The sequence below is a fragment of the Clinocottus analis genome, unplaced genomic scaffold (assembly GCF_023055335.1).
Source record: "Clinocottus analis isolate CAN_PGR_092001 unplaced genomic scaffold, fCliAna1.0.p SCAF_16, whole genome shotgun sequence".
NCBI classification, from domain to species: Eukaryota; Metazoa; Chordata; class Actinopteri; order Perciformes; family Cottidae; genus Clinocottus; species Clinocottus analis.
This window is the reverse complement of record NW_027175887.1, coordinates 14,882,574-14,954,304: the sequence shown is the minus strand read 5'-3', so window position 1 is coordinate 14,954,304 and position 71,731 is coordinate 14,882,574. Positions and strand designations below refer to the sequence as shown.

Below are 71,731 nucleotides of genomic sequence, written 5' to 3'. Positions count from 1 at the left end.
TAAATCTTTCCATCTTGTTTTTTAAATAAACATGACCGCAAAAGATTTTTTTTTTACATCTTGTGACTCCTTCCTTTCTCTGGTAAAGAAGAGAGACTAAAGTGCATCAGTCCCCGAGAATGAAACACTCTCCAGAAATGATTCAACTGCTCTGCTGAGCGCTTCTATAGTCCTCTCACACGACTGATAACCTGCATCCTGAACAACAACTGAAGCAGAGGCGTGAGGCCGCTGGGGGCCCTGTGTGAAGGGCCAGGTGTTTCCAGAGTGCCGCCATCTGGACACGCGCGTTGGCGGCTCATGAGGCAGGTGTCGCCTCTGCCTCTTCCTGCGGATGCACTCTTATGTTAGATTTAACATCTCAAAAAGAGGAATATGTTCTATTAATGTCGTTTAATTCAGTTACTTAATCGATCCCTCCACTATAATTTGGCTCTCGAGGAGAGTGATGGCAACACTGGAAAAGTCATGACCATCCTCTTTAAATATTCATTCTATATACACTGTGTATTATATTTAAAGCAATATAATAACACACACCATATTTGAATGAATGCAATATTCATTCGGCCCATTTGAATTAATCTAATATTCATCCAGTCTATTGAGGCTTATGATGAATGATTATGCATTAAACACATTAAATATAGACCGTTGTCATTTTAATACCTTGTTATTTTATGCAGCGTTGTCGCCGTTGTAGAAATTAAAAGAGAACTTCAATCTTTTTATCGTGAAGTGACGATTAAAAATGAGAAAACACTTTTCATCGTGTATTTTATGTTTATTTGGGGTCCATCTCTATCCTCAGCGGCTCAAGAGGAATCCTGCTGCCATCAACTGGTAAAAGCTGCAAAGACACCACTCAGCCTCAAGTTCTCTGCTCTGATGAATCCCCATTTTAAGCCGTCGGTGTGCATGAGATTTAGCCCGTGTGGCGTCTAAAACAATGCTGGGGTCCATTTCACACCATCACACTCACTCATCGGAGAGAGCCGTCCAGACTCAAGAGGTACTTTAAGAATCAGTCTCGGTAAATTGTCAAAAGATTGGATGATTGGACTTGAGTTTAAGAAAAATTGATGTCAAATTGTGATATTGGAATTATACGGCTCTATCTCACTTTTTAATAACGCAGAGTAACACACATTTTCATGAATGTTGAAAATGACTTTAGGCTTTTTCAAAGTCTCTTTGGCGGTTTAATATTTAAAAAGATAGAAAGCACATTACTATTTCTCTATCTGGCTTGCCAAATCTTCAATGAGCAGTTCATCAGCTGTCGGCCCACTAGAGGAAACCTTCTATTTCCAGGCTTAAAAGATTGAATTTATTATGACTCCTATTAAGTCTAAATCAACCCTTAACTGGTGTGCATATTTCAGATCAGATATTACATTGATGCCCCGAGGAGGAATTCACATGTTACTGAAGAAACAGTCCCAAGAGGTTGGATGTCGTTAAAGCGGTTTAAAATAATAAATACAACAAATTATGAAAATGAAGTAAATTGCATTCCAACTCTATAAATATTTAACAAAAGAAAACATGTGGAAAATTAGAGAGTCATGTATCGCGACTCATCAATCATACTGTAGAAAAGAATAGAAACTTAGCCAACGTTTTTTTTATTGTAATCCAGGAAATAATGTGCAGTTTGTGAAGTGAAAGATTGAACATAACAACAAGTGAAAAGTGTTTAGTGGTTCATATTTACTGGACAACATTCCCAGTTCCATACTAATGTCTGTCTGGGTCTATGAGGAGGAAGCACGAGGCCCAGTCTAATAGCATTAAGATCTCATGTATAACTTTAAATCGATTTAAACTAATACCAAAATAGTTCCCACAGCTGACCTACAGAGAAGTACTCCAGATGTCTGTATCTAAACAGGAACCAGGGCAGTATTCTCTGGAGGTCCAATACTTTTCCTCAACCTGCTGGTGGAGAGACGACAACCGATAGCAAAAAGACTGAAAACAGCAAACGCAGTGAAGTCAAATTCTAGTAGGACATTTTACAACACTGAACCCCCCTCAGTACGAGTGTCTCCCACAATGCAACACTCGCACACAGTACAGCTAATGAGACGAACTGCAGTATCAATGATCATTTACCTCCTAAAAGATATTAAATTAGCAGGAGACCATGAGCACCTGCAGATGCCGACTTATAGATACTGTCTTGCTGCCCTATATCATTACCCCAGACAATCTCACTCTTCGCGCCATAATTATCATAATTATGCATGTTAATGATGAGTTGACTAATTTAATGTGTTGCAATTTCCCACTTTGACCAGTAGAGAGCAGCCAACACTCATCATTCTACATACACGAGTTGTACTGCCTGTATTACAGTTTAATGACACGGCATAAAAACTTCCGCTATGAGTTTAAAAAAAAAGAAAAGAAAAAGTAGCTTTTAAAATCTTTGTATATTAACTTAATTAGCAAAATGGAGAAGACGTGTATAGGGAGGAAGGATAGAGGCTAATTATATACAATCAGTAGTTTGTGCTCTTTAGTAAATCACAGGAGCGACACATGTCCGCAACATGACATTACATTTTTCTCTCTGATCTTTCTAGACTTTTCTGAACATGACTTCTGGATGTTTCCAGACTTCTCCTGTCGTGTCCACCGCCTGTGTTAAACAACACACCTGGCGTGACTAAACGTTTTAATGGCGTTCATGACGTTTTGATGACGTCAGGTTACGTTCCGTCTAGTGGGAGGAGCCCGCGTGACACATCAAAAAAAATAAATCCATGAAAAGAGACAGCTCAGCGGGCTGCGGCGCTCTGCGATCGGCTGTCAGGAAGAAACGACAACATCGGGAGGAAACTGGATTATTAGAGCTCGGCGCCTCCGATTTACACACAACAGACTGACATTTTGGTGAGTAAAAATGACACTTTAGATTAACGTCAACAAGTAACGCTACCGTTACGTTAACTAACTAACAGCTAGTTAGCTTCGTCGGCTAATGGTACTGTTACAACGTTAAAAACAACAACCGGATGCCAGCCGGTGGTGTTTACTGTGTTTCCTCAAGGGGCTTCGTCTGTAGAAGTGTAAATGTGTGAATTAGTGTGTGTTTGAACTCTCTTAAAAAATGCGATTGAAATAGATAGCTGGCTTTCTGCTGAACAACACTTACGCTATCTGCTAGCATGTTTGTTGTGATAAACAAATATCACTGATGGCGATTTCAAAACGTCGTCTTATGAGGCTTTGGTCACAGTCTGAGTTATTTCTGTTTGCTGTCACGTTGGTTGTAATTATATAGCAGAGATAATCTTAGCTGTGGCCAGTTATGTAACCACCTAACGTTAACTAATCGTGTAGGTTAGCATGGCCAAGCTAGATAGCAAGTTAGCAACCTCTTTGGAGGGATTCATAACACAATTCGTCCGTTTTTTCGAAACCAAAATAACGTTTGAAAGCCAAAACCAGCATCACCTGCCCAGTTATAGATATATGTTGTTACTAACATTACACAATAAGCCGTCTTGACACGATACTAGCCATCTATAACGTTCAATAACAAATGGCAGTGCAGCTTCATAGCTAATGTCTCGCTAGCATACAAAGACTCCACCCAGTGTTTACACAGTCAGAAGTGAGCAAGTCATCCAGACAGACAATGAGCCAGTCTTGTTTAAAAAACAAACTAAACATTTTCTATTCATTCAGGTGCTTGAGATTTCACCCTTTGGCTCTCGAGGTATTTCGGTGTGATGGAGTTACCGGATTTAGGAGAGCACTGCTCTGAGAAAACCTGCAAACGTTTAGGTGAGTCCTGTTTGGAAAACGATGGCTCGTTTATTCAGCTGAATTAATCTGAATCTGACATTTTAAAACCTTTTCATTTCAGATTTCCTTCCAATGCGATGTGATGCCTGTAAAGAGATTTTCTGCAAGGACCACATCACCTATGCAACTCACAAGTGCATGTCGTCCTATAAGAAGGTAATTTAACTGTTCGCAACATTGTGCAATTTATGTACTATAATACAAATATTGTCGCTCTACATCACTTTCATCAATCAACTTGATTGCTGTAAACTTGAAGAAAATTTAGTGACAAAGAAAGAAATCTTACTTCATCCACCAATTAACCCTATTGTCAACAGACATCTTTTTTTTCTGTCCTGAATTGACTACCTTCCCAATTTTAGGTTCTGTGTTCCTATGTTTGTCTTTTTTTAAAATCCTTTTATTTATTTTTTCCATTAGGACATCCAGGTCCCAGTATGTCCTTTGTGCGACATCCCCATTCCCATCAGGAGGGGAGAAATGCCAGACATTAAAGTTGGTGAACACATTGATCGGGATTGCAAATCGGACCCTGCGCAGAGAAAGAGAAAGGTTAATATACAACTGAAGCATTTCACCTTAAAGAAACAGCACCTTTGAATCTAAGATTAATAATATATACTTTTTCTTTTCTCCCAGATTTTTACAAATCGATGTTCTAAAGGAGGCTGTAAGCAAAAGGAAATGATGCGAGTTACCTGTGACCAGTGTCATTCCAATTACTGTCTTAAGCACCGGCACCCACTAGACCATGACTGTAAGACTGATGGGAAACCTATCTCCAAATCTGGGTGGGTACAGTCACGGTACTTCTTCAGATGATTCTGTTGTTTCATCTGAATATTACATTAAGAATGGCTCTGTTTTTGTTGTTTTAGACACTCTGCTTTAATGAGGGCCCAAGGTGCTTCCTCCACCTCCACTTCATCAGGTTCAAGAAACTCCAAAACCTTTTCTAATGGTGTCAGTGCCAACAGCAGAGACGGCGGCACAGGACACAGTGCTAGGTAAGCACTTTTACACATTTTAAAGCAATGCAGAGAAAATGGTCACCCTAATCATTTTTCAAATAGATGCCGAAAAAATAAAAAATAATCACTTTTTATTTTTTTATTTTCCCCCTTCAGCACTACACAGCAGATTCCTACTTCCATTTCAGCACAGAGTGTGACACCAGCATCAGCATCCTTTCAGGCCGGCATGGTATGGGCATTGTTTATGCGACGTCATCAGATGAAACGAATCCCCAGAAGCAAAGAAAATGAAATATGAAAACCATTGTGCTGTCGTTGCAGACGGAGGAGCAGGCCTTACAAAGGGCTCTGGAGATGTCTTTGGCTGATTCAAGCCAAACGGTTCAGCCGGCCCTTACGTGAGTCAAGTTTCATCAAAACCCAGATGTGTCCCATTATCAGCTCAACTCCTAAAACGTCAGCGTGCTGAGTGGAGTGTTTTGTCTGTCTGACCGACCAACCATCTTAAAAACCGTAGAACTGCATGACAGCAGAGAGGTGCAAGTGAATTACTACAACCTAAGAAAACAATTAACACTGCAATGGTGATCCAGGTTATCAATGTTCATTCAGGAGGTAAAGTGTACATTCTAAGGACTGATTTTGACAAGGAAATTGAAAAAACAGATGATTATCATCCAGCAAACTCAACAGTCAAACCCCAATAAATCATTATGTATGCAGCGCCTTAATAAGGTGTTGCTCAAGTAAAAGTAAAACCTCAACCAAGAAAAAGCGTAAGTAAAACACAAGATAATACATTCAAACAACCTTTTATAATTTTGATTAAAAGTAGCTTTTGAAAATGGGAATGGGCAGAAGAAGGCTTGCCCTCACATTCACTAAACACACAGAGAGCTGTGCATAGAAATACTCTATTTACACAACAGTAACTCACGAGTAACATGAAAATAAACATGCAGCTGATGTTCCAGATCCAGTCAAATGAATAAAAAGCTCCTTTGTCTCACTAGCTTCAGAGCCTTCTCGTTTGTGATCTGAATGAATAATGTTTGGATCCTTTGCTGCCGTTTCCAAGGTTGAGAATAATCGTGCACTGCACATCATCGTTACTTGAATCTCCTGTACAAAAGACAGGGAGGCAGCGTTTTTAAAATAAATGTCACGGGGATCATCTTTGTTTTGTTTTCAGCGACTGCGATTCTTATGTTCTCTTTGTTTGTGTCTCAGCCCTCAGGAGCTGGAGGACCAGGCGCTCGCTCAGGCTCTCGCTGCCAGCGAAGAAGAGTACAGACGTCAGCAGCAGAGACAACAGGTACCCGGAAAGCTTAGGCATCAGTAGCATGCTCACAGGAACACAGGTGATGTCATGTTGTCATGGCAATACATCTCCTCTAAACTTTCTTTATTGGCAGACGAAAGACTAATTTGCCTTTTTCATACATTTCTAATGAGTATATGAAATGTGTTTCTAACTGTATTTTCTCCTTGTTTAGGCAAGAGAGTCCAAATCGTCCAACTGCAGCCTTTCTTAATCTCGGACCACCATTTGGACTTCCAGCTGTGCTACTTTATCTACTAGAATCTGCACATCTGGAAAAATAGATATCCGGGATCAATGATTGTTAAATGAAGAAATCCTCTTTGAAGTTGCTCAGATATTACCGCCTTCTACACTATAAGCACATACTTTCCCAGCAGGATCTGTCATTTTTACTAATGCTTGGCTATGTACATATTTTATATGCTGATCATGAAACATTATATTACCATATATGAATATTGAATAAATTATTTCAAAAGGTGCACCCCCCAAAACTGTGGATCTTTGAAGACACACACACACACACACACACACTCTGAGACTCAGACCTGTTAGAAGCCTGGACTTGTGAGGTGGAAAAGTCAAATAATTTATTCAGCATGAGGGTTTGTTTACAGTCAACGGTGCTGAATTTGCACACCGTTTCTGACTCATTTAGCCCAGTTTTATGCAGCAAAATACAGCATTTATGAGGGGGAAGACTACACTATTTAAACACCATCGTCATCACGATGAAGGAGACTGAAACACTGTAACTAGAAGACCAGAATATTGATCAGCGTTTTTGAGCCGATGCTTACATACTGGACATACATTCTAGTGTCTAAGAAACCAGGTTTACCCATCTCTACATTTATTTAATCAGAACTGTTGTAGATTAAGACACAATAGCCTTGGCATATTCATAATAGACGTCTGCTTATTTAACACGAGGGAGCATATTCTAAAGTGTTAGGCAGGAAGATATAATTTTGTTATTTTGAAGTGGATTGTTATTTACAGAGGATTAGATTAATCGATTATACATCAACATGCTTGCAATACTGCTGCGCTCTTGCTACAGGAGTATTGATTCAATAAATAGTTTAATGAATTCAATCCAGCAAAAAATCTTACTTTCCAGCACCAATTTCAAAAATTTGAAGGGCTGCTCTTTAATGTTTTACAGGATCATAATCTGAATAGTTTTAGACTGTTGATCGCACACAAAAAACTGAACTAGAGCTAAAAAGATTAAAAAACGTACTTGTTGCAGTGTGTCATTCACAGTTTGCACAGCAGAGGGCAGCAACACTCCAGAATATTCCTCTGTCACAGCAGCTTGGATGCTTCCCTCACATCTGTTTGTTGATGAAATACCCCTGCTATTCTTCTACTTATTGTTCTTACAGAGATTACATGGTCATAAAATCAGTTGATTGCTCCTTTTGTTCTAATATTTTGCCTTTGCTGCTGTTCACATGAGAGACGGCGGTGAGGTCCACTGAGGTATTGCTGTGAGCAACAAAGCAGCAGTTGAAATGTTTTGTTGGAAAGCAGTGGATGTGATCAAAACCATTTACATAATGATGTTTAATAAGCACACCTGAAGGCCTTACAGCAGCTGGATCAGACCTCTTCAACCTTCTGCAGTTTGCATGTGTCACAAAATCCCCAATTACCATAATTATGCCAGTTTCCGCGGTAATAACCATCATTAATACACTTTGTCGTTACACAGCGTCACCACCGATGTCGTTTAGTGACATTTGGTCCTCTGTAAACAGCTCATTATGCGTATTCAAAATAAACCTCATTATTGGACTAAATTATGCATTATGATCTGAACAGTTACAGGATATATTTGCATATTCAGGATGACAGTAGCTACAGTTCTAAGATTCGGAGCTCCTTTTTGTACACACAGACATTTGTATACTTTATATTCATCACAGATGTGGAAGTGGAAGATTTTTCACAAACACTTTAAAATGAATGGACTCGGCATCTTATTGCTTAAACGCGCTTTCTAAGTGAAGAGCACCAATTACTTCAAGTTAAATTTAGAAATTGAATGTCATCTTGGTATTTCCTTTGTTAGGATGCAGTCACTCCAGACAACAGGGTTTACAATTATGAAAAAAAAACACATCTGCTACCATCCAGTAGTATAATATGCTGAGAAAAAAAGAAATATTCTGCTGGAAAATAGCTGATTATTGTGACCTCAAAGTCATTCAATTTGTTTCACAAGTGTACCATACACACACACACACACACACACACACACACACACACATATATATATATATATATATATATATATATATATATATATATATATATATATATATATATATATATATATGCATGCAGGACGCTCAGGGTCGTCCAACTACTTGATATTAAGCAATTATTGCCAGAAAAGTAGCCCACACTGTGATAAAGAATTATTCATTTTTCTCTTCAGTGGCGGTAATGGACTTCCATACAATCCAGCACTCAGCCAGAGTGAAAAAACAAACAAAAAAACAGTAAATGAAAAGGTTTTCTAGAGACTGAAAAACAGAAATAAATAGAAATTCTCTCTGCCATTGTTGAAAAGGTCATTTCTCCGGGTGTAGAAAACACCGAGCCTCCGACCCGTTTAAGAATACCAATGCTTTTCGCCTCAGTTGCTTCCCGTCTGAGGATTTTATTCCAGGTGGGGAAGAAGCTTGTTGAAGCACTAGCCCGATGCACAAACACACACATCAGCATCCATTTAGCTGATGCAAACGAGCATCTTGTTAAGCTGAAGTGAGGGCGTGCTACATGAGCTCCTTTGTGTCATTTCAATATGTTCATTGCACTTCAAGGCTCTCTGGCCGACTGACGCTCCGGAACAAACGGGAGAAATGTGTTCCTGAATATGCGGCAAAGATTCTTTCATGTGGGGAGGAGATAACTGACCATGAAATGTGGCCATGACGCAGGAGATGTTTTCACAGTGACTAAGTTCGACATATGACCGTGTGCTGGCTGTGTTTTCTGAGTGAACCTGAAATTCTGTACAACTTCTGTGAACAAAAAAACAAGGCGATGGTCTCATCAGAAATATCAGTTTGCAAAAGTAAAAGGATTCCAATTGGATTTTTCTTAGTCATGTGAAAAAGAAGGCTTTATTAGGTACACATCCTCACATTGAAACACACACACACACACACACACACGGTATAAAAGTCCCATGTTGTGTAGAGTTACAATTATTTCTTCTTTTTTCTATAAAAACTGTTCACACACACACACACACAGATGCAACAGGTGTCGGTGTCACAGGTGGAGACTTGACCTGCAGACCCCCAGGAGGAAAAACACAGAGCTCCAACTTCCTGGTTACCGCAACTGTCATTACACATCACAGCAGGAACACAGCAGTGGACCAGAATGGGTTCTCGACGGGTCGACGATGACGGAAAAGTGGTGTGACGCCGGCCAACAGCGGTAGGAACACACACACACACACACACATCCACAAATAAAAAGCAAAATTGCACCGGTTTAGATTTTGAGGGGTTGTTTTTTTCCCCCTTCTTCAATAGATTGCTATGGTAACAACAATGTGTGCTTGAAACAGATTCACTAATGCAGAGGGCTCATGTGAGGTTTTCACTGCGGGCGGAGCAGATGGTGAGTGAATATGGAGGAACTCTTTTCAGCAGCACCAGCACCTGGTCTAGCTCCTGGTCTGGCACAAACAGACCGCACACCCCACACAGATGACACCGTTGGCATCCCAGACTTATTACTTGGCACTGTCGGTTACTCGTCATGTTCCCACACTGCTCGAGCAGAACCGAACACGGGAGCATTATCAGCAGCAACAATGCTTGCATTGTGCATGCAGCTCCGTCACACCGCATGCTCACATGCATTGTCATACGTTGAAATGTGTACTGCTCTTATTCTAAGACCAAGGGTGCTATTCATGTCCTTGTACATTATTGAGGTTCATGATAAGAGCACAGCGGAAAAATAACATTAATTACATCCATTTCAAACACAGGAAGCCAGAGGCTGACGGTAAGAGCTCTCAAATCTCAGTGGGTAGATTTTTTTTTACCCTAAGTGTTAGGTATACTTGACACTCATTGGGCTGTGAAAGTGGAACAGACTCAAGCGTCATCCTTTTTATTTTTGCCCGAACTGTAAAATGCTCAGTCGTTGACCGTGAGTGGTGTTGAGGCGTAAAGCAGGTCAGAGCGATGGGACACAGACACGCTAATAGCACACACGCACATTGTGCTCGAGTAAATGGGCTTTGAGATATGGATTTATTCCATATATACCTTTTCCACCAAGTGAATTAAAGTGTACAGATGACTGAAGGGAGCAGAGGTCGACAAGGTCACCACTCGACACACTGACGATTGATTTAAGCAAACCGCTGATGTATGTTGTACTGAATATAAAAGTCAAAAAATATATATTTTGGTGGAAATAAACATGCAAGCATTGAACAGAGCAGTCAGTCACCACCTGAATCAAACAACCATACTAACAACTCAGTGTTGGCACAGCACATACAACTACCAAATGACCCTGCGCTAAGCCCCGCCCCCATCACATCAACCATCTTTAATGTTCTGAGCCCACTCATTTTAAACAAGAATCTGAATGAAGCTTTTTTTAATAACATACAATGGTTACATACATAGATCATATTACATTGAGGCTTTAGCTACAGTGCATTTCCCAGCATGCACTAGCTGCTAAGAAGATACTTGGACTAGTGAGAAAATGAAGTACACCTATACTAGTCAGATTGCATACAGAGACCCTTAACTTGTACGGGTTGTCTCACAATATTGGAGCTCACAACAGCACAAAATATTGTGACAAGTATCTCAGAAAACCAACAATAAAGATTTGCATCAATATGTTAAAAGTAAGTTACTGAAAATCTTGTATAGTGTATTTCAATACCCAGTATGCCAGAAAACAAATGAGTATGTCTCAGTATCTCAAGTGTCAAATGCAATATATTGAAAAAAATACCAGATTTCCATACTTTATCTTCTTGCATTTTGAAGAAAGCTTATTATTCTGTCCCACAATCCTCTGCTCAGCAGCCATATGAGCAAAAAGGTCATAGATCAAAGTGCAACAATATGACAAAAGTAGTATTTCCCACTGCATGTAAGGGCAGCTGCAGTGTGTACTACGAGTAAAAGAAAAAGGAAGCGGAGGTCACAGTTTCATCGATGGCACAAAGCTGTGCTTTAGTTTTCTTAAGGTTCAAATGTTCAAAGGTGAGCCGCTTGGTCAGAGGCAGTTTTCTTTACCAACTTGTTCGCATCTAACGTTTCATTCCTGAAGATATGGATGCACATCAAGAGAGGATTGAACCTCGGTGCCGGCAGTGCCCACACGTCAGCCTCCATGGGTCAAACAGTCATTATTTAGTGCTGCGACTCTGTGTGGCTGCTTGTAATTATCTCTGCTTCTCATTTATCACCAGATTTATACTCCAAGAAGCCCAAGGACACAGGGGAGCGTCTGCAACATGATCAATACTGGGGATACTGTCAACTTCAGCAGCTCGTGTGTGTTCAGAGATATATGTCTATAAAATAAAACAAAGCAAATTCTCTTTTATTACAAAGACGCAGCTTCAACAGACCTCGCCTTGTTCTCTGCGTTTCACCGCTCAGCCACACAGTGGATTCATCGGCATGGATTTGTTGAAGCAGGTCGGACATCCACAGAGGATGTAGCGGAGCATGAAGAGCTGTGTCCAGCTGCAGCAGCCATTTCAGCTCAGCAAACAAACCGGTGTGTTGAGTGAACGCCTGTGAAGTCAAAGAAGAGATGAATGTCAGCGACACAACCGGATGGAGAGTCTCCACATCACCAATATGCCAACATGCTGTTTAGCAGGTATGATATTAACCAAAATCCACATCCTAGCTTAGCGTGTAGCATGCTAACATTCGGCACTAAATAGGAAGTACGGTTGAGGCTGACGGGAATATTGGTTTTGCAAGAAATTTGTGATCAACTAACATTAAACTTTGTCCTGATGATAGCGATATATGAAAAGTGAAAGTGAGTAAAAATCAGGTGAAATACTTGGAAATCCTTCCAGCAGTTGGTCTGATATTTCACGTAAAATGCTAGCCTCATGATGGCGCTAGAGGGAACGTCATTCAATCATTAGGATACATCATGGACTGTATAAAAGAAGTAGTAGAAAACCAAAACCTTGAGAATTTATTCCTTTTTTTCCTGCATCTTGAAGTTGTTTTCATGAAGCACTATTCCTCTGGCAGTCATTGAACAAGATGTGGTCTGAGAAGGCCCATTGGGGGAACTTTAATTTAACAAGTTCATAAATAAATAATTTAGTAAATTGAACAATAATTGCTTTCTCAAAAAATCTGGAGCAGAAGCCATTTCAGGGAGACGCCGGTGTTCAGGAAGCGACCGTACTGCAGGTTTGGCAGGAAGTCAAAGGGAGCGCTCGGTGCATCTGCAGGATTCTGCTGAGCGCCAACCCCCACAGACTGAAGCCATTGTATTGGGATATCATATTGTCCAAACACGTTCATCTCAGGTTTGGCACACCTGTATGCATTAGAGAATCACTCATGTAGACCCAAGGTGATCCCACAGCCACACAATGAAACCCAACGTATTATTATTTATTGAGAATAAACAAAAACACTTCCTTCTGCTTGAACGCAGCAAGTCAAGAGAAACCATGATTACAGCAACAACCGTCAGCCACCGTTTAAGCAACAGTTTGATGTATTTTTGCTCATCTCTGCGTATTTCCAACACTTGATTTTAGCCACGAGAAACAGCATTACTGCAGTCAGGTTTTTTTTTTCTTTCTGGTTTTAATAATTAATCCAATTTTTTAGTTTTCAATTGAACAGCTGAGTCTGTGGTGTGCTGTGTTGGAGCATCTCCCATGTGAGTGGTATCATGACGCATCAGGTACACCGTGTTCTTCTGTCTGAGTCCAGGGGCAGACTTCAAGGGCTCCAGAGTCTTTTGTGGGTTCACTGTGTTTCCTCAGCCGTCACCACTGTCTTTAAAAGATACTCGGGAAAGCAAATCTGTGGCTGAGAAGTTGTGGTTTATCCAACAAACGAGTAGATAATATCCATAACACGATTGATACGCACAGTATTTCAGCTGCTCTGACGATGGAGGTGTCCGCTTTGCATCCAAATCAAAGTGAATTCTCCCACAAATCTCTTTAACTTTCCTGAGTTTGTTGCCGTTTCTGCCGCTCTGTTCATTACACAGAATCAATATTACGTTCATGGCACAGTGTGAGCGCCGTCCATCTGTTGTTTTTTAGTGATATTCTGTTTGAAGTGGCGTTTCCGAGGCAAATGAACGCTTCCTTGTGTTTGCTGGAGGATCCCCCCCAACATTAAAGACCGGAGGGTCAAAACAAACCCGGCCTGGATTGACAGCAGGCTTAAAACCCACAACTCCCTCTTGAAGACACTACCGACAAATCCAGGAAGTCATGACTTCAGTGCACGTCATTACGACTTGGCCGTGGAGCCGGATGCTCAAACAAGCAGATATTAGTATGTTATTGCAGCGAGAGGAGAAAACACTCCTGTAATACAGTTTCCACACCAATCATATGATCAATCTGATGGCCCCACTGCCGTCTCGAGATCAACTCAATGCGGCCATTTCTCCTGTTGCTCTGCAGTCTGTTCCCCACGGAGAGAGAACCAAGTGGGTTAACATACCTCTAAACTTCCTGATGCTAAACTCTGAAGAGAAATATTCTCTCCAGGCTCTCAAACGGAAAAAAAAACCCAACCAAAAGCCCTTTGAAGAAGATGCCTGCTTTGCAGAGGCTCTGCTCAGCCTCACATGCCTCGTCTTATGTAACTGGCGCTCTGAAAAAGAGCCCCAGTGGAATCGCACCCCGACAGAAAGCTGTCGGAGTCGACATAAAGCGCACTTGTGACATCATCCGAGTTGGTTTCTATGACAACCGGGGGATAATTATATACGTAGCCGAGCCCAGGAGTTACCCATGGTGGCGTTTTGCATTGGATATATGTATTTTAGTCTGCAGTCAAACCTCATTCTGAGTCGGCTGCTGGGGCTAAAGACATGTCTCGCTTTTTCTCTTCTTCTTCTTCTTCTTCTTCTTCTTCTTCTTCTTCTTCTTCTTCTTCTTCTCACCTGACTCTCCCCTCACTCACAGTCCCAACACTCACAGCAAAGCTTTTCCAACAGCTGTGCTCTATGCGATGTCTTGCGTACTGATCAGAGGTTTGCTCCAATACGTGTTCATTTAAAATGTAGTGAAAACCCGGCCTTTTAGTTTAGCTTTCACATGAAAAGGTAATGAAATCCATAAACTTTGCCATTCATAAGAGGACTTAGTGGTTCTTCAATTCCAAGTCAGAGAACCATGTTGGCCTTCAGGTAATGTAAAAACGTGAAAGGCCCTCATCAAAGCCAGTGTTTTGGTTCGTGCGTGGCGGCATGGCCCTGAAGAGGACTCGCTCTGTATGTCGACATAAACAGCTTATTCTAAGGTAACAAAAACACCGAGGCTTTTCGTTTCAGGTGATTAAACACGAATGAAAACATACTTGTGAATATTATATTACATTTCTGCCATTAAATCCTCATTCTGAACACTCTTCCAGTAAGTATGCTAACATTTGCTTATCAGGACTAAACGCACAATCTAGCTGAGGCTGGTGTGAAGAAAATTTAAATAATGACCTCATGATGGCGCTGGAGGTAAACACAGAGGATCACCAAAGTTGTTACGATTCATCCTGAGGGGACCCACGAAAGTCTGTTTCTTTATGTCAATGCGCTTAATAGTCGTTGAGACGTTGGACTCAAAGCCGCGAATGTGTCGAGGAAATTTTAGGATTCATCCTCTGGGCACCATGAATATCTGTACATTACGATTCATCCAGCGGTTAAACAGACCATCTATCAAATGTGATCTTCTCCAAGTTGAGACCACGAGCCTTAATATTTATGAGACATGTTGTCGCCTGTCTGAGAAAATACTGATCCAGTGCATTCGCTTCCGTAAATATGAATTCAGAAGGGTTGTATTTACTATATGTTGTGATTGATATCTGTAGTTACAGTGAGTCACTGAATATTTTCTTTACTCGACTCAACTGGAATGCAAACATCTTGCCTCGTTTCTTTCCACTCTCATATTTCTCCCCACAGTTATTTCTTTTCATAAATAATGGCGTCGCTTGTTCGCTGCTCTCTGTGACCCTACAGACATATGGAGGATGAGTGGCTGACAGTATTCACGCACCGCCACTCCAACTACGTGGGAAGTCTTCAAGGTCCCTTTGCTGAATCATTCAAACTTCACGATTTATGCCCCGCTTCTTTTCTTTTTCTTAAAAAAAAACCTTGAAAATGGTGCCTTTCCAAGACGTACTGAGACTGTGACATAAGTAGAAAGTATTTCAATCAGGAGGGACTTGTTTTAGAGTTTAACATTAATGTATTACAATTGCATATATTTGAATAGTGCAAAGTCTTTTGCCATTGAACTCCATCCTGCACTTTCTGGACAACTGTTTACTGTTTTTCTGTTTTCTTAAAGTCTTTTTTTTGTCTTTTATATTTATCTTTTGTCTGTGTACGAAGAGCAAAGAGTTTCATTTACTCAAATACTATACTAAAGTATAATTTTTGGGGGACTTCAGCTTAACCTGACACTCTTTTTTTGCCTTTCCGTATAACGGACTTAAAAAAAAAAAAGAGCAGAGTTGTCCTTCAAACAGAGCTCGCTGGTTCAATCCATGTCAATGTGTCCTTGGGCAAGGCACTTCTTGCTCCCATATAAATGAATGGATGAATGACATGTAATGTAAAAGCCCCTTCAGTGGTCAGAAGACTAGAAAAGAGCAATACAAGTATAAGTCCATTTTCCTTGTTTTTTATATTATCTGGGTCACCACTAAATTAATAGAATAAGATTATGAGCCATACTGCATCAAGTTAGCAACACAAGAGTAAATGCTGTGAGACTAGCCTATGATGGTAAATGTTCTGTTTTCTTAACACCATTTTATCCAACGCCAGGTGATTAGAGGGATGACAGCTTGTGAACAGGTTTTTTTTCGCGAGATGGGGAGAGTTAATTATTCATATAGCATATATATTACTTGCGAAATATGAGCTTGGAGTACAAGCCGTTATAATAAAGTCAACACTACACAATAATAAGAGCAGAGGTATTTTTAATTAACAAAAACAAGGAATTTATGATGTAAAACTTTAAACTGGCAATGTAAAAACTACTGATGATCAAAACTAATTAGGTTCTGTCACTTAAGTTTGGGAACCAAAAGCACACGAAGCAGAAGAACCACAGGAGCTTTACATGTCGACAACACCAGCTCCCCGAGGATCGTCTTCCTGGGTTTATGCAAGCCTTTCTCTTTTACTTAAAAATAAATAAACATAAACCCAATATTATTCCTCCCAGTGGTGTGGCGTTTGTGCAACTGCAGTGTTGGAATACGATGACCTTGCACCAGTAATGCTGCAGGTCAGGAGCGCTCGTTGACCTCAGGGAGATTGAAAACATAACAAGGTATGTTTCAGATAAGGAAACATACTACATGTGTGTTATACTGCCTTCTGATATTAAAGGAACGTGTGTGTGTGTGGAGTAAACCCTCTTTTAAAAAGTACTGACAATGGTTAACTATTTATCTTAATTTCATTGTACAATCAAAATAGTACTTTATGAGCTGAAACATGTAAATAGAATTTAAATAGATTTGAGTGCTTGTTTAAAATGGTTCAAATGAAATAATCTTGGCAGATACGTCTCTCTCTTTCTGTTTTTTAAATGCCAATTGTAATTTAAAGAACATGCAAGTTAGCTCGGTTGTAGATTGAAGTTGTTTCAGTTCAACATCAAGCTAAAGGCCCATTGTGATCCAAAGTTACTACTAGCTAGTGTCAATAGCTAAAGTAGGCCACATTACAGCGGGGAGGTGGGATGCAGGTCTTTTTACTGTCAAAGTAGAATGTATTTTTATGTATCTTTGCCACAGCAGCATGTCACTGCAGGAGTGTTCACATCTGCAGAGCGCCACACATCACAGGGATCAGTTCGTTGCTTCACCAAATTTTTTTGCAGAGAGTTAAAATACATCGCACGGCAGGTTGTGTTTAGCTGCAACACCTCTCTGCAGCTTTCCCTTCTTTCCAGATGTTCTTTAATGACGCTCAAGGGCCGACGGCCAGAATACAAGATGGCGACGATCAAAACGCTGAACTCGAGGCTTCAAAACCGCGGTCCACAACCCAAAAGGGGACCAAAACGGCCATGTCCTCTTCTTATGGGGTCTATTGGGAACCACTGGACCAGCTGCAACAATAAATGCAACTTACTTATACACATACACATATACAATTAATATTGTTAATCCATCGGTTTTAGCATTATTTATATAATGTATAATGATGTATTAGTTACAAAGGTATTTTTTCTTTCTTAATTAATACAATAAGCCTAGTTAACTGATTTTACATCTGTGCTTTCACTTAGAAAGAAGGACCATTGTGGGTATTTTTTTATTGTTTTATTGGTACTTTTGCTTCAGTAAAAGATCCAAAGTACTTCTTCCACCACTGGATCCACTGATCCATCAGCACAGCGTAAGCGCTTCTTTTACGCCGTTGCGATCATGTGACCATGTGAGCATGTGAGGTTGACACTACACCTCTGATTAGACGCCTCTGATTTCCTCTGAGGGAAGATTCACATGCAGAATGCAAACCAGTCACTCACAACGTATAATTGATTTGTACTGTAAAACATAAATATTGAACGCTCACTTTTACACCTCGGCTGAGGACTTATTAATTATGGTCTGTTCAACGTAATTGAGTCGAGAACACAGAATTCTCTGAGAGACGTCGCATCTCGGAAGTTAATGATCGCATCAGTATTTCTATCACACTTTTACGACACGAGTAATTTGATTGCTTGTCGACGCGGGAGGTGTTACCCGCGGGCTCATTTCATTCTGCTTTTACCAGCTCAGGAACTACGTCACCTCATGTCACGCCGCGGCGTATCCCCCGAAAGCACCTCTTTGAGATATAATGAATATAATATTCGTAAAGCATGAAGACAGGATGCCTTGTCACACAATCTTTCTCAGTGTGGAAAGCGACGCTAAGTGGAAACAACTGATGAGTGTTGTCTCACGCCTGAGTTCCTCGGGGAGTCTGGATTTGATTATCTTTGGCTAACACTAAAACAATGGCCGCTCTCCGGATGCCGTCGCCCGAGACTTCGCTCAGGTTCAAGTGAGCTTAAGGAATATTGTTTTAATCTGTTGGCCAGGAGCTGCTTTTAAAAATAATCCACTACATTTCTATGCAGACCTCTCTGTAAAAAAAACAAAAGCCATGTGCTGCTCCTTCTGTTCCCGGGTGAAAATCAATCCTGTGATTTCTTTTTTGCCGTCCTTTCAATCTGTGGTTGCCACAGAAACGCTCACATGAAAACACCCAGAGGAATTTCTGAATGTTAATTTTCTTTACGCCGAGACCAGAATTGATCATTGTCCAACCATCCAAGCCTCGCCTCTCCTTTATAAAAAAAAAAGGAGGGCTGGTGCGGTTCGATAACCAGAAGAAACAGATTTTATCACACTGGTCATACACGTGAACTGAGGAGATGTTAGTGCTTTATAACTTTGTGTGTGTCACTGTCAATTAATGTAGAAACAAGGCAAACATATATTTAAAAAAATGTCTAAGTACAATAAGTGTTGACCTAAAGCAGGGGTGGCAAACGTACGGTCCGCGGGTCGGATCCAGCCCACCAGGGGGTCCAGTCCAAATGAAGAAAATATATATATATATATATATATATAGACCAAAATTAGCAGAGCTGGGATTCAAACCTCTGATCCTCTGATCATAAACAGTTGTGCAAACCATTGATCCACAGTCGCAATTGATGTGAGCTCTGATATTATTGTATTAGAAGTCATTAAAAATGGATCACATCATGAAAGTGGTGTCACAATGCGAGTCTGCAGAGGAGGAGAGCCCCGGCAGATAAACAGAGAGCTGATGTCTGAATTTTTGGTCTTTATGTTTCCAGTTAATTGTTGAAAGACCTTAAAATAGGGTTCATCATCCAAAGACCTTCACCAATGATTTAAACATAGAGAAACATTGTCGTTATGTATGCGTTAATTATGCTGAGATTTTACTGGTCCGGCCCACTTGAGATCAAAATGGGCAGCATGTGGCCCCTTCAATGAGTTTGACCCCCTGACCTCAAGGGACAGCAGTATACATCATGGTATTGCAACGTAATGGATGTAGAAGCCTGCTGGTATTCCTCACAGGTTGGTTCTCCGTCCCGCCGCGTCGGCCGACCCGATGTCGTGCGGTTCGTTGACGGACGCCCGCTGACGGCGGCTCGGGCCGCACGTCAGAACTGGTGTTTTGGAAACCGCAGGGGGGCAGCGGCACGTCAGGCCGAAGGTCGGGAGGTCGCATCTCGAAGACGACGCCGCCACGCCAGAACCCCCCTCCAGGGAAGGTGGCGCTTGAATGCCTCATCTGGCTTAAAGTCAGTACTTTACTCAACAACCATGTTGTTATCGTCTCTCCCAATGACAGAAGCTTGACCCGCTTCTGGATCCCTCGTTAGAGGTGGCAATAACACCAGATAGTTTGGCGTACGGGTGCCTGGAGGTTCAAGGCACCGGAACAGTGATTGTGTTAAAAAGGAGCCGCAGGAAGCAAAAAGAACACACATCCGCATGCGGACGTTGTGTTCTCAATACTGTGAAGTAACTACAAAGCGGAGTCTGCACGTGTGTCAGGAGGAGTCCCATAAATACATTCAAATATGTATTGTACTGTTTGAGATATCCCCCCCCCCCCCTTGTTTCATGCTTTTGTAACATTTTTGTGTTGTACGCATCGGTCATGACTCACAGCACAATTTTAGTTATTGATGATGGTTTCAGTCTGCCTCGTCTCTGTAGTGTGACTCATTCTGGTCCCCTGTTTGCTCTTGAATACACAAAATGTCAGATTGACCCTTCTCTGATTCCTGAAACCTTTTATTTACATCTGATATGATGGAGTTTTCATGTTTTTTGTATCATAGTTTGTTTATTTGGATCCTCGTTAGCTGCCGTATCATGATTATTCCCAACATGCTTTTTTAATAATTAGAATAATTCAAATGAGAACACTGTTTGTTAAGGGAGTGGATGTTGCTCAATAATCCAGACAAAAAGGAGCACTAGATGGGGTCTTTGTGATTATAATATTCCTGGTAAAAAAAAAAAGAAAATAATGCATTCAGTAATCTGCTGTTAACTGTTGACTTTCATTCAAGTATTTCATAATAACCTTTCCCGTTGGCCAAAACTGTTCAATTATCATAAAACTGTCTCTAATCCCTCAACAGCTGTTTACCACTGAGATCCCTGAACTATTAGACGTGTATTTTTAGCTTGAGGTTGTGTTATTGACACCGTGGTCATGAATTAAAATGCACCTTCGACATCGCCTGAAGCACACGATTTGTTACCCAAACCGCGTGTTCAGCTTTGCACGTAAATATGAAAAGTAGTTTTTAACACAGTAAAATACCTGAAGTAATGAATCTGATGCTAAAAGTTAGACTTGGGGGTTAGTAAATAAATGACATGCTTAGGATTGCAGCTCCAACAATGCCACACAGTATTTCTCTTTTGTCCCTGAATTAAATGGCTAAATTAAAATGTGTTCCCTCTCAGCAGACGGACTCCCTTCATGCCGAGCTGTGAGGATTAATGCGAATGCAAAAAAAAAGGTCACGGTCTCGTGTTTAGACTGACTTGGGTGTATGTGCTCAACCTCATTGACGATGCTCTGATTGTGAGCAGACCGCCGGGGCGCTGCAGCCTCCCTCCATACCTCCGCTCTGCAATCCGGCTCTGCAGTGAAGAGTGAACATTCAAATGATTGTGGCGGAGGAGTCCTCACGAGGGGGAGAGAGGTTGGGTTGGAGAAGGGGAAGGGGGGGGGGGGAGGCGGAGAAAGAGTAAGATACCAGCAACGCGGCCAGATAGCGACGTACACAGGGAGAACAGAGGCTTCGGCGGAGAGAGCATGAGCGAGGAAGCGGGTCTGCTGGGAGGCTCGTTCTTAATCTGAGAGGAAGCTGCGGATGCTGTCCACCCATCATCAGCACAAGTACGTTTATCATCCTGCATCTGCCATGAGCTGCATGCTGATTCTGCTGCTGGAGCAGAATGCAAATGCTGGGAGAGAGCCTTTGCATTTCACATTCATGGCACACAATCAGCATCCTCTTTTGAATCATTTGATCACAAGATGCAGATGTTGAAGTTGCTCCGCTGATATCTAAAGTTATTTATTTTTTTAAAATCTGTGTCAACATCTGCCTTTTGATATCATGTGACTTATTTTAGCTCTGCCTCTTATTGATAACATGCAACATATGGGGATGTAAATGTGCTGTGTGTTCCTGCTCATCATTTCTTTTAATGCTGAAGACTCTCCTGAGAGAATGAAGGTGTTTTCCCACAGTCTGGTTTGGGTTGTGCTTCGTCCCCATCATCCCCCTCCTCCTCGTCCTCCTCCTCCTCCTTCTCCTCGTCCTTCTCCTCTTCCTCCTCATCTTTTGCTCTTCTGTTTTCACTTTTCATTGAACAATAATTGCAAAAACTCAGTCACACCGAGCTCAGCCGAAAGTCCCACACACTCTGCGACCAGCTTGAAGCTCCTGTTTGCATTGATCCCCCCTGAGACTCATTGCACATGTTCTCGTCTGAGTCAAAGCTCTGATATCCCACCGCAGTCGGATGCACGGATGCCAGCCCATATTGTCTTTTCCATGTGGGGATAATAGGGAACGAGCCTCACCGTGAAAGAGGCTGCTGAAGTCAGGCATTGACTCTATGAGGAACAATTCTCTGCAGCCCCCGACCAGCCGGAGATACCTATATACCGTCTTTATGAGGTTTAAAAAAACACGTTCCTTCAATCTCCATTTCAAGTGTCATTCCTTTGCCTGTAATCAGTGCATCCTCTTCATTTTGCTCGCAGTCCTGATTGTGATTCTGGAGATAGATTGGCATCACACTCAAAGGGCGTTGAAAGTTTAATAATGTTTAATAATTCATTTGACGCTGGTTATTGCTGAGATCGGAGTATGAAAGCCAGAGGAAGCTCTAAAATATTCTCACAAGATATCAGTGGGTAATGGTCCGTATTTAGAGCATATCAGTTTCCTGTGATTTTGCTTTACTGCCGTGGAAAGACAACACTTCTGTGATTGATTTCTTCACCATCAGAAGACGTCTCGTCGACACAGACGAAATAACATTGACTCTGTTCATCAACAAGTTGCGTTGCTGCAGTGCGAGCGTCTCAGTGCTTTGACAATCCGGCTCCATGACTTTTGTAAATGATCGCATTTGTTCTGCCACAGATGTGTGATCGGGCATTACATAACGATGCGGCACGTCTTTCATCTGAAAAGCCAGTCTGTTAATTTCGGTGGGGTAATCAGCAACCTTCATTCATGCATATTCACTTCAGATCAAGCTCCATTCTTGCTTTAGGGTGATTCCTTGAAAAATTCATTTTTAGTCTGCTTTATTATGGTTGTAGCCTTATCTTGGCATTTGGCATTATCAAGGATGTGGGTTGTTTCCATTTTTCATCACATGAAATTGCCAGTACAACATCAATTATGTGAAGTTAACAAGGAATCTAACAGAATTGGTTCCACGTTCTCTACTGCCGCTCAATTTGGGTTTTGTTTCCACATGAAAAGGCTCGGGCAACACTGACATTTTCGAAATGAAGGCGCTTGTTTGAAGGTGATGTGACGGGGAGTTTCTTCTCTACAGGAGAGAGTCCATTCAGGAGCTGTCAGCGATGAATGAACACGCGTCGCTTGGAAGGCTGAATGGCAGAAAAATGGGAATTCCCTCGATTTTGTTTTACAGAAATCAGCATGAAGAACTGATTAAAACACACTGGAGTCAGATACACGCTGCCCATCGTTGCCTCCAACATTTTTCAATAAGTATTGTAATTTCAGGTGTGCTCTTCACAACCTCAAAGAAAGAATTGCAGTAAAATAACATAGTGGTGATGTCTTAGGGCAGGTAGCGGAACAGACTGGAAGGACCACCCAAACAAAGAAACTGCATTGTGAATAACGTTTTAAGGGTTTTTGACATATCACAAATAAGTTCCTGTGTCCACGGAAGTTCATGCAAGGAGGAGGTCATGGTGCTGGAGGACCCAGGAGACTATTGATATCCTGTGTGGTTTCAAATGTATAGCAATTTGAAGCCAAAACATGACTAATTTTGTCTTTTTTGTTGTTGTTTAGTTTCAATATACAACGTTGATCACGTTTTAAACTGTGAGGTCGGGAGGATAAACGTTTCCCTCCAAACATCATTGAGAGTGCAGCTTAGTTTTTTGGGAAGCTAATGGTAGAGGACAGGGTTGCACAAATGGTCTTCGATGTTCAGCGGCCTAAACGGAGGCAGGAAACAGGCCAACAGACTGCATAGCAACAAACGAACAGGGGGTGGTATAAATAGTGAAAGCCTAATTGGTGGCAATAGGTGAGACGAGTGCAGGGCTAATTAGGGATAGGTGAAACTAATCAATCGAAAAGGCGGGAAAACACACAAAGACAGGAAGTAAAAAAATGTAATGTTCAGATTTACTATGTCACGCAATTCTTAACACACAGCACACTGACCAACCACACAGGGATTGTAGTCCCAGTTGCTCTTTAAACATAGTTTGCATTTCATCCCGATTGAACCCTTTGCCGGATAGATGGGATTAAATCAAAATGTTTGGAGACATCAAGTTCGTGTGTGATTTTCTCCACTGAAGCTCGTCGTCTTCACCATCAAGAGCCTCTCTTTACTCTCAAGCCTCAATTTTGAACGACTCTCCATCCTGAGAGCGCCGGCTTTTACAAAAACTGCAACACGTCAGAAGCTTCAATGTGGTGCAATTACTGGTCAGAAATTGCAGTTAAGTCCCTGCTTACCGTGAATGGGGAATGTTTTTCTGGCTGAAAGCAAAGATCCCCCAGCTGAAATGGACTGCTGCTCTTCTTGTGTTTAGAGAGAGTGAATCGAGCAGAGTACTGCACTCAGACAGCTCTGGGTTTAAGACACAATTTTGTTGAATTAGAGAGGAGAGGAGGCCCATTGTTCAGCCCACTTACCTGAAAATCTTCAACAAATCTGTGTGGATGTATTACATGACTTAATGGCAGAAAACATACAACCTTCACCTTAGATGGGATTCTCTTTTCTCACCGTGTTACTGTGAAAATAAATTAATAATAGAAGCCGTAATGCAAAGTGTGAATGTAGCGTTACTATTTAATTTAGGCTGGTAACAGCTCCATGTAGATTTATTTTGCAACCTTATTTTTGGAATAAACAGCGTAAATATTCCCTGGACACACTGGACAACACGTCACCAGCCAATTAAAAACCGCCTCTCGCTCTCTTAATCATATGCGTGACATTCTTCCACTGGGGACTAATTGGATAAAGAGATCTTCTGGTGCATGCGGGCTTGTCAACCTTTTTAGTATGATTCTAAAAGTTGCAAAGACTCATCATTAAACCTCTTCTGAGAGCGCTCTTTTGTCATTGCATCAATATTAACGAGAAGTGCATGAGCACAGTCTTCAAAGGATCGCTATAAGAAAGTAAGCCTTCAGTAAGCCCGCCCCCTGCTGCTACTTCGTCCAGCTTCAAGAGTTACCATGGAGCCCACACTGTCACTAACTGAATTCATTAAACAAGTATTACGTAGTATGATGTAAAAAAAAACAACAATTTCGGCAATTGAGACAGAAGACAATAAAAATGTTTTCATTTGTACAATCGTGAAAAAAAAAACAGCATATGTATACTTTCAGTATACCTTCGGTATCTAGCGTAGCAAGTAAGTGCTAACGTACTCTGCTAATGTTAGCTCTACAGATTATAGCGAAGAAACACAATGTTTTAGAAAGGTATTTCCTTTTAAACTCGCGAGTATTGTTACACAACGTTTAACCACGACCAGCTCCGAATCCACAAAACCACGAGGGAAATCTGAATCGGAGAGTTGTCAGACCCTGGTCAGAGCTAGCTGAAGCTACGCTTTGATTAGCTTGTCATACAGCTCTCGATAAGCAGCTAACGGCGCTAACAGCGCTAACGGTGCTTACCTGAGGTGGAACCGCAGGGTGGGAGAGACGCCTCCGTGATCACAGCGTTGGTTGGGACAGCAGTACCGGCCATTAACGCCCTATTAGCGCCAAGCTAGCGAGAGGAGCGTCTCTCATGCACTGACAGGCACTCAAAGTCAAGCACGGACGAAAAAAAGTGAGAAGAAGCTCGTATTACAACAAACGTAGAGAGAGAATAATTGTATTCTCCGCTCAGGAAGACATTACTCCAATATATTTGAACAGAGCAAATGGTTGTTTGCTTTGCTATATTAATGTTCTAAATATATAATTAAGCACCTTTATGAGGAATGGTGCTGGGTGTTAATGGAAATGTGATTGCACATCAGTACTGTCAGTTTATGTGATGGAAAATGTCCACCGGGAAGACTCGGTAAAACAATCATAACCTCTAAGATAGTGATTATGAATTCTCCAATTTCCGATTTCAGAAATGTCTGACTTTGAGGATTTCAGCAGGCCAGGAGGGCTGGGCAACGTATCTGAAAGCTACCAGCTGAACCCGACCAGTGTGATCGTGTCGGTGGTCTTCTCGCTCATCTTCCTGCTGGGCACCATCGGCAACAGCCTGGTGCTCGCCGTGCTGCTGCGGAGCGGCCAGGTGGGATACAACACCACCAACCTCTTCATACTCAACCTGAGCGTGGCCGACTTCTTCTTCATCATCTTCTGCGTTCCTTTCCAAGCCACCATCTACTCCCTGGAGGGCTGGGTGTTCGGCTCCTTCATGTGCAAAGTGGTCCACTTCTTCATCAACCTCACCATGTACGCCAGCAGCTTCACACTCGCTGCTGTCTCTGTGGACAGGTACGTCAATGTTGATCCCACACGAGGCAGTATTGAATCATGCACGAAAACAGACTGCAGCACATAAAACACAATAAATACGTTGTGTTGTAATCATATCCACCTACACATCAGGCTATTTGTGACATTTGAAATGTCCACTTTCAAATTACCTCGACATAATTATTGTAAACAAATAGGAGAACAGAGGCGTGATTGTTGCATTTCCCATGAAGCCCTTTTCTTCCTGTTTCAAGAGGTTGTTACTACTTGAGCTGCAACTACAGAAACGCTTATTTCCAGTATCAACTGATCTGGAGAAAGTCTCTACAAACTAAAAACACATCTTCTCATACCTTGAATAAAGAAAGTAGTACTTTAGTAGCACTCAAATAGCTCTTACTTAAAAGACTTTGTAGTTTGGCCTTCTTGAAGAATTTGTACTTTCTTGGTTCTTGTTGTTCTGAGTTTGCACTCATGGTTGAACGCACTTATTGTAAGTTGCTTTGGATAAAAGCCTCAGCTAATTGAAATGTAATGATCTGTTCAAGATTTTTGCAATTAACCAATTCATTGTTTAGTCTAAATGCAACGCAATCACATGTTCCTGAAGCCCAAGGTTACATCTTCAAACTGTTTGTTCGCTTGCTGGTTCTCGATGTTTGTTACTGCCTTTGCAAGTTATGTCTCAAACTGTCACTCGATCTGACAGAAGTACTAAAGACACATAATCTATGAAAGAATTCCTACAAAAGACCATGTCCTTGAATCAGTAAAAACCTGTTCTAAATGACAATGAAAAGGATAAAACCTTTGAAAAAAAGATGAATCAAGGCAGTTTGAATTTTAATTAAATGTCACACTTTGTGTCAACGATTCTAAATCTCAAGAACAGCAAGACCCCGGAGGTACACAGCGATGTCAGAGACACATAACACTTAGATGCTGCATCTGTAATCAACCATTTTATGAGAAAATTATGCATTATCCTTAATTAAAACGACATCCCTCGCAGGGCGAGCGCTCAGCCGTCATTATCTGTCGGGCAACATTGTCAGCTCAGTCAATATGGACATAGCCGTGTGCAGCCGCCCTCTGCAGCTGACACCCTGTGCTTGCGCTGGCTATATTAACAATTTAAAGAGTTCAATAGATTTTTTTTAGCCTGCCAGCGAGACGTTTCCTCCTCATGCGGACGGGAAGAGAGCAGGGACAACCGGGTCGCGATGTTAATGGATTTCCGCTGTCTTCCTCCTCAGTTTCTGTGTAACCAGTTTAAAAAAAAAAAAGGCAGCAGCTTGGAGTTACACTTTCGACCAGGAATCCCCTGCAGGAATACAATCACAGTTCAGCCTGAATGAACAGCAGCACACACACACACCTACACACTTTTAATGGGAAATATTTGCCGCTACAGTGAGCCGCCCAAAGGCAGATCACATGTTTACTGTGATTTTATGCCAGAGAGATATCCCATGTGAAAATGATTCAATATAAAGCCAAACAGTTTGCCAGTATAGCTTCTAATCATCCAGTTAATTTGCACCAATACTTGAATTAACTGAGGTAACGCAAGTTAATGTATAATTTCTGCTTCCAATTTCCATAAATGTTAAAGTCAATTTCTAGATTTGTTGTTGTGGAAACAAACATCTGTTGAGGCTGCAGTTACACGTCTTATATGTTTGGAAAAAAAATCCAATATAATCACTCAGTGATACATTTGAGAAGAAGATAGCATCTGGATTGAGCCAGTACTTTGTGTAATACGGGGATAATTTGAAATTCAGCCATGGCTCAATTTCATCGTGGTGAGTCAGTATTTCGTATCATAACAGATGTTTACCAGTCTGCTTTTCTACATTTTAATTGTCCTCTGATAATTGGCGGCTCTCTCAAAGCAGTAAAAGCAAAGCTTCTTGTCAAACGTTGACAGACGGTTCATTGGCTCGTGCCTTCGTGTACGTCAAACATAACGTCTGAGTGCCTGCACTTGTCCAAGTCACCGGGCCGCCGTGTGCTTTTTTTTCCCCCTTTCATGTTGAATGTGAAGTGTCTTTGGCTCCATTTCAGTCAGGTTTCAGACACTAAAGGCTGATGCCTGTGACTCTCCAGAGCCAGCTGAAGTGTCCTGTAAATGCAGACGGAGACGTCATGGCCGCGCGGCTTCGCCTCGAATCCTTGCTTTTTGGAAAACAGAGAAGCTGCAAGCGCCCTCAAATACTCCCCCTGGTCCCTCAGGGAGCCCGAGCTCATGAAGCAGCGTGTTCATAATGGGAAACACGGCTGTGCATGTTCAAGAGGAACAAACCAGGTGACGAGGAGGCGATAACCACGGCGGTCCTGTGTGAAGACGCAGCGTGGAGTCAGAATATTGAAAGAGATCAGTGCCATGAAAAAACATCGGGCTCTTTCTTCACGACGCCATGTGACGCGTGGCGGGATTCGCTCCTTTGTTGCCGACCCGCTCAGCGACATGAAGAGCGCAGTCGTGTTCTGTGCTGGTTTTCACCCTGCGATCCTATTGAAAATCCATCCTGCAAAAACCTTTCTGTGGTTATTACAGGAAAGTTTGACTTATTTCCCCCGAGGTGTTTTTTTATTCAATAAAACCCACAAACGGCTTGTGTTGTGACTGATTATCTTCCAACACACACAGGAGCTCTCGGTGTGAGAGTGTGTGGAGGTGGCGGCTTCCTCAGTGGATATTCCTTTCATAAAATCAAACTAATGGGGGAGTAAAACCAAAATCAATTGTCACGATGTCTTCCCCTCACAACGCCCTCTGCCTCTGACGTCACATTTCATTCATAATGTGCCAGCTGAGCAACATTTGGCCTCAGCTTCATTTATCCCAAATTAAAAATCGGATCCTCTTTTTATTGATTGACACACAATCAGATTTTAGTGTCTCATTAATAAAATTCGTCTCTCTCTCTCTCTCTCTCCGTCTCCCTCTCCCTCTCTCTCTCTCTCATTTTTTTTGTCATTGTCCGTCACAGCAAACAACAGGATCCGTTGAATGTCGACGTGTCCGAAACAAAAATAAGATTCATAAATACATTTCATATCAGCCTCGCGTCACTCGTGCAAAAAACGCACCATGCAACGTGGTTAAAGTTGTTAAACTATTGGTAAGGTTTAGGCAATAAATCTACTTGGTTAAGGTTAAAAAAAGATCGAAATGAACAAATATTTTTTAAAATAAAAACCTAACAATGTAACGCAACAACAGAACAACTGTACAAATCATTATCACAAGCGCACATAGCAGACTTTTTAATGCTCGTAACAAGCGTACTGTCATCGTGCGCTTCTGGTTTCACTGCGCTAACTAACTGATTACTAACTTAGAAAACTATTCAACTTTTTAGCTTCCTTCATAATAGTTCCAGCGTTGTGTAAGTACACGTTGTTAAAGCAAAGTTTTACCACGAAGCTCTCTCTCAGCCTGCAGGCGTCACGTCCGCGAGCGTTGGACCACATGTCACGGTGTCATGTCTTCTCTCTTCGAAGGTACCTGGCCATCCGCTACCCGCTGCGCTCCCGAGAGCTACGGACTCCGTGCAACGCCGTGGTGGCCATGGTCGTCATCTGGGGCCTCTCCCTGGTCTTCGCCGGCCCTTACCTCAGCTACTACGACCTGATCGACTACGCCAACAGCACCGTGTGCATCCCCGGCTGGGAGGAGCAGAACCGGAAGGTGCTGGACACGTGCACCTTCCTGTTCGGCTACGTCATCCCCGTGCTGATCGTGAGCCTCTCGTACACCCGCACCATCAAGTACCTGTGGACGGCCGTGGACCCCCTGGACGGCATGTCGGAGTCCAAGAGGGCCAAGCGCAAAGTCACCAAGATGATCATCATCGTCACGGTGCTCTTCTGCATCTGCTGGCTGCCGTACCACGTGGTGATCCTGTGCTACCTGTACGGGGACTTCCCGTTCAACCAGACCACGTACGCCTTCCGGCTGCTCTCCCACTGCATGGCCTACGCCAACTCCTGCGTCAACCCCATCGTGTACGCCCTGGTGTCCAAGCACTTTCGCAAGGGCTTCAAGAAAGTGTTCAGCTGCATCCTGAGCAAAAACGGGAGGAACAAGGTGCACGTGGTCCACGTGGCCAACACCGTGCCCGGGTTCGAGGCGGCGTCCACGGAGGTGTCGCAGATGAACGAGGAGAACGTGCGGCAGAACGAGTGCGAGATGATCAACCGGCGGATCGGGGAGCCGAGGGAGGCCACGGTGACGCTGAATCTGCCCTTTCGGCGGCAGCAGACTTGACGAGCGATTCGAGCAATGTTCGCGCAGTCGTCGCTGCCGTATTTGCCGTATGTGCAGGAATAATATGGCGGCGAGAAACGTGTTGAATCACCAGCCACGGCTGTCACAGTGTTGGTGGCGGAAAAGGAGATCAATTGAAACATATTCACGCAGATAAATAAGAATACAGCCAATAGAGTGAGTCCACAGCATCTTTGTCAGATATTTTCCTCCCATAACGTTCCACGAACAGATACACACTCATGTTAGTTTGCTCATATTCGCGAAAGAATGAAAATGTCTCCGTTTCCACCATTTGCCTTAACTGTGCGCCTGAAGCTTGGTGTTTGTTTAAAAGTGTGTAGGATTGTCTCATCTCGCGGGGATCTCAGCTCAACGCTAGCTTTCCAGCGGTGTCGGAGAGCTCGGCCTTCAGGCAGGACCAGCGCACAAACCGCTGAGAAAAAAACAACAACTCTGCCTGCCCTCTGTTTCGCAACTTATCATACCAGTCGATAGCAACAATTTTGAAGTAGGCCGGCATCTTGTGATCTCTCTGTGAAGCGGAGCAGCTCCAAATGTAAATATAAAAGGGCTCAAGCTAAGCTAACGGACACACAAAACACAACAATTCTTCGTGTCAGGTGATGATACGCCTTAGTTGTGAATATTATATTCCACTTCTGCTTAAAAGGTTTCCATAAACGCGACCACACTACACTATTTGAGTTTTTTTCCAGCATTTGAGAATAATTCTAGCACTTTTTTGAGAAGCAGCAACCGAATGTGTCCCATCATGTCACAGTTTGTTTCCCCTTTCCAAAGAGGTTCAAAGGTCGGCGACTGTGAGTCAGAACTATTTGCCCTTTCTATTCGACCTCCAACAGGTTTTTGAGTCAGATTCGGGATCATTGACCTGCTCGTGAAGTCTGGAGAAACAGCTTTTCCTCCTCGTTAGGTCGTCACGACACTGCAGCATTTCTAAAACCACGTTCAACCGTAGATTTGAGGGTCAGTAACAATAATCTCCTCCATCTTTCCCTCACGGTAACCCGATCGTCATCCGTGAGTCCGACGAGCTCTTTGAGTCGCTCGTCTCTTCTTGAGGTTCGTGGGGTTTTTTTCTAACCGGAGCCGTTCGCTCCGTTTCCTTCGACTCTTGCATGCAGATGCCGTTCTGTCTTGTCCAGATATGACTGGAATATTTGAATTACGGTCACGCTATGACACGCAACAACAACAAAAATATCATGAAGTTGTGTGTTCAGTTATATTTCAGTTTCATACCAGCATTCAAGAACCAGGTGTGGAACTCGTCGGGCGAGAAGTGAATTAGTTTTTGATGAAAATGAAAGCGTTCTTGGGGAGAGACGCGTTGTAGAAAACCGGTCATGTGTTCTTGCTTAACTTGTATTTTGCAATGATTGTAATCATGGCATGTTTCTCTATGGTGTGAATTAATATATATTTAAATGATTATTATTACGTTTATCAATGAGTGCACTTAAGCAATTAAGGATTGTCTTTTGTGTGTTTTGTGTGTGTAAAAGATGTGAAATGATGATCATAGTTTACATGCTACAAGCAGATCCTCGTATCTCTAATCTATATTTCTCTCTGTGTTTCTTTGTAAGCTTGTTTTCTACCTCAAAGCTGTAAAAAAGACAAAAAAACCTTTTCTTTAGTGTTATGCTCAGATTGTGTGAAACGCAATTTTCCTCTTGAGAAACTCATTTCCAGACAGAACGTCCTCCTTTGCACTGACCAATTATTGTTTGTTTGTTGTAGATTTTAAGAATATATATATATATATATATAAAAATAGATATTTATGAAAATGTTTTGCAACACAATGTAATATACATGACCAAATAAAATATTTTCAGCTGTGAGATTGTAGTGATTTCTATCTATCTATCTATCTATCTATCTATCTATCTATCTATCTATCTATCTATCTATCTATCTATCTATTGAGGCTTCAAGCCTCTGTTTTCTGCAGGACTAGAGGTCTAGAGGCCTCTTGAGAGGTCACAGAGATCTCTGGGAGGTGGAGGAGAGAGCAGAGACGGCGCCACGCTGCACTTAAAGTAAGACACGGTGAATAAATGAAGCTGGCGTTGTCGTAAAAGAAGCGCACAAAATGTACACAGTGATGATCAAACTTTTCACTTAAGCCGTTCTCTCCGTGTCGGATCCCTCCGTGCGCAGCGGGGCGTGGAAATGATCAATAACGGGCGATATTGTACAAACAAAAGGACGTAAAGACATGAGCTCCAGATGCAGACGAGAGATCTGTTCATAACTGAGAGGTCAGAGGTGGAAGGCGGGTTAAGACAATAACATCCATCACCTGGTGGAGCTACCTCCGGTCCTTAAGGGGAGAACAGAAGGAAACATGGCTGTGATCCATAATGAGTATAAAAAGCTTCACAGAGAACAGCGGGCAGCCTGTTCGTGATCAACTGAAGGATATTTCTGTTGACAGCGTGTGTGGATTTCTCTCACATGCTTGATAACTGTGTTTTGTTTTGGTAGAGAAGCATCAGTGGCTCATTTGAAGGTACACAATGCTTTGAGCATCATATTTTACATTTAACAACCCAACGCAGGTGGTTTATGGGCCCCTGGCCTCAGAGGCCCCGCCGTCTTCCCTGCAAAGCAGCGAGACACAAACTCTGTTTTGCTTTTGTCTCTTTGGTTGTTTTAGGTCTCTTTGTGATACGTTTGTGGTGGATTTGTGTGTCGTTGTGGTTGTTTTCTGTCTTTGGGGTTGTTTTGCCCTTTGTCGTAGTTATTTTATGTCTCTTCGTAGTAGTTTCACACTGCGAAGGTCAGTAAATGCATCCATGAGCCAAAGCTACAGATATTATGTACAAAAAAATCTGCCTCACACGTGGGTCAAAATAAAAGTACAAATGAAACATTTGGTGACGATGAACCTGCTTAGAACACACACATAATGACAAAACAACCCGCATGCAAGAAAACAAGGGTTTCTATTGAAATTCTATTCTCACATTTAGCTGACGCTTTTATCCAAAGCGACTTACATTTTTGCTCTATACATCGTGGACACAGCAACGGGGAGCAATTAGGGATTAAGAGTCTCGCTCAAGGACACACAACAACGTGGTCAAGCGGAGCCGGGGATCAAACCGCCTAATTAAACCACCTCGACCACTGAGATTGAAAGACGGGCATGCTAACCACTGAGCCACAGTCGGCCCACACCGGCGAACGACGGCTCTACCTTCACATCGTGAAAGATCTTTATCGGCACCTCTTTCGCCACATCTCTCTTTTGACGTCTGGTATCAGAAGACGTTGAATCAACACAATAAAAAAAGCTTTACAACACCATACGAAAGCTCTTATTGCTAAAACCTGCTTGTGACCAGAGGTTGAAAGAAGTCAGCGTGGCGGTGAGGAAGCATCAAAGCTCTTTCCAGAGAGATTCAGTCAGGAACAACACCGCTGCACGAACAATGGGGAGCGGCAGACAAAACACTGTTATATAAAAGGCACTGGGTGTCGTCTCTTCTTTGTGCAATAGCAGCAGACGACGCAACCTCCGTGATGAGAGCAGTTCTGCTGCCGCGAGAACAAAGTGGACCGAAACACACTTCTTGCACTTAGAGGACTCACCGTGGGTCAGAGTGGGAGTTCTTCTTGTGAATGTAAATGCGATGCGGCAGCGTTTAAGTGAGGCCTGTTAGTCAGACGTCGTTGGAGGAAATGTAAGGAACTGGAAGTCAGCGCTGGTGCTGTGGTTGCCCTGGAAACAACACTGCAATTAATGTTTTTGATCTGAGATTATTTAATGCAGTCATTATTAAAAAAAATAAAATGTGTCTATTTCTTACCTCCAAGAAATGAAAAGTCTGTTTTTTTCTGGTTGTAATTGGCTTTTTGTTCAACCCAGATGTGAATCCTTTGTCTCTGAAACAAGGTGCGACTTCATGGCGCACGGTGAAACTTCAACAAACACGCAACAAAGGAAAGCTAATAATGGAAGCTCATATACGGCACATAGGAGCACTGAGGGGAGACCTCGGAGGAAGCAATCATTGCTTTTCAAGGGCGGCTGAAGATTCAATTGAAGTCACACGTGGACGTGATTGGTTCGTGAGAAACAAGAGCCGGCAGCGCAGTCACACTGATGCTCTCTAGGTTTTGATAAAATACAAATAAATGATGTCCGAGAAGCCATTTTTCTTTGAAAATATCTACATAAGGAAAAAACGTGTTATCTTCAAATCTGAAGGTAGATTTAGTGATCAGTGATGCTTTTCCATGCGTCAGCAGGTCCTTTAGGGCCGCAGTCAGTAACATTTAGGATCCAACTGAAAAACACCAGCCCAGTGCTGCTACTCAAAAAATTGTGCCAAAAAAATAAAAAATAAATAACATTTTTACAAAGCCTTGAAAAAAAAGACAACAAAAAAAGTTGATTTAAAAAAAAAAAAAAAATTGTCCTAATTTTTTTCCTTTCTTTTTTTGGTCCCAATTATTTTTATTTTTCCTTTTTTTTGTGGCGAAAATGGGCTTCCGTAAAAAGGCGCTAAACCTGGGGAGGAAGTCTCTGGGTCGGCAGCGCTGACATCCCGCCCCGTGAGGCCTCTGCACCGCCAGCACGGCTGTCAGAGCTGACAAGCTGTCAGGCCGGCGGCTTGTGGAGGACTGGAGTGACGCACCATTAGTGCACATGCAGAGTGCATGCAGGTGGGTGATGGGGAGACGGGCAGGTAGGCCGTCCAGTCATTACATGCATGCAAATGAAATGAGTGGACGGGCTCTGTACGGCCCTGCAGCAGCAAAAAGATAGGCTTCGTTTGTTCTTGTCAAAGCGTTTTTGTTGACTACCTGCTGTCGAAGATGAAATTTCAGCGAGTGTAACACAAAAGAAAGTTTCTAAAATACATTATCTACCCGAGTTTTAATCATTGGGGTTCATAGCATTAATGACCAAGATCATATTACCAAAGAAACACAGATCTCAGCATTACTACGCATCAAGTAAGATGTCCGTGAAGAGACAACACAACTCACTGCCACCATCTCCTCACAAACATTGCCTGTTTGTTGAGGCAGTAATCGTCCGTGAGCGTTATCAATCCGTCGATGTATACGCTATAACTTAACAATATAATCCCCAGAATGACATGATGCAGCTTCAATGGGTGATTTAATGGCGAGTGTGTGTTTGTGTGTGGTCCTGAATTTACAGAGGAATCTCATCCAGTAACATGACCAAGCATCAGGTGGCCTTGAGAGGTGTGAAGCAACGCCTGCAGTGCAGCTCGGTCCTCACGTGTCCTGCTGCCAGGACTTGACAGCTCAAAGATGTATATTTTTATCTTGAACGCTCTCGCGGTTATTACTTTGGTTTGACTCCACGAGATGCTGGAAGGCATTGACTAAAATGTTGTTGCGTTGCTTATCCAAGCCCGTTCATCGATTAGTAAGTGACACAACACTGCATTATCCTATTAGCCCTAAACGGGCATTGTTGGGTTGTGAAAGTGGCACAATTCCTGGTAATTTGCAGGAAATCATTTCTCCAATATGAGGATCAATGTGTAAACAGCCAGAGAAAGAGAGAGTGTCGTGGTTTGAAGCAGTCAGAATACACAGACCCACAACTCATTCCTCGTACAGCATCAATCACTGAATATGAGCAGTTAACAGCGCCCTCTCCAGTCTGAAACCAGCACTGCAGCATTCTGGGATTCCTGTAAAGTGGCAAATCATTTCCATGAATGTAACTTCAATAAATGTTTAAGTCACAACGTATCGCCTGACGATCGAGCCTACGACACACTGACAAAAGCATTGCTGTATTCATATACTTGCAGTATTACACACCAGTTTTTCTCCATTGTACATACAATGGAGCTTGTGTATCAACAAAAAGACCCCAGATTGATAATCTGAGCATATTTTACATTGTTTTAGAAAATCAAAATCCACCTGGAAGGAAATCCAAACAGCAAATATTCGAGCAGCCAGTTTAAAACACTGCGGATACGTCTGCCCACGCAGCGGCACAGCGTCTCCTGACGGTGACTCAGCAGACGTGTGTTTAAAGGAATACCCACTTCACATCCTGATGGACACAAGTACATTTAAAAAGGTAATAAACACACACTTCCGTGCTCTAAATGACAAACACTTCGAGCTCAATCACACGACTCCAGCGCTGGTTTTATTGCATGTATTTATTGTCCAGGTACCTTTAGTAAAAGGTAACCATGCGAGTGAGTGAACAGAAACAGGTCCAGGGTGCTCCATGTGCTGACTGGGCTGCTGGTTGATGACACATTTAAGGTTGTACATATTTACATCGAAAAGGTGGAATAATGACAAACATTTAACGAGAAAAAAAAAAAAAAAAGTCTACACAAAAAATATAAAGCAAATCCCCGGTATTTATGTCCCCACATCTGTCTGAAAGTCACACGGCAGACATCATTAGCATAGTAATAAAGGCACTCTGATGTGTATTATATACATTTCATTGATCTTAAATAAGGGGACTTTTGGGGCGTTCACAGTAAGAATCAGAACAGATTTGATATTCTATATGCATTTCAAAAGAAATAAAACAATGAGAATCAAGATAATACTTACAGTATTTAACTTGATCGCGTACTCAACATCGTATAACTTAACAACCGGAGGACCACTGGAGGCAAATGCAGTAAATATATTAAAGCTAAACTCATTTTAAGTTAGAAATAAAAATAAAAAAAGAGAAAAGGCAGCTTTAAAACAGCGTTTCAAGGAGATGTTCCTGACAGCACATATGATGCAGCGCTCTGGTTTCAAGGCCGCCATCTTTTTGCCTCGTATACAGAACAAAAACACTTTTTTTATGCGTTTCCATTGAATCCTGCTGTGAAGAGGAACGGGAGGTACACACACACACACACACACACGTTGTCCTTGAATGTCATGTTCCTTCTTCCTCAGCTGGATTTTTAGTTTCATTTCAGTTTGTGTTGTGTTCTACGATGTCAAACAGAGGTGGACAGGAAATACTAATGGCTAAAATATGTTTTTTAGAGCGACAATGAGGTCTAAATGCGACGCTTTCAAAGCGGATGTTCCCAACAAGATGCATCAGAAAACTGCAAAGAACATTCTGCTCTTTTCAGGCAACTGATTTTTTTATTTTTAAATGAACAAAGCCACCGAATAAAAAAGCGCTGCCACAGACTGAAGAGGGACATTAATGTAAAAGTGGACTTCAACAGCCGGCCGACGTCTACTTTTTAATTCTCTCTTTGGTGTAACGTGATCACTTGCACTAAACGCTTCCTGCCAGACACGAGAAGCAGCGGTGAGACTCCACCGATCCATCAGCTCAGCGGTGTTCTTGGTTCAAGGTGGTCGGTCTTAGGGACCGCGGATATAATGAAGAAAAACAAGATGTAAAGATGATGAACTCACCATTTCAGCGCGTTAGCCTCCTCTACACTTGCAGGATGTTTAACAAGCCCTTATGTGACCCGCATGGCACCAACACGTCAACCTCTGACGGTCACCGGCCTTCTCCCGGCGAGCACGAGAAGAACACAAACCCAGTCGATTCATGAACCTCAACCCCAGACTTTGACATTCAGTGTTTAAAATAATTAAAAGAAAATCAAGCGAACCGACCTCTTCAGAATAATAGTTTTTTTCTTCTCATAAATGTTCATCGGCACAGAGTAATTAATGAAAGGTCAGATCACTGATCCACAGACGGCCCTCGCCATGATTGTACAACCTTTGGCTCGTTGCCCTCGACCTCAACTCGACTTCATTTTAATCTAAACAAACGGCTGAATTAAGAGACATTTATCACACGGCCTTTTCAAAAGCCCGTCTGTTCTTATAATTAGCCGCTAATAGGGCTGGGCGATGTGGAGAAAATCTAATATTTCGGACCAGATTCCTCGATATCGCAACAATATTGTAGGGGTTGACTTCTCATGAAATATTTACATCGTGGGAGTTTTGATAAATACTCCTCGGTCATGTGGATGAAATGACTGAGTGGGAAAAGGCAAATAACGGCACAGCTGAAGCCGTCTGAGGGTGACATCACCTTACTGAGACCATAAAGCCAGGAAGAGTCAACATGTGTGCCGTCTTACGGGTGGGAATCACCAGAGGTATCGTCCCGATACTTAAGTCCCGATACGATATTATCGTGATACTGCAATACATTGAGTATTGTGATATATTGCGATTTATTACCTTTTTTTTTAACCGCAAATTGTCCCCAAAGGAAAACTTTGTCAACAAAAAAAATTATTGATTTTACTATTCTAGGACCAAAACGTTTAGAATTGATTAAATAAAAGATCGATACTCGGCTTCCTAACTTGTTTACGGAGTGAATAAATATAGGAGCCCTTTGCAGTTTTTGGATTAGGGGAGCCGACTTGCATAGATATTCACCTTAAGCTTTCCAATCATATCTATTGAAAAAAAATCTGTAGTATTGCATCTAATTAAGTTCCTTGTATAGCCAATTCTCTTCTGTACACACTCATAGCCATCAGCTACATTCACATGCAGTACACACTAAAGATCCAGCGGCTAAATGCAGTCGTGCAACCCACCAAAACAGCCCTATAATAAATAATAACTACCGTAAAGTGTTCTTTATATTCATAACAAACACCAGCACAAAGTTTGAACATGAAGGAGAACCGTCCTCAGACACCGAACACAAGGTTCCTCTTTTCAGGTCGCGCTTGGCTCTTTTGAGACGAGTCGGTGGCGGCTGATTCAATGAAAGTGCAGACGGTCTGAATGCCACGTGGTACAGTACTGGAGCTGGATTATTCAAAGCACTAAAGGGGCTCCTACAATGAATCAAAGAAGCTAAATTCAGCCCTAAAAAAGGGTTTTGATCGTCTTCATCAAGGGGGCGGGCGTCGCTCCTGCTCCGATTGGATTGAAAATGAGCATTTTTAAATACTTAAATAGATATAAAATATTGTTATCCTTTAACACAAACTGTACACATCTGTTACCAATACATATATATATATATATATAAAAACAAACAAAAAGACAAGTGTGGTTACTTTTAGAAACAATCTGATGATTCATATCAAAAATATGTCGCTTTAGTAGCACTTTTGTTCCTTCATTGTTCTAGTAAACGTTACGATGCGACATTACACTCCAAAGAAGTGAATGAGGTCTTTCTCTCTCTTTTCTTCTTCTTCTAGTCCGGCGTCACTGCAGCGGTCAAGTCAAGTCGTCCATCGCGACCACGGCTTTGCTCTTCAACTCTCCCTCCGCCAGGCGGACGGATCTCCTCTCCTCTCGCATCACTTCCTCTTCTCCATCGCGTCGCTGCTCCGTTTCACTCCTCCCTCTTTCAACCTGACCTTCAATCAATTTTTTCGACTTTCCCGATAATCTTCTCCTCAAAGATGGGCAGGACGGCGTCGTCTTCGCGCACCTCCTCGAACACCACCCCGCAGTCAAACTCGTCGCTTACCTTCTTGAAATAATATCTAAAAATGGAAAAAAAAGACAAAATGAAGAGGAGTAAAGTTAACTTTAAAGCTGGGACCTTGGGATTTCCTTTTAAAAAAATTTACAACTGCATTTTATTTAATTCAACAGTTGCATAATAAAGGATTTTTTTGGAATAATTAGTATTTCTTTTACAGAGCAAGATGGTTGTTTAACGTAAATGAACACTACACTTCAACACTCACGAAGTAATAGCACAGCATGCATTTTCTTTGAGGAATAAACACATCATTTTAATAAGTACATCAAGCTATAATTCATCGTGCCGATATATTTGGTCACATAAAATAGATGCAGAACTTTAACCTTCCAGAAGTTCAATTTAACTGGATCCATTCAAAGATGACAGACATCTCAATAGTAAAATCGGACCTTCAATCACACTGTCATTTTCTTTTCTTCTTTAAGGACTCCAAACATTGCTAAACGTTGCATTCTACACATACAATCTCAAGACAATCCTGCATACTGACCACTGAAGAATAACTTCAGGTTGTAGGCGCGATGCGTCCTCTCGTTCAGACAAACCTGCAGCAGAAGCCTCACCTGTAGTTTCCCTTCTTGGTGAGCAGTTCTCTGAACTGGCCCAGCGTGACGACCCTCCCTTTGACCGACGTCCTGTAGGGAATCAGCTCCTCGCAGAAGTAATACGCCACCGTGATGTTGTCACACGGCTGCTTTTTAGCGGCTTTGTGTCTGCAAAGGGAAAAAGACAGACACCTATTGAGGATATTTAAGTATATTTACCCATTTTTAAAGTCCACCCATCACAGTGAAGAGGATTTTCTTTCACATATTGGCCATGAATCTAAACTTAAAACCTTCCTGACACTCACAAGCAGCTGTCGCTTGCGGCAGAAAGACCTGCTGCTGTTTGCATAAGCTTGTGGTGAGTGAGGAACAGCTGAGGTACGACGTCATGTCACGCTTAAAAGTCAACCTCTTGAATCAATATGTGCAATTACAGGCAGCGACAGAGGAGAGGAACAGGATGCACGAACATCCTCTTGCTGACTAACCAGTGAAGGAAAAAAAAACAGCTTCCTCCAATAATCACTTCCGGAAAAAAGACACGACACCGAGGCCGTGTGAGGACGACGGGTATAGATCGAAAACTAAAATAACTCGTAAACAAGGAACATGGCGAGCAGCGGTCCAAGAGGACGAGCAAGCGGAAACTGCACAAATGAACTGAAGAGGAGAACCGAAGCAAACATCCACAGATCAGTAGAAAACAGTCTGTTGTGGCCAAACTAAATAAGGGCACAATATATATTTCATATAGAAGTATTTCTAAGCTTTAAGATGCAGCGGTGCAGGTCTGCTGATGCGGGTAACGATCAGTCACTGATCCGCTCTGGTATTCATGGCTTCCTCTGCGTGGGAGAGAGGCCCCGGCATGACGACCTTAGCAGCAGCCTTCGGGCGTGCCGCGGCGCACGGTGAGATAATGTTCTCCTTCGCCATCCCGAATGTTTTTAGCCCGAGAACGTTTGAGCAAACGTGAACAAACCGCACATCGCCATCTGGTTTTTGCTTCTGGAAAGTCGATTAATGTGCAGAAACATCACTTGCTGTGCTAAAAGTTCATTTTTGGGGAAACTCCTTTGTCACCAAAAGGCATACTGACAACAATCCTTCCTTTACGTCTAACATCTGACCTTTTTGTTAAAGCCTTCATACACTAAATTCCCCTTTTTGCCCACAATGCAACTCTAAACATCATTTCCTTCCAGAGCAAACATTTCATCTTTCAGCTCTCTCTTTTCCTGACATTTGAGCCGGTGCACCAGACTGAAAGGTCCAGTCTGTCGTGGTCCAGCAGGCAGGCGCCGGGTCCTTAACCTCGGCCCCAGCAGGTCTGACTGGAGGCTGCTCAGCATACACTCTGCCTTTCATCTGCCTCTTACGCCGCTCCCCTGCTCCCTCCTTCAGTGAAGAGGGCAGTTAAACATCAAACAGAAGCTTGTTTCTGACGTATCAAGAGGCTGATGCTCCAACACTGAAACCACGACGCTCCTCTGCGATCCTCTTTCTGGTCTACACAGGGAAATACCCAGCGAGGGATCCCATATGTTAGAGCATCAGGTCTGATCCTAGTTATTCTGAATAATAACATGGACACTGAAAAAGCTCTTTTTCTCACTGGCTGCTTGTTAACATCACAGATGGCTGCAGGTCAACAGTTTAAACCACTTTAAATGCAAATTACTACTTGCCACAAAAGGAAAAACTGGACAAGGTGCCACCTACAAACAAACTCAAGGCTGGAGCGGGAGACAACATGATGTCCCGACACAGAGAGGAGGGAGGGAAAGGAACTGCATCCAGATTTCTGTATGGCTCCTTCAGTGGCCGTGGGAAACGACACTACCAGCAATGAGAAGAGGGAGTGGAGTGGGTCGACACTGGTAGGAACGCGGTGGACTTACTCGGGTTGGGAGAGCTCGCTGTCGGAGACGGCGGGCACCGCGCCGAGCGGGGGGAACAGTGCAGGCCGGACTGCGGTGCGACCCCTCTGGATCACCTCCATCACGTACCTGAAGGACCCGACAACAACAGAAGTTAGACACAGACCGGCTGTGAGGAGCACACGGGCTACAGATCTTCATCTTCTTCTTCTGCGCCTCAAGTTCAATGGATTTCTGTAGTAATGGGACATGTCCGTGCGCGTACCTTTGCTTGGGCTGCACCGTTCCAGACTTGATCTTCTCCTCCTCGAGCCGCCGGCGCACCTCCTCCAGCTGGATCAGAGGGCTGGGCGCCGGGTTCGGGGGCATGGTGGGGTCCTGGATGAAAGGGTGCGACGGCTGCACCGTGTTCCACGGCTGGGCCTCGTGGCCGGCGGTCCTCTTGAACCCCGTGGTGCTCCTAGGATGTAAAGGCAGGACTTTTTTTTGGGAATATCGGTAATCAAACTAAGCAAAGAAGAGCATTCAACTTTTTTTAAATCAGGTTTCAATCAGTCAACCGCCACTGACCCGTACGGGCTCCTCTTGTGCTGAACCATTTCTTTCTGCCCCTCCATCAGCCACAACAGGATCTTCTGGTTTTTCTCCATCTCCTCGGGGGGCGCCGGCACGTCACAAGGCCGCGCTTCCTCCCCTTTTTTGAACGCCCTTTTGCACTGTGTGCCGCCTTTGCTTCTGTATGGAGGGAGACAAGTGAGGGGGTAAAAAAGGCAAAAAAACCTCAGAGGAAAACGAGTGCTTTGGTGCTAGCTTACCCGTACCCCGCGTGCTCAACGGGGTTGGATCCCATGCCGTCTGCGTAGCTGCGGGACTTTGATCCGTACAGACTCGTCTCGGCGCTCCAGGGGAAGCTGGCCTCGGCCTGCTCTTTGGGCTTCCCATGGTGCACGTGTTTGTGGTGGTGCGGGTGGCCGCCACCGCCTGCGCCGCCGCCGTCTCCCTTGGGGCCGTGCCTGGACGGATGTTTCCCGGGCGCCGCGCCGAGTCCCGCCCCTTTCGGCCCCGGGATGCCGTCCGGCGAGCGCGACTTAGGGGAGTGGCGGCCTGTGCCCGGCGACTGGCAGCCGGGGGTCTTCATGACCCGCCGGACGTGGTCGTCCAGGATGCTCTCGGGGTTCTCCTCGTGAGCGTCTCTCAGAACCGGGCCGCTGTAGGCGGTGTCGGCGTAGCGCGAGTTGTAACTCTGCGGATAAGCACCAGGAGGGAACCTGTGACTGGATAACGCTGCGGCTGTGCACGCGACTTCATCGCCTTCCTCTTCCTGGAAGAACAAAAACAATCCACGTTGTAAAGACCGGGTTTGAATATCTGAAACGTGTGTATATAATAAAACACAACTGAATGCATCGCATTCTTCCAACAGCTCACTTCTGAACACATTTAACACAAGTGAGGATTTATTACGGCTGCATCTGCTGTATCTACTTCCACCTGCAGATGGCAGATTTCACCACCTGCTCATATGCGTCTTACTGCAGAGGTTTGGAGACAAACCAAGAGATGCAACAGTATCGGTCAGATTCAAGGGGGAACTGTGCAGGCGCGCAAGTACATTTGTGGGGTTTCGCGCAGAGGACAAGTGCGATTGATGAGCTCCGACAGAATCTGCTCCGTGGGGGACCGCTGGGCGCTGCAGGCCTTCACAACGCCTGATAAGCAGGATGTAGGAGGTGGAGGATGGAGGCGCTGGAGGATGTGCAGCGATGAAATCAAACACAGCAGAGGAAACTCAGTCATGTAAAATGGCAATGGGGAAGTTGCAATCCTTTGTCAAGATATAAACATGTTAGCGACATCATATGATGTTCGAACATGACCTTCGTCATTTTTGCCGACCTTGATATTGCCCTTTGTGTTTACGTACACATGTCAATTATCTTTTAGCTAACTCGATGCCAGAACAAACAGCAGGGTTTACCCAATCATGACGACATTGGATTTATCGTTTTGGTGTGTTTTTTTTTTATGTCTATTTATTTAGAATATTTTAATATTTTGTTCTCATTCTAATTTCCAAATGTCTGATTTCTTAAGGATTAACAGTTTTGAAAGGGTGCTCTGGCATTATTATGCTATTATACCATTATTAAATGTTTTGTTTCATTATTTCTAGGACAATATATATTGTAGTTTTCATGACAGGACCTCACACCACCCTGTATTAAAATATAAATGTTTTCACAGCATTTTCTCATTGGAGCTGTAAATGTGTTTTTTACTCCTCAAAATGTCTTTCTTTTGGTATGAAAAAAACAAAAACCTGTCACATGACACAAAGCACGAATAACAAGTGCTATTGGGCAGTCTTCAGCGTCAGAGAGAACAAAGAGAGATGGTGGTGCAGTGGGACGGCAGCAGGTCGGGGTTCCACCGGTGTTTATTAAGTCTGCCGGTGACAGTTGTGTGAATAACAAAATAAACCTTCACTTGTCAAACCGTAAGCCTTCGCCATTGTTCTGAGCGCATCATCCATTTGCAGGAACTGAATTGCGGTTCGACATGAACGGACCTCTCCTTTCACTGCCTCCTTAAATCCAGCGATGATGTCAAAGATGCGTATGCGGCCCAATATTTCCCTGGCATGTTTTTAATAATTGATGCGTCTTTGTTTCTCTGCACCAGATCCAGATACCCGCGTGAGCCCGAGCCCACTGAAAGTTATTCACGGCGCCACGTTATCTCCGTTTGAGCTCGTCGTTCCCTCTCCCCCCCGCCCCCCCATTTGAAAATGAAATATATTTGGCGAACAGCCAAAATCTGACATTCTACAAGTTAGCTCGCCGGATTGGGGAATTCACTGACAATCTCCACGAGCTCATGAATACAAACACACACGGCTTCACGCGCTTGTCGTCTTGTTAGCATCCCAAAAACAAAATCCAGACAGGCAATGACCGTCCAGCCCACACGAGTCTGTCTGTCATTGATTTTCCTTCATGAGCTGCTGCTTGAGCATGTGAATTATCTGGCGCATAGCTGAGCCGAACGGTCCATTGTTCCAACAAAAGAAATGACTTTAAGTGAAGCCGTGTGACAATAAGTGTAACTCACATCCTCGTGAAGTCATGAGAGTCTCTTCCTCATCCCAACAAACATGTTTAACCATTATAATCATATAAATTTAATACCTCCGACATGGTTAAAAAGCTAAAAAGCTCACGTTTCCTTCCCAAAACGCTCACTTGAGCGTCACACGACGAAGGCAGGCGTTTCATGCTCGCCTCGAGGTTTTAATACAACAAACCCTGAGCTGTGGGATGGAAGCTTCTCCTCTTTTGGGGGCCGGACCACACAACCACATGCCTTGAGACTAAGTACTTGGGGTCTGTGTACTGAGGAGGGATTTCATTTTTTTGCGGCGGCAGCAACCGTTTCATCGCCGTTCAAGCGGCATCAAACAGGCAGCACGCTGTTCCGGGCTTACAAGTGGCCGAGTGTGCAGGTGCTCCATCTGATTCATCCACGAAGCCAGATCGCCGACAGGCCAAGCATGCAATTCTCCAAGTGATTCATAATGGTTTTTTTATTCCCCGTTCAAATGGTTGGCCTCATTAATTTCATTAAGGCCAGACGGATTTAAGTCTCCTTTGTTACTGAAACTTTAAGCCCAACGGCCGGACATGCGTCTCGCTTTCTGGCTCGCAAACAAGGCTTTGGTGGCATCTCGCTCGCTGATGCCGGTTCTACTGGTCCGAGTCTGGAAATGCTAAATAATACAATTGATTCTACTTTTTTTATTTAAATAAAGATAAGTTATTAAGGTAAAAATATGTAGGGAATGATGATTACAGGCGGTTCTGGTCAACTAGACTCTAAAGGCCCGTTGATTATGGCAAACTGCTTTTAATATCAAGATTTATGGAAATAATTCAATGAAGATCCTTATCAGCAGAATATTTTCACTCAAAGATCTTCACCAGGAGTCAAACCAGAGAACTACAGCAGGATGTAAATGTAATATTCAATATAAACATTAATATAACGCAAACAGCTCTTTTTGAGCTTTTTACTCAATTAATTCAACAGTAAAATCTAATTAGCAACTATTTTTGATCATTTATTTTTGAATTTTTAAAGCACAAAAACAAACAAAGTGGTCTAAATGTGAAGATGTGCCACTTTCCTTTGTTTGAGATCTATCTATATCTATATCTATATATATATATATATATATATATATATATATAGATATATATATATATATATATATATATATATCTATATATATATATATATATCTATATATATATATATATATATATATATATATATATATATATATATATATATCTATATATATATATATATATATATATATAGATATATATATATATATCTTTATCTATATAGATATATCTATCTATATATAGATGTATATCTATATATAGATATATATATCAATGTACACCAACATCTACCGTCGGTCGTGGGAAATAAGGAGTTTGAAGATACCGAGGGCTCTGGGAAATCACAACGGGCAAATTTGACTATGCCAATTATATTCTGGATTATATCAGACTAATTTCATGAAACTGTTCATTGGGGATCCAAACTTTAAAGTTATTTTTACATCCCGTAAGTAATATTATTCCATCTTGTGTCCCCAACATGGCTTCAAATGACTTGATGTAACTTAGCGAGTTCCTTCTCCTTCTCCGCCTTTATTGTCTTACGTTAGACTCATTTAGTGGAGGCACTGCTCTCCTCTGAATCAACTCCTACAAGAACCAGTGGATCTCCTCGCACGTACCAGTCGTACTCTCCTCAGCCGCTCCTCCAGCTTCTCTTGAGCCTCCCTCTCCCGCACGACGCCCTCCAGTCTGCCGATCAGATCTGCGGCAAATCTTCCCGGCTCCACGTGGATATCCTTTGGGATCCGGTTGGTGCGCTGAAAGGATGGGGGGGGGGGGAAGAAACATTAAACTGTGAAGCCCTCTCTGCCTCAGCCGCGACGGAAACAGGAAACGTAAAAGAAGATGGTGTCAAACACCAGGCGGGATAATACACACACATTTTAAATGAACATGCAAGATTTTCACCAAAGAACAAAAAGGTGGGGGTCTCAGAGTAACTCCTGACACTATAATGGTTCAATGTGTACGTTAGGGGGAGTATCAGGATACAGAGACGCTCGGCTCGGATACAGGCATGATAGTAGATAGAAGTAGCTCTAAAAAGCAGGAATTATGCATTTATACAACTTAAATGAAACAATGTAATAAACGGTGTCTTAACTTAGTTTCTCTTCCAATGCAACTTCATCATTCTAACGTAAAATAACCATAAACTGTCCGAAAAAAGGCCGAACTGCCAGAGAGCAGAACCTCCATAGGCGTAAAATGTTTAAAGGAATGATTCAACTCAATAAAATCTATCCGATCTAAACAGACATCGTCTTCAAGAGGTTTTCAAGTTCTTAAAACTGATCCGTTACAAATTGGTTCGGTGTGAGGCTCAAAGACAAAACAGTTTGTTTTCATACACACAAAGTCAGCGTTAGAACTAAGCTCGCATGGCGGTAGATGGAGTGAGAGCAGCCAGCGCCCCTTAAAGCGTTTATGAATATGTGACAGGCCGGGTTATTAAACTCACTCGATGTAATATTTTATTAAAAGACCTGAAAGCTGTAAAAATACAAACATTTGTGTGTTTCATTTGTTTCATTTGTGTTGTTTATGGGACCTAAGACCCAACATTTTAATGTTTTAATACAAAATATTGGTATATTTTGCGCCAGTACATCCATAATGTATTCCATCAGAGAGGAATTTAATATATTCCTGTTTGGATATTTCGTCCCACTCCTTCCACTCTGAAAACTATCTGATATGGAGATATTTGTATTATTAATATCTTCCACAATGTGCAGCCTTCATGCTTATTAATCATAAATGCTGTAAGTGTGGTTGGAGCCACACTTTCCCATCAGAAACACATCTCCTCGCAAGCTCTACTTTAACATACACTGAACATAATTACATCCATTTGATAAGTAAAAATAATTCAATCTAGATTTTAAAGATCTTCTTTTGCATTTAAAGATCATTTTGGGAACATAAACTAGAGAGTATGTACTTCAATCGTGACAACACAAAGCCGTTAACTCCTGATTTGGAACCAGTTTATACAGAATAAAGGTTGGAAAACAAAACGGGACAAATAAACCACAAAAAAAAGCCAATTTTCTTATTGCCAAAGAAGTGATTAATTTGTCGGGGCAGGGAAACGTTAGAGTCGTGCTTGAGGGATTTGTGCTCTACTATACAGTCGATTCATGCATCCTAATAGGACGCTACGTGGGGAGTTTTAATTTGACTCTTTACTCCGAGGCCTAATTAGGGCCAGGGTTCTCCTACCGGGAGACAGCGTAAGCTGCAGAGGGGAGGAGGCACCCGGCTGTCACAGGGGAGGATTCATGTCTGCTCGGCTTCAGTGCTCACAGCTTAGGAGGGCATCACGCTACATTTAGACAGCCTTCTCTTTCACCATCAGCTATTCTTACACTCCCATCACAGGCCCCCGCGACACGCCGCGGCTTAAATATGCACATCTCCGACGGTGCAGCGGAAAAGGGGGGAAATAAGGCAGAGACAGACAGTTAAAGAGAGGTGTGGAGGCAGAAAAAAAAGGGGAGAGAAACCCATGAATAACTCACTGGAATATGAGGTAGTGGCACTCGCCCGTTTGCTTTGGCGCTTTCGTGCATCTCCCGGCGATGCTGTTTGCGGTATCTGTAGGGTGGAACTCCGTCTCTGGAATTAACAACAAAGACATTTTCATAAAACATCCTCATGAATAAACAACAACAGACAGCTTTGAAGTTGAACGCTTTCCACAGCATTTTTTTTTTTTTTTTTGGTCGTGCCTAAAACGACCACCTTGTAATTCTCGATTAATCGGTGCGGCGGGACGGGCGTTCTTCCGGCTTACTGCGTCCCTCCCGCCCCCCCTGCACCGCTAGTGGTCTGGCAGCTTACGGTTACATGTTAACACATCCATCAGCCGGCTTTTTCCATGTGCTACTGGTCATGCTGGGTTTCACACTCTGCTGTGCTGGAAGCTCTGGACCAATTAGCTGATAACTGCCTCTAATCCATTCAGCTTCAAACACTTTTTTTTTGGTCCAGTTGTGCGAGCTTTGAAGTTGCTTTGGCACAATTCCCCCGTGCCATCTTTTTTGCACCTCGAAAAACATTTTTTTCTAAAAAAAAAAATCCGAAAACTGATCTACAAGTCCTGTTCGCTATATAGTGATCCCAGATGGTTGCGAAACATTGCCTTTCGGCGGCCTTTGGGTTCGTGCTCAGTGCCAGAACAAAGTTACAGTGAAAGGAGACTGTAAAGAATCTCTTAGGAGCATTTTAAAATGGTTTGTGTGTCCCATTTAAAAAAAAAAAAAAAAAAGGAGATCAGGAGGTGAGTATTTTCAAATCTGTAAATTCTATCAGACACAATCCTTAAAGATTGAGTCCTTAGCATCATTAATGAGCTTTAGAGATCAATTCCAACAGCTTAAATGTTGGAGTAATGAGCAGATGGGGGTTCACTCGCTCCTCCGATCCCAGAGGTCAAGCGCAGCTAAGAAACAGTCAAGAAGAGCAATTTTTGAAACAAATTCAAGACTTATTTCTGTTTTTCCGAGCAATGCTGAACACACGCAGCATGCTTCACTCTTTAATAACAACTGAGGATCCTGAGTATAGTATCAAGTGTTGTCTTAAAGGCAATAATGCCTCCTCGCTCTGTCTTTATGAGCTGGTACAACAACTCACAGCATGAAATGTGTGCGAGGGGAGAAAATACATACACACTGCTGTCTGTGAGGGAGGTGGTGTCTGCGTCGCTGGACATGCTCTGCTGCTCACTGTCGTTGGCGCTGGTGGTCGGCGCCAGAGCGTAACCGGTGTTGACGTAGTAGGGGTTGATGGGCTCCCGACATGGAGCGGGCCTGGGACAGAGACAATAAAATAAAGAGGAAATGCTGAGAGAGAAAAACAGCAAGAGATCACGCTTGTTAAAATGCATTTGTACACACAGCTCTTTGGTGTAATCCTGAATGAAGAAACACACTGACTGTTTGTTGTGATTTTTTTTTTTTAAAGCGTGTATATACGATCGCCGGGAGGCGAGACGCCGACGTTAGAACTTCCCCGCGCTCTCGTGAAACACGACGAGGATGTTGAGCAAAGCTCGACGGCAATTTGTCAACCTTTCAGCCGCTTCTTCCTTCAACTCCTCTCGCTTGCGTTTGGCGTAATCCAAACCAACCCGCAGCCGGGAGACGGAGTACTGCGACACCGTATTTAACGGTATTACAGCCGCCTTCTGTGAACACACCAAATCCAATACCTGGTATTGAACGGTGGAGGGTTTTTTTTATTCGGAGGCTCACCCCTTCCAAGAGCGCCGACGGATAAACGGCAAAGCTTCATTCGTCCACCTTCTCCTCTCCCAGTCATTGACTTTGCTGAACACACTTCTTGCAGGGCTTTGAACACATGAATTAAAGATGTTAGGCATCATCTCTTTTTATTCAAATTGGAATTCCCCGAAGCTTTCTGCCTGTTTGGAATGCAGAAGCACCCAGAGTTCAAAATGAAACCTTTGTGACCGACCGGGTTTTTATTAGCATCTACATTCAGCAACGGTGAATAATTACGGCAGCAGGTCGGTGAGGAGCCGCGACAAATAAAATAAAAAAATTAAAAAGAGAGCTGCGCACAGAAGATGTGCTTCAAGTTTAGATTATATATGTACGGAAACCTTTCCGAAATGAAAGAGAATAAAACAGGAAAAGAAGCGAGTGAGAATCAATCCGTCTATAAATGAAAAACAGATTAAACTGTTCTACGTTAGAAAACATTTCTCATAACCATAAATAATGACAAAACCACAGCAGTAAAGTTTCAGTCACTATAATGCTGTATTTCTTTTTGAACTGATCATGTTGCTTACACATTCTCATATTTGCATACATAGCAAAATAGTATATATTTATTTATTCCTACTGGTATACGATGAAACATGATTAAAATAACAGGTTTCCAAATCGTAAAGAGAGCCTGCACACATTTTCCTTGAATTAACTTGCAATACAAAGAATTTCCACGGTTTGAGGAGTGGCTGCGTTGGTGAAACATGCTTCATACGTGCATGTTTTAAAGATGCCGTTCGTTGTGTCCTCAGCTGCCCTCCATGCGTCACTAAACTCCCACATGCCAATAATCCCTCTCTGCCCGTCTCCCTCTCATGTCCACTGTCTGAGCCATGCTCTGAGATCTTATGCATTATTTCTCTCACACACACACACAAAAAAAAAAGTTAAACTCCAATATCATCCGTATTGTTATTCTTTGTTTCCCTCAATTTCATTCCAGCCTCAAATGATCCCATAAAGAAAACAACAACTTTCATTTTTCACATTACAAAGATGGTACAGTCTCGCCTTTGAAGTGCACGACGTACCGGAACGAGAACAAAACTGTGCTGTTCGCGTTTAAAAGATTCTCCCCGAACATTAATGAATGTATAGGTCATTCTCTTTCAAGTCATCCGATTGCTAAAAGTTGATCTGAAGGACTATTTAATGCCTTTTGTTGCTCGTCTCTGAAGAGATCGTCAGACACAACTGATGTAAAATTTAGTCTCGTGAAAAACCCGACGGGTGCTGCTAAAAGGCTTTTTAAAAATGAAGCGTGCATTTCTGTAATTCCAGCCAAATGCTCGATTGCTGAAATAATGATGTGGGGGAAAGAAAAATGCTCAAACGTGTGTTCCACTCGCCAATTAAAACAGTATTTTTCTTGTATACTTTTGAGGAGATTTCAAGAAGAACATTGATCTACAACAAAAATTGCCTTTGGTTGTTTCTCAAAAAAGAAGAAGAAGAAGAAAAAAAAGAGGAATCAAACAAACACGCATCTGCTTAATCTTGCAGATATCAAGCAGGAAAGCTACAAGCAAACCCTGAAGGAAAAAGGTAGTACAGTATACAGCTGCCCAGTCTACGTCCGCTCCACTGGGTCGGTTTCAACCGGCCGAACTGTGACCAGGATGTGTTTGGACTCGACTGGCCGCTCTGCACTGGGTCAAGTGTTTTAGAGACGTCTTATCTCAGTCCCGTCAGCGGATGGGAGGTCCTGTCCCTCCTCACGACACAGCTGAAACATGACAGTGACGTCATGTTCAAAGAATCTGTTGATGGACCAACATCCCGACCTTCAGGATCTTGAATCCCTCTTCTGGGTTCAAATAGCAACGACGACTCGTATTGTTCTTTCTCCACCTTTCAACGCCGACACCCAACATGCTATTCTTTCATTTTGTCTGCAAGCGGCCTTCATCCTCAGTTAAAGATGTGACATCCGTTTTTTTTCTAATTTGATCCTTCATTGATACACTTTCATCTGCAAAGACGCTTGACCCACATGGAACTGTTGCTAAGCCACTTTGTGTTTGTTCAACATGATTACAATTTCTTATGCCGGAGAACCACAAGCATGTAGAGCGATGAGCATCCAGTCAGATTAGTGTGTGTGCGTGTGCGTGTGTGTGTGTGTGTGTGTGTGTGTGTGTAGTGTAACTGGGCACACACTGTATGGATTAAGCTCAAATTTAGCCCCGAATCGGTCGCCCCCTGCTCATTTTAGAATCGAGTTTCTGCCGGCTCGGTTGTCATTTGACGTGCAGTTTGAAGGGGTCACAACTCCAGATTAACTTCCACGAGTGCATGGAATTGTGGGAGATTTTGGTTTGGCCGCGTGGCTGCCCGTCAAAAGATCCGTTATGAAGTGTATAGAGAGCTTGTTTTAACGTGATTCGAGTGGTGTTCCACGCACACGATGTGGTTGAAACTGGAGTCTTGAGACCGCGATAAGAATATGAAACTGAACCGACGGCCTATTGTCTCAAACTTTCCTTTTTACTCCCAAAATATTTGAAGCGGCAAACTCACAACCTTTGTTTCCCAAAGTCAGATTCAACATCTTGTCATTGTCTGTTTCAGAAAAGTTATGCCACGAAGGCTCTCAGCATCAACCTGCTTCCCCCATGCAGGTGTCAGCGTCGTACCTTCAGGCATCGTGACAGTGAGACAGTGTGACAGTGAGACAGTGAGACAGCGTGACAGTGAGACAGTGAGACAGCGTGACAGTGAGACAGCGTGCACACACCACCAGCAGCTGAGTGGAATTCAACCATCATCATTAATGTCCAAATGTCTCAGCGGAGACGTGCACGTCTGCCGTTTGTGCACGATGACCTGAGAACTACCCGAGCGTAATAAGAAGGGCATGTTCAGGCCAAACAAATCACGGCTTCAATAAAAAAAAGGAGCGGCTTAAGCGCCGGTCCTTCGGTTAACCTCAGCATTCATGCAGCTGAATCAAAAATCAACTCGGCATTGAATATCAATCAGAGTACGGCCCTGTAATTATGCATCGAGCTGACTAATTCTAATGTTTATCAGCGTCACACTGCGGGTTTGGCATTGCTTAGGTAATACCATCTGGGCAATTTAGATACTTTGACCTCTCACGTTACGGATAAAAAACATTTACAAAGATGAGAGGCATTCTTTCACGCACACGCGCACACACACACACACACACACACACACACACACACACACACACACACACACACACACACACACACACACACACACACGGCTCACTTTGCACTGCAACCCGGGTATCGAGTTGAGCGACATGCTTCAAATAAGACAAATAAACTTCGCTTTTGTATTGATTCCGATACAAAAGTGTTTCAAATGAAACACAACACATGCCCACCCATGTCTTTCATTTCAAGAATTGCACGATAATGTGCATATTAATGTGAATGGATAAAGTCAAAAAGAGAGCTCAATGTTAAACGACAATGTTCATAATTTGTATAATTGAAGAATCGGAGAAACAGCAAATCAATATTCATGGCTAGTCAAGACTTCAGAATCAAATAGTCAAACATAATAAATGTCATAATGGCAAAATAACTAAATGCAGAGTTAACATTCAGAGGAATGGGAAGAAGGGGCGCATTTCAGAAAGCCTCTGCAAAAACAAAACCATGTTGAACTTTGTCCCTGCACAACCTGTCCAATGAGAAAACAAGATTCTACTATTTCCTGCAGAAGAAAGAAAGCCAAGAAGCCTCCTTCAACCTTCTCTCAACAAGTTGCCTTCTGCAGCCTCTGACATTTCCTCAACACCTTGGGTGTAAACACACCGTCTTCCTCTCATCGCAGCTGTCTCCTGCGCTCCTCACACTTCGTTTTCATCTCGCACTTCAAGCGGCGCTCACGGTATTGTTGGGCTTCGGGTTTATTTCTAATTCAGCAGTTTGCAGCAGGGGGTGGGGTGGGGGAAGAAGAAGCTGTGCGGCTGGAGCTGAAGCGAGGCTTTTCTAGATTACTGGCTATAGGATTTACCTGTACTCGTGGCCGTCCTGGAACCTGGCGCTGTTGGCCACGCGCTGCGGCGCCGTCTCCATCAGCAGCTTCTGGGTGAGCCGGTTGCTCGGCGTGGGGTCGCACTCGGGCTGCTCCTCCGGCTCTTGGTCGCACCTCCATTCCTCGTCTTCGATCAAAGTGGGTAAATAACTCGCCAGGCCCTTTCCATTCCCAGAAACCGAGCTCTGGTCGCTGTACAGCTTCGGGCTCTCTCCCCCTGTCCGAGTATATTCCAAATATATGTCAGACTTCAGAAATAAGGGATAGGTGCTCTCCTCCATCATGGTCTGGATCTCGGTCTGAGCCTGGTCAAACATGGCAGGATCGATGTGAAGCTTCATGACGCAGTCTTTGATGAAGGACTTGGTGGCTGGTTTGATCTGCCGGGAGACAATCCCGTTGTTGTCCAGGATGTATTTCTTATAGATGGCTTTCGCCAGCTTGACCTTCTTCTCCTCGTTGCCCTCGATGGCTTCCAGTTTGCGGAAGCCGCTGCAGGCGAACCAGAAGTCCAACACGTCGCCGCACTCCTCCTGCTTGAGGAACATCCGGAACAGGAGGATGCCCTCCTGGTCGTCCAGCAGGGAGTGAAGAGACTCCGCCCACTTCACGTAAGGGGGCGTCGGCGAGGCGCTCCCCTCCGGCTCGTAACCCAGGTCCAAGTCCGGTCGCCTGGGCGTGGCCACGGACGCCTCACATTTGAGGCTCTCGCTCTTCGAGGAGAAGCCCGCATTGCTGCTGCTGCTGTTGTACTGGCGGCCATCGCTGCACACCAGCTCGCCCTCTTCCCCCGGGACCGGAGGTCTGGGAGCATCCTCAGTGAAGCTGCCTCCCAGGTCTGCTATGTAGTCCCTTTTGTCGCTTATGCTCATAGTCCCAGCATCCATAAACCACGAGTCCGTAGAGCCCGCACTGCACAACTATCAGATCCAGACCTCTACTTATGCCACTGCAGAACACGTCCTGCAAGGAGGAAAAATATATAATGAGACGCAGCTTTATCACATCACTGACAGGTAGAGCAGCGCCTTGGCAGGGAAGATATCCCAAAACCTATTCTCAGATTAATGGCAAAAAAAAAATACATATATAGATACATACAGCAATTCTTGGGAAGGGAATTTACATTAGCAGATCTAGTGCTGAGAAAAGGTTGATCGATTATTATGTATCATAATCGCCAAGAGGATTTTTTGCTTAAATTGTGCACAGTTTGCATTTTAATCATATGGCCGGTTTCCAGCTCGACATTAAAATTAATGGAAATTCTGCGAAAACGCAGAGCAGTTGTAAATGTGAGAGAGGCGCTACTGTAACGCCAGAGAGTCTCAGAGAGTCTGCACAGTGCTGGTAATGTTTACCGTTTCCACAACGTGACACATTCACGGCAGCTTTCTTGGCGACTACAGTGCTGTGAAATTAAATGTGATATCGGAAATCAAAACAATAGAACAGCTGTGGAAATTAGTGGTGAGATTAACCCCAAAAGAAAACACGGCAGCAGAATTCCATGCACTTGACCTGCAACCACATGTCCTGCGTAACATCTGCAGACCGGAGCAGAAACCGAAAAACCAAAGTCATTCGGGTGTGTAATGTGGTTTGTTGTTCCATAAAGTGGTTTGACGGTCTATTATTGTGCCGTACCGAGTCACATTCAGAGTTATGTGCAAGTGTTGCCGGAATCCAAGCCAAGAGTGGTGGCTTCAGTTCAGTGCCGTCTGGCCCTGAAGGCAGCAAGCTTCTGTATTAGGCAGCAGAATAAATATAGTGTGGCGTTAATGCAGTTTGCAGTAATATTCGGATTCCTGTGCATATAGCATTACTTCACACAGCTACTCCAATTACATTCAAATGAGTAGAAGTGCATGATACTTTTATCGATCCCTGTATTACGTTCACTCCTTGTTTCCTTCCCTCGCCATCACAGCGCGGGGTCAGCTGCAGGGGAGCGGACCTACTGGTTTGAAGGGATTTCATGTCTCCTTCAAGGACACATCCTCGCGTATCGTCCCTGAGCTTTCTTGCTGAGCAGAGACCCAGCAGTGTTAGTGCGTATGTATCTCCACCTCTGCGGACCAGCTGAATGCGGTCCGCAGATTAAGCTTCCCAGATACAGTGTCAGAAACCATTTTATTTCCCCGTATTCAGCCACAGCGTAGAGAGAAAAAGAGCCAATTTTCTCCGTTTAAATTCACAAATCCGTGCAGCAGCGGATACTTCTTGACAGATGAGGAGGGCAGGACAAAACCACAGAGACCAGTAACGGCTCGGACCAATCAAAACCCTCGTTTTTAAATCGCTGTGCACTTGTTAACTCCCAATAATGATTTGGGGGTGGGGGAGTGTTAAATAAATACATAAAGAGATTTATTAAATCATAAAAGCCTGACAGCTAGATTTACTCCCAACTGTGATTTCAAAAGAAATATTTTTTTAATGGTTGCCATCACGTTCCCTTCAGGGCACACCCACTCTCTTGTCTTTTCCAATACAGAATCCACTCATTCTCCTGATTGAACAAAGACAGGGGAGACTAAATTGGCCACAGTGCCTTCATCTTCATCTTCATCACCATCTCGGCGGCGCAGTCTTGAAGTGTGAGCGCCACGTGCTGTGTGCTTAAGGCCAGGTGTGCTGGACAGACAAATAACAACAAATTATGGCTGATTTTATACAACACACACACACACACACACACACACACACACACACACACACACACACACACACACACACACACACACACACACACAGCTCATGTAGCAGGTAGCACCTGTATGGAATGACGCCTCGGCGGCACGAGACGAGCTTGGTCGGCGCGTTCAAAGAGACACGTAAACGGGTCCGCGCGCACAGGTGTATGTGTGTGTTTGCGTGTGTGTATATGTCAGGAATATGCAATATGGTGTCGGCGCGAGCCAGGAGTCCAGGAAATGTCCCGGTTTCCCCCTGAACCGGAGTCCGTCCGTTCCGTTTGAAGTGAGCCTCTCATCACATTCATGTCTTGGCCTCTCCGGAACGAGCAGAACAGCAGCGGCGAGTGGGGGAGGGGAGCCCGAAACAAACTCCGTACACACACGTACACACACGGGTACACACACACACACACACACACACACTGAGCCAGGCCTTTCAGCAGCCGACCGACAAGTGCACAACTTTGTCACACTATTCACCTATTAATATCTGCACTGTCTCCGCTAACAGCTGCTAAACTAAACGGACAACAGGGCGACCGCAAACATTTCCCCAGACCGTCAGAGGACGCGGGGAGGGAATCCCGCAACCAACTGCCGAACACATTCACGAGCCGCAAAGCGATGGCACATATCTCTCTCTCTCTCTCTCCCTCTCTCTCCCCCTCCACTGACTACCGCAACCCCAATCTGTGAGCTGAAGGAGGAGGAGGAGGGAAGAAGAAGAAGGAGAAGAAGAAGAAAAAAGTGACATGTACTTAACCGGTGAAAATCGTCTGGCTGCTTTCGGCTGCATCGGGCGTTTGGACCGGCGCGGGTCACCGCCAGCAGGGTCATGGCGGCGAATTGCAGGACTTTAAAAATAACAAAGACAGCAGTCCGCTCTCCAGCTCTCCATGACTGTCTCTCGCTGTCTGTGCGGAGCTGGAGGCTCGCGCACAGAAGACGCACAGCGCCTCGCCCGTTCACTACACACATTACCACTGTTTGGGTCCGCTACATGTGGGACGCTGATTTATTGTTTTGTGTGTGTCTCCCCTCTCTCTCTCTCTCGCAAGAATTAGAATAGACATCTTGAAAATGAGTTTTGTGGCATTCCCTTTCTTGCTTTGTAGCTCACAATCCACTTAAATATGCCTCAATGTGAACCAATTATGTCCTTATTATCAAAAATAGAAATTGGCAAACCTTTTATTTGTGGAAGAAAACAATACTTGCAATTTAATAATTAATACATGTATCATTGTTAGCATTCACTAATGATCAGAAGTCAGTAATTAAGTATCATTGTATGTAAATTATGCAGATTTTTATAGTAATGTGAAATGTATTTTTAATCATGATCTCCAGCCCACATAAGGGCTTTAGGCCTTTCCAACTTTTGATAATGCATTTCCATAAACGTGGTGGACTTGCAGGACAACATCGATGCAGCAGAGGCAGAGTTGTCCTGATTTTTAATCCCCCAGCAAGCTCCAAAAATGCTGCATCCTACATTTCCCATAATGCAACTGAGCACCTTTTGATTAGATACAAATCATCAAGACTTCAGAAAACTCCCTCTAGAGCCACAGGAGACGTAGTAAAACTGTTCCCAGGCTGGCTGCTCTTTGAGATGGGGAAACTGAATTAATGTGTAAAATACCAGCCCTCCAGAAAGAGCTCCGGGCTTTGGAGCTAATTTCACATCACGGCTAAACGGTGGGATTCTAACTACCGGGTACGTTACATGATGCTATTAACCCCAAACATACTTCTTCCAACAGACGTTCATTGGGAAAGGGACGTCTGTAAACCCATGGAGAATGTTTTAAGGTAAATCAACTTAATACCAACACTCATTAGGTTATAGAAGTTGGAAGCAGCAGATCATTGGGGGGGTTGCGGGTAATAATATTAAAATGGTTTACTGAGAAATTAGCTTTTTTTACTTCCTGCGCCTCTGAGCAACTTTCATAGGAACAACCGGGGCCTCGCCTCCAACCCTGTATGCATTTCTCTTCAGACATCCATTGTAAAGAGTTTTGAGCGCCCCTTTAAAAGCCCCAATGGTCAAATAAGATGCACCTTTTCTATTTGAGCGTTTCAAATGAAATGCAGTTTCAAAGTGGAAAGTGTCCATTTGTTTTTGAAGACTCTGACGTTGCACGGTTGATTTGATCAGTTTAATCAGCTCACCGTGCCACAAGTTCTACCTTGTGCATTCAGTCATAAATTATATCACGAGGACGTTTCACAAGAACAGCTGACAAAGCAGTCAACACAAGCGGTAAACTCAAGGGGGAACTCCATGACACTTGAGTTCATGATATGTTACAGCCGCACATAATGGCCAGCTGGCCACAGATCAAACATCCCGTCTCTACAACGTGCACAATGACGTCGTAAATAACAACCTTTCTTCAAACGATATGCAAGCAGTGGGTTGCGTGGCTGGTGTCCAATACACACATACTACAATGACCTCAAACGCCATATTTACAGGTGACACGGCCACTCAAACACAAACGATTAAGACACATTCAGTGTGACGAGAGTTTGCAGTGGCTTGCAACATTCCTCTGTTTGAGTGGTGTGTTTCTTAGCCCCGTGGAGACATATTTGTCCATCTTTTGGTGTGTTTATGAATAAAAAACCGTCCCAACTCGTGCCCATGCTTTGAAACAGACAGTACAATGCAACAATAGAGTGTTTTAGCAGCAGATGCACTTGATCGTGTCATTACTTGACTCAAGTATAAAAGACCAAAAGGACCAAACGCAGCAATAAAAGGCTGCTGTCAATTTCTATGCTCGCACGCCAGGCAATCAGGCCGTTTTACTGACTCTAAGATGAAAGGATGATGGGACACCATAAAAACATAAACGCATGTGATTATGTAATTACATCAAACCATTTGGGAGCAGGAGAAAGAGCAGGGATATGTATTTCACACCCTGTCTCATCGCATCACATGAATTGCCTGAAAACGGTTTCAAGTGAGCAGCATACACAGGGCTTACGATACTTATGCCAGCGAGATGAAACATGAAAAGGACCCAACGCACTTCAGCTTCCTCGAGGCAAAATTGATTTCGGGCGGCAACAACTGAAGCGTCCTGATACTCAAACGCGAGCATCGATTATTTTCTCCCAGCATCTCGTGTGTTTTCTATTGTCGTTGTTGTTTCCAAGAGTATTTCAACAGGTCAGAGTTCTTCCACTCGAGGATCTCGACGGGCGTTTCCGGACCTCGCGATGAAGATATATGACGGCGCTTCGACCACATGAAGAAAGAGAAACATGCTGACTTGCATGTCCTACCTTGAGTTTGATTGTCTTCCTCACTCGTCCGCCGGCGGTACATCCATTTACTGAGCGTTCCATTGCACGGTTATTTAACACACGGGGCTGCAGTGACGGACGCGTCCCCCTCATCACCTCGACACCAGAAGGCCTGGCCGAAGCAGAAAGTCGCCATGACAGTTTGTCTTTGCCATCCATCTGACCCTGAAGAACAAGAAGAAGGTGGTTAATAAGTCTGCTTTATACACAGCAGACAAAAATAATATTGAGGCGCTACTGTATTTTATTCCTGCAATGTTAAAGACAGTTCTTCTGCATAGAATTAAGTTTGAAAATGAAATGAAAAGTCTGTCATGATACTAGTAACTTAGAGCACACTCCCACACTTTATTCACTATCACCTGCTAAGGCTGCATCTTCTACTGAAAGGCTTTCTGAATATAATGATTTACTGGGTTGAAAATGTTCCCTTTATTCTATCTCCTTTTAAAAAAAATTTTAATCCCCTTTTTGCAGCCGCTTGCGACACAAATCAAGACAGAATCCAACCAGGAACAACGCTCAGGATGGTTTTATTGCATGACAGTAAGTCTTCTGTTCAACCACACCGAGCAGGCACAAAGGTCCAGTGGAGGTTTACACAGCACGCTCTCTCTAATCCACCTCAGCTTTTATGAAAGGCAGTACTGATGAGGAGGAGGAATAAGGGAATCAAACACATGAATGCGTGCTACAGACATCTTGCGTGGGTCGTCAGATCAGCCCCTCCACCAGCAGCTACAGATTTTCATTAATCAAAAGAAGAGGATGAGAACTCAAACTTTAAAAACACAACAGACAGATGGGTGTGGCTCAAAAGGTCTGATGTGACAACAGAGTCAACCCTGAACAGGTTCAAGAGCACATAGACTAAGTGAAGCAGACATGTATGTATCTATGTAGGATATTGTTTATCTCTTCTCTTCTTTATTGTGTCTTATTGGCTTATTCCTTTTTAAAGCTCTCTTTTGGCGCATTTGAGCTTTTTTCCTCATCAACCAGGAGGGAATGGTATCGATAGGTCATTGTAGGTCTTGGACATGGCAAACATTTCACATCTCTGATCTGCCAGGTTTATCAACAGCTGCGAGAACACAGACTCGAGTAACAAAAGCAGCTCTGACAGTGCGTTGATCCATTCTATAAAGCTTTATGAGCACCCTGATAACTAAGGGAAAAAGCACAAGGTAACCAAACCAAACGGTTTTCTTCCCCTTGTATCACTATATGCAATGATAACGCATTTCTACTTCTACAGGCGTTCTATTTGAGAAGTGTCGAAAAACATTTGTACAGAAAACGGCAGGAATAAAAAGGTTGGAGCGATGCAAGAGAAAGCGGTCGTGTGACCAGAAAGCCCTTGAAAGGGGGCCGGGAGAGGAAGGTGAGGAGGGTGAAGGAAAAATACTCTTCTCTTCCTCACAAACTACAAACAAGAAGCCCTTGAGCAACCGGCCCGTGTGGAGCTGCTCAGCAGACGAGAGGAACAAAAGAAGACATTTCAGGTCTGTGACTGTGTGAACCAGACCTGGCTGTTTGTTCAATCAGCTGAGCAGACGTCAAACTGGTATTTTCTGTCCAAAATTGTTGAAAAAAATGTTGTTAAGAAGCTTTCAATGAGAGTTATGTGTTCATTTCTGATGACAGAATAATGCTAATTCTGGAGCTTGTCAAACAAGTTATTATTATAATCACGACTCCTAAAGAAAGATGTTTAAATGATTTCAGTTTCTTATTATTAGGAATTACACTGAATGCTCAAACATCCCACTGCAGTTAAGTGTTACCAGAGGACAACTTCATGTTTCCCAATTCAGTCCTTTCAGTTGTCTTTTGTTCCACCTGTCAGTGTGGATTTAGACTCCCTAGTAGGCCTTGGCTGAAATAGGCTTATCTCTCCTGAAGACTGTCTGATGAACAAAAGCCCATTAAGATGTGTCAATGAATGCTCCCATTCTGAGTGCACACAATAGAGATTTTTTTGAGTTTTTTTTCTTCTTCAAATTGGCTTCAAAGAATTCAATAAAAGTAAAGAAGAACAAAAGAAACAACAAGCACGACGAGACATCTTTTAAAGCCCAGAAAACTAAAAATGGAACACGTACACTTTATTGTATGGACTACATTAAAAGACACTCGCAACCGTTGATATGAGTGACCGAGTTTATACAGATGAAGAGGGTTTTAATCAAAATATGTCAGGCATATTAAAGTTATCCGCTGTCTGTTTTAAGTTCTGAAATGAAAGAGTAATATCAAAAGACTTTCCAGAAAATGTATTCTGGAGTCCTGCTGATGTCCTTTGTCCTGTCTGAATATATCATGACTAACAAGCCTTGGAGTGGATTAGGCACAGAGGATTGAGCAATTTTCAGATTTGAGTTTATTTTGCTGGATATTATAGCTCACAGTGCGCCATATTCCCACAAGAAGGGGAAGAAAATCTTATTAAAAAGGCCCATATATCCTATAATGACATAATACAAAGGCATACATCTGTAAGCCATGTACCAAATGGCGAAAGAGCAATTGCCAGACATCTGCTGGCTTGAATAAAAATTCAAATTAATTTAAGCGTTCGGTCTATCGGGGTCTTCGGTCGTCTGGTCATGGGATGCACATTCACTGGTCAGATCAAATGATGCGCTTCGGTTTTGATGAGAGGGAGAACACAACAAAACCAGTATGGCACTGACATGAAAAAACGATAACAGACGGAGCGATAAACAACACAATGGAAAGTTACTGGTAGCCGTGGTTTTTCATCCTCAGAGATTCAAAAGCAGACATCATACCTGCTGGTTTACCTCACTGTGTGCTTCTTGGTTTTGTTGTGTTGGATCGCAGACTACTCCCACCGCTTTTCTATGGATCGAGGATCGTCCTTCGTAGTCTGCAGTAAAGACTGCCGCCATCTTTAATCACAACAGAGTCCATCTGTCGATGGTTCTTCCCTTTCTAGCCTCTCTTTCTCTGTTCCAGTCTCTCTGTTCCAGCCCTCTCTGTTTGTTGTGGGGGGTTCTTATTTTCCATCCGACATCAAACCACCATATCGACAGGCTCACGGGCCGCCCAGTAGGGGGGCAGCTTGAACATGCTGCATTGGCTGTTGTCCTTTTCCAAGCCGCAGATTAACTGACCACATTTATTTTTTTTCTCAGAAGGATACAGATAGCCTGCAAAAAAAAATATTTCAGCTCTCAGGGCCTTTGATTTCAACAAGCCTAGTCTCAAAGCTCCTCCATGATTGTCCCTGAACGCATCTTTTCCTCAGATGTTCTGATTGATGGGATTCGGGGGGCTCTCTTTGATGACAGGCCACATCTGTCGAACTATTTTCAAATTGGTATATTAATTTACGACAGATGCGGATCATTTAAAGCTACTGATTCGCCTTTTTTTTCACCCATCTTATGCAATGTAAAAACAACACCTTCTTTTAAACAATGCCGAGCTGGAAATCTTTGATCTCACCAATTGAAACTAACTGTGAGCCACGCAGCCTTGGACTACCTTTATAAGTATAAGCAGACCGCCGGTCTGCATTCATCCAAATAATGCATTTCATTTAAAGTGACACTTGCTTTTTGTTCCTCCTGGTCCCTCTTTACGTTCAAAGCCGGAATACAAAAGCGTATCTTGTTTACTGTCACTGTTTTGTTCCGCCAAACTCTTTCATGGAACAATAAGAGGAGTTGAATTTCAAAATGGTAGATGCTCTCACCTTCCTCTCCTGCTGTGTGGCTCGTCGGATCTTGTTTCTGTGGTCCGCCATGACTGGGCGCAGTCCCCTGCCTGCCACTCTGCAAGACTTTCTCCTACTCATGAACCTGTTTCTGATTCTTACTTGTGTGTTGCTGAAAGATGAGCATCTTTACTTTATATTGCAGCTTCAGCCGTGCGACCCTATTGGAGGAAACAAGGACCAGATGATTGTCTGCACAATCGTATTGTAGCTATGGTAACAGACCCAACAGGCATCAGTGATGTGCACCTAATTGCTCCGTATACATTAAGCAGTAGAAAGAAAAAGAGAAACATAGATTAAGCCGGGCTTAGACGTTGCACATTTTAAACCCAAAGGATTTCCAATAAACTGCTTCACTTTGTGATATTTTATGAAAACAAACATTTATCTGCTGCTTGAAGTTTTGTAAATAGCCCAGTGAATAAGGAGATGAATGCAAAGAACAGGGGGAGAAAGATGGATGAAAAGAAATGTTGGCGAAAGGGGGGAGAGATCATATTGCTTTTGTTATGTCGCTTCATCAGCTGCTTACCTTTCAACTGGATTTCACACTTGCATGTCTGGTGGAAGCCCGGGTCAGACCCTCCTCACAATGACCAATTCTCTCCTCGGGCGGCACCAGCAAAGACCCTCTGTGTTTGGAAGCCACTTGCATTTGTCTGGATTGCGATGCATTTAAACACATTTTAATTTGTCGGCACACAATGATGCAGTTTCAAAAGACTAGCGAGAATGGGATCATAAGACATCATGAAGACAAAGGGATGAGCTCCTCAAAACATCTTATAACTTACAACAACAAAAACTATGGATACCTGATATACACATATATTATACATACATATGAATAAGGAAATGTGTGTACTGCACAGTATGATAATACATATTTCTAACCATTTCTTTAAAAGTATATTTAAAAGTTATTTTAGTTGATAAATCCTTCATTTTAGTAAAAATAGTGGGTTTAGGAATGTGTACAGTAAATTAGCTAGAAAACATTCCACAGACATAAATCCATTTTATTTAAATAATTCCCAACAAGATAAGTAAGATGGTAAGATGGTGTGTTAATCTTTACCTCAGGCTCATCCCAAAAAATAATGGTTAAGCTTCTTCCAACGCCAACATGTTTAGCAAACATGTCAAAGTGAAGTTTAGCTGACAGAAGCGTTCTCTTTCTTAGCACTTAGAGCTAGTTTTCTTGAGAAACAACGGTCTTCTAACTTTCTAAAATAGTCAATAATAGTTTTTAATTTGCTTCTATGGAAGTCGCTGGTGTTGTCTGGTGTAATTCCGGCTGTTTAGAGGAAGAACAGGTGGGTGATGTAGCTAGATACTGTAATGGTCAGCTAGCCGAACTAGTTAGCGAGCTAACGTTAGCTACAAGGCAGACTTATCGGTACAAAGTGCCTTGACCACTGTACACGTCGAAGGCTATATACACACACACACACACACACACACACACATATATATATATATATATATATATATATATATATATATATATATATATATATATATATATATATATATATATATATATATACTAAAGGAATTGTTAAACATTTTGGGGAATAATGGTGCACGTATTCGCTTCCTTGCCGAGAGACGATTGAAAGCTAACGTTGTGACGTCACTAGTGAAAAGACCGGAAACAGTTGGTAACGTTTACGGTTCGCCTCTGTCCAGGTGAAGCTTCACAACATCTTTACCAGCAACCCTAAAACCAACTAACATTTTATATCTCATTTATTCAATTCGCAAAAAAAAACCTGAGTTTAAAATCGCCGATTCACGGGTTTTCTAAGTGATTATGTGCCGCATTTTTTCGTCCATAGTTGCAACCAATAATTTCTGCAATTTTTTATGAAAGTATTAAAGAATGCAATTCTATTAGGCAGCAATTAAAACGCTTTAGTGGATTTAGAGCGATTTTAATGGGAGGTAAAATGTTACAGAGCAGATAAGGGGAGCTGCTGGTGTTATGAGGTGCTATGTGATCATTTCCTCATTAGCTGACATTTTACTATTTGTAACGCCTTCCATCGTGTTTTAGCATATTTAACACCCATTCATCATATTCACTCAAGGTAACAGCGCAAACAAGTGTAGATAAACATGAAGCTATGAGAAGACTTGCTAGATAAGTGCATTGTGTTATTTCCTTTTTGCTGGTCAGTTATGAGAATCCAAACATTGAACATGTACTCGAGTCACATTTTTGTTTACATGAGAAAAGAGCAAGCAAAAAGAAGAAAAAAAACGTGTCTGTTGAACAAATATATATTCTCACACCTTCCGGGCACAGGGGTATTCCTGCACAAGCACAGAGAAATAAGATGATTTTTCAAAGCAATAGACCGATAAATAATTAAATAGATTGCTACAGTAATGCTTCGTACCCTCTTAGGGAGTGGGCTGCTTGGTGTGAACACAAAATGCCCCAGATCCATGTAATCTCTGACTGGAACATATTGTATCTCCCAGTTTGTGATGTGGAAGAGGTTTGTGATTAAAAAAGAAAAAAGAAAGCAGAGCTTGTAAAATAAATACTTTCATGTGACATTTTGAAATAAACAATAAACAAGCATCATTAGCTATTTCCAATCACTCAGATCCACTCAAGACTATCCTGTTGTATCACTGATATAACTTACGGTTACATTTTGCTCGATAAAGCTTCGTCTCAAGGGCAGGAAGAGCCTCAATAATAGAGAAAAATAAATATTAATTCCCTAAAAGGATTACAACAGTCAGCATTCACACTTTCCTACCAAAACCTTTAGGACTTGAGGAGGATAGAGCATGTATCAGCAAATCATCATCGCTGTGAAATATTATTTTGGGTAAAAAGTTTCGAACAGATGGAACAATAAGCACGGCTGAACTTTGAGAGAAACTGTCACATTTTAAGGTGCTCTGAATTAATTTCAACCTGTGCTGTTTATTCAGGAGAAGCCGCCGTCTTTCTGTCTGTGTGCTGACGACTTGCTGTAAACAGGTCAAGGTGAACGCTCCACATCTGTGATTTTCTCTGCTAACTCATTCCCAATGGAAATGAGTCTTATTCATTTTTCAAACAGCCTCTAGGATATCTGATCCAAAAAAAAAAAACAGCCCCTCAGGCAAGCATTCATCTTTGATGTTTTGAAAAGAGAGACAGTGAAAAGCTGCAGTCTGGCTTCATGCATATTGTATTGCTCAGAGACAAATTACAAGCAACCTACTGGTTCTCATAGTTATTAGCTATGCAAGCTCATTCTTGGTCTGTTCAATGCTGATTCAGAACAAAATACCTTGACAGTACTGCATATTTACATTTAGTTTGAGTATGAACGGTTCCTGGAGAAGATTCCTGGTGATAATGGTGACCTCTTGACCTTTTCTCTCGCACCACTGTGAGACTTAAATATCCCTTTGACAAAACCATGACATGCATGTATTGTTTTGTGCTTGTAGTCATATATTACGGAGGTATCCCAACAACGGATGGTATCAAGTCCTGTGATATTCTCATCCTCTATCAGCGTTGTGCACGACATGATGAAATGTATTGGGTGGATTGTCGTGAATTTTAACTCCCATGGAGATGAACTCTTGACCGAAATCTCAACGTTGCACATTTTCTTTTTTTCCATTTTTACATCCGGATATTAGATGACCGCAATGTGGAATTTGCTGAGCATAAGCTACACTGGCGTTTCCTTTTTCTTTTTTATCAACTTCAGGACTAAGATTTTAATAATAAGATGATAAGAATTCTGTTCATCCGATCCTACATACCCTTTGGTTTTGCTGTTGGTGTAATCATTACAGCTTGTAGGAAGCATTGCCTACACCGGTTAGTTTCTCAATTAGTGAATTGGAGGTCACTTCTGTTCATGAAAGTTAAACAAAAGCACGAAGAGTGAAGACTGTGAAGAGTGAGCTCTCACCTTCTTTGTGCTTCTTTGGCGTGAACGCCCGGAAGCAGAAGAGCAGAGACCTCTGGTTGCTGAAATCTGGTTAAGATAGAGCCACGCTGCTCCCACATGGAAGATAACAGCCCTCTCTTGTGGTGGAATCACAGTAATACATCTAAAGCGCAACAGTGAGCGTATTTCTGCAGCACATACGGTTCACGTGCATGTTCGTGGGCAGAAAGCGAGTCTGAAGTATGTAAAGGCGAACGGCTGCATCCGCCACATACATAACATTAGACACGCGCCACGTGATCGGTGGATTTACAAAAGAGATTGGGGCGGTGGAGTCAGCGCAGGCGCGGTGGCCAAGTGGTAAGGCGTCGGTCTCGTAAACCGAAGATCGCGGGTTCGAACCCCGTCCGTGCCTTTTGTACAAGCTATGGCAGACTGTTGAATTGCAGTTTCATATAGAACACGTTGTACAGCTGTGTGGTTTGTTAAAGGTTGAACCGTATACATAGTTAATCTACTGCATTCAGATCACTGTCATCTCTCACCAACACAGTCTCACTTCTAAATCTGAAATAAAGCTCACATTAAACATTTTATACTGTAATTTTTGTTCTATTTCATATTATGTCTCTTGACTTTTGCGGTCTTTCCTGTTATGCACCAAATCACAAACACAAATTCTTTGTTTGTGCAAACCCACAAAATAAAAATCACTGATTTATGAATTTGTGCTTAAATTTAAAACAAACAAAAAAATCTATTTAGTACATTTCAAGTGTGCCTTTTACCTTGTTAATGTGTGTATTAATGGATAATGCTTAAAATGTAATACAACGATAAGTTAAAGGGCAAACTGAAACAGTATCCTGCATCATCCAACAGTTTATGTGTGCACTTTCTAGAATGCCATGTAATTTAATGTTGTTTTTTTTTCATATTATGTTGTTATAAATTCACTATAATCATGCCTACTCAGCTGACACTAATCAGTCTGGTACAGTTTCCCAGGCAACGCTCCATGTTGCAGCATCAATGATTCATATCTGGTCCGCGCTGCAGCGTGGATCATCACGTTCCATCTGTCTTTGTAAACAGACGCTGGAAAGAAACAACTGGAAGCTGCTGCTGCTGCTGCTGCTGCTGCTGCTGCTGCTGCTGCTGCTGTGGGGGTTTTAGATAAAAACCTTAGTCAGCACGCAGCATCCACTCATTCACTGGTGGATTATGTCCAACCTCCAATCACTGTTACAGGAAGTGCTGCATTTGGCACACAAATCACTACCTTTGTGAAAAGGATCCAGATGTCAAAATTGCTGGTTCTGTTAAGTGAATTCAGCGTTGTGGTGCAAAAGACTGTTGTCCTTCATGACACCATGAGCAGCTCTAACCACAAACCCAGTTTTTGTACATTAGCACAAATAAATTACTCATATGCATCGTGCAGTCAAGGCCTTGTTGACGTATAATGAGCAGCTCATTTCCATGATTATGTGTGTGTGATTTCTCGTGAATATTGAGAGAATTAATGTACTGTTTTTGTATTCCTCAGGAGGATTAGCTGCCCTTAAGCTTTATAGATGACTTCATGTCGACCAGTTGGTCCAGGAGAGTTTAACGGAGAGGACCACGTCATCTCAAAAGACCCTTCCCTAGTAGATGTATAGCTACGTACGCATGTGACACAGTTGTGGAAATGAGTGTGTTGCACAACATTTCCTCCAATAACATCAGGAAAGCAATTATCAGGACCCTTCTAAATAGTCTTGCTTTTCACAGCTTCTATTTAAACTCCCGATATAGAAACAGAAATACGAGTCTGCATTCCTTACGTTTTAATGATCAAACTCTTTGCAGCCTTTTCCGTGTGTTTTTTTGTGGCTGAGGTGGGGGCTGCGGGTCCTCTGGTTGAATCTATCTCTTTCTCCGAGCTGGTTAAAAAAAAGAGCAGGATGCGAGCTGCCCTTCCAATTAGGAAAAACAACACACTGCAGGAAATGTGCCGCCCTCAGCAAAACAACATCTACCTGGAAAGATGGAGCTAATTGGCCAGATGGTGTCACTGCAAGCAAAAGTTTAAACTTTGTCAACTTAGTCTCCATTCTCAAAATATTTGACTCACAAAATATTCCTCATACTTTTTCCTAATTTTCTGGCTTCTTCCTTTTTGTAACTTCAGCTCCCTGGTGGAATCATAAGGTAATATATACATGATGCCCACACCATTAAAACAACATTGTACGTCAGCTTTAATACCTATAGATCACTTATATTGCATGTAAATGAGCTGCTGCGCTGTGTATATATTTAATGCAGCATATTTGTTACTGTTCTTACACTTTTGATACCAATTAGAGTGATGTGTTCAAGTACATGCCGTCCTCCTGCAATATTAATGGAATAAAATTGCATTATAAGTCGTATCTGCATTTCCTTTAACGGTTGGAGAAGTTGGATGGCAACACAGAGAGAGAGAGCTCCTCCACTGTCCGCTCAGGTGGACTTTACTTTACGGCATATTTATATTACATATGTATGGAATTTCATTTTATGGAAGCTCATTTCCGCCGCACCAAAAACAATTAAAATGAGGACCCAAAAAAAAAAAATGTTTTAGATGTTTTTTTTATATTTTCGCCAACGAAATAAAAAATAAATAAAAAAGGCAATTTTTGTTGTTGTTGTTGTCGGTTGATTTTTTTTTTTTTTTTGTCCTAATTTAAATTTTTTTTTTGGTCCTAATTTTCTTTTTTTTGTGTGGCGGAAATGGGCTTCCATAAATATGGCTGTTTGCTGCTATATGTATGTTTTAAATGTATTTACATATTCAGCCTTGAGACATTCATACTCGTTTTTCTATCTTTGTGATATATACTTTCTTTGTTAATTCTTATAATGTCTCCTCAGCCACCTGTAAGATAAAAAGAGTCTTTAAAGAAAACACACACAAAGAAGCCTGAAGTAAGAGGACAACACAGTGTGTAACATGCAGTGTGTATTGGCTGCTCACACATTGATTCTCTGCTGTGTGTGGGCAGTGTGTTCTGAACCCAACATGGATTTTTTTACACAGTAAAATTGAGGGATTGAAGCCCATCAAAACCATATTTAACAGTCAGT

The 71,731-nt window shown here is 42.7% G+C and overlaps 3 protein-coding genes and 1 non-coding gene across 8 annotated transcripts; 3 read left to right on the top strand and 1 right to left on the bottom strand.

Annotated features, from left to right (window-relative positions):
* Window positions 1–2,764: 2,764 nt before the first annotated feature.
* Window positions 2,765–6,609, top strand: zfand2a (zinc finger, AN1-type domain 2A). Of its 2 annotated transcripts, none has more exons than XM_068578833.1 (10): window positions 2,765–2,901; window positions 3,700–3,798; window positions 3,881–3,975; window positions 4,243–4,374; window positions 4,462–4,613; window positions 4,701–4,829; window positions 4,950–5,025; window positions 5,118–5,194; window positions 6,027–6,111; window positions 6,293–6,609. In XM_068578833.1, the coding sequence occupies exons 2-10, from the start codon at window positions 3,744–3,746 to the stop codon at window positions 6,329–6,331; spliced, it is 840 nt and encodes a 279-aa protein (XP_068434934.1). In that variant the 5' UTR covers window positions 2,765–2,901; window positions 3,700–3,743; the 3' UTR covers window positions 6,332–6,609. The 2 variants fall into 2 exon arrangements, with proteins under 2 accessions (XP_068434934.1, XP_068434935.1); XM_068578834.1 differs by having other exon boundaries at window positions 6,027–6,157; window positions 6,293–6,603.
* Window positions 6,610–21,244: 14,635 nt separating this feature from the next.
* On the top strand, window positions 21,245–30,964 carry galr2b (galanin receptor 2b). The gene is made up of 3 exons (XM_068578779.1): window positions 21,245–21,351; window positions 25,843–26,218; window positions 29,714–30,964. Exons 2-3 carry the CDS (start codon window positions 25,845–25,847, stop codon window positions 30,477–30,479), a joined length of 1,140 nt encoding a protein of 379 aa, XP_068434880.1. The 5' UTR covers window positions 21,245–21,351; window positions 25,843–25,844; the 3' UTR covers window positions 30,480–30,964.
* Window positions 30,965–36,661: 5,697 nt separating this feature from the next.
* On the bottom strand, window positions 36,662–65,903 carry axin1 (axin 1). 4 transcript variants are annotated; one of them, XM_068578753.1, is made up of 15 exons: window positions 65,776–65,903; window positions 65,230–65,356; window positions 64,674–64,855; window positions 63,745–64,125; window positions 60,929–61,114; window positions 54,906–55,889; window positions 50,283–50,423; window positions 49,131–49,227; window positions 47,226–47,363; window positions 43,231–43,736; window positions 42,986–43,150; window positions 42,681–42,875; window positions 42,437–42,544; window positions 40,551–40,700; window positions 36,662–39,982 (listed from the first exon to the last, which is right to left on the bottom strand). In XM_068578753.1, exons 6-15 carry the CDS (start codon window positions 55,811–55,813, stop codon window positions 39,856–39,858), a joined length of 2,535 nt encoding a protein of 844 aa, XP_068434854.1. In that variant the 5' UTR covers window positions 55,814–55,889; window positions 60,929–61,114; window positions 63,745–64,125; window positions 64,674–64,855; window positions 65,230–65,356; window positions 65,776–65,903; the 3' UTR covers window positions 36,662–39,855. The 4 variants fall into 4 exon arrangements, with proteins under 4 accessions (XP_068434854.1, XP_068434855.1, XP_068434856.1 ...); XM_068578754.1 differs by having other exon boundaries at window positions 63,757–64,125; XM_068578755.1 differs by lacking the exon at window positions 63,745–64,125.
* A 3,054-nt stretch (window positions 65,904–68,957) lies between these two features.
* Window positions 68,958–69,029, top strand: trnat-cgu (transfer RNA threonine (anticodon CGU)). The gene has a single exon. It is a non-coding gene; the product is annotated as a tRNA-Thr (tRNA).
* The last annotated feature ends 2,702 nt before the right edge of the window (window positions 69,030–71,731 follow it).

Bases quoted from the DNA above. Each gene is read 5' to 3' on its own strand.
- zfand2a (XM_068578833.1), top strand. From the start codon at position 3,744: ATGGAGTTACCGGATTTAGGAGAGCACTGCTCTGAGAAAACCTGCAAA. The intron at 3,976-4,242 runs GTAATTTAACTG...TTTTTCCATTAG, and splicing joins GCATGTCGTCCTATAAGAAG to GACATCCAGGTCCCAGTATG. The intron at 6,112-6,292 runs GTACCCGGAAAG...CTCCTTGTTTAG, and splicing joins GTCAGCAGCAGAGACAACAG to GCAAGAGAGTCCAAATCGTC.
- galr2b (XM_068578779.1), top strand. From the start codon at position 25,845: ATGTCTGACTTTGAGGATTTCAGCAGGCCAGGAGGGCTGGGCAACGTA. The intron at 26,219-29,713 runs GTACGTCAATGT...CTCTCTTCGAAG, and splicing joins GCTGCTGTCTCTGTGGACAG to GTACCTGGCCATCCGCTACC.
- axin1 (XM_068578753.1), bottom strand. From the start codon at position 55,813: ATGGATGCTGGGACTATGAGCATAAGCGACAAAAGGGACTACATAGCA. The intron at 47,364-49,130 runs GTGAGTTATTCA...CCATCCTTTCAG, and splicing joins TGCCACTACCTCATATTCCA to CGCACCAACCGGATCCCAAA. The intron at 42,545-42,680 runs GTACGCGCACGG...CGGGTCCTTCAG, and splicing joins ACGGTGCAGCCCAAGCAAAG to GTACGTGATGGAGGTGATCC.